The sequence below is a fragment of the Adiantum capillus-veneris genome, chromosome 3, assembly GCF_014529385.1.
Source record: "Adiantum capillus-veneris isolate H3 chromosome 3, ASM1452938v2, whole genome shotgun sequence".
Lineage (NCBI taxonomy): Eukaryota > Viridiplantae > Streptophyta > Polypodiopsida > Polypodiales > Pteridaceae > Adiantum > Adiantum capillus-veneris.
Genome location: NC_140933.1, coordinates 102,104,177 through 102,171,173, shown reverse-complemented (window position 1 = coordinate 102,171,173; position 66,997 = coordinate 102,104,177). Strand labels below are relative to the sequence as shown.

The window sequence follows — 66,997 nt, the reverse complement described above, 5'->3', positions numbered from 1 at the left end:
AGCATCCATCTTTGAAATACATCTAGTAGCCACTAAGCTGGCTTTAGAGAGAGGTTTAACGGATACATCACATCCTTGGTCAAGAAAAATGATCTAAAAACCGTCCATCTGAGTGTCAAGAGAGTGATTTACACCTTCTAAGATGTTTTCTAGTATTCCAAATAGGAGCTATAACTTGTCTCAACTTCATTGTAGTAGCTAGATGTATGCATAAGTAATTTCTAAGAGGGTTGGCCACCATACAACAAAGGGGGGCGACAACTTAAACTACAAAATGGGATACAACTTAGGGCCACAAAGTCGAGATACACTACAGAGGTTGTGCAACTTGCCCATAAAAATCAAAGGAAGTACCAGATGTAGCAGATTCTGCTATCCGACCAAAAGCATCAATGCCACTACTTTATGCGGAGCCCCCTAGAGTTCTTCGGCCTACCCACCCTTAATGCCATGTTTTGCACTGCATGCACATTTCCCTTTACATTTGGAAGTCTTGCACTAATGTTGTTAGCTAGTTGGCACACCCCAAAACTCTAAGGCTCTATATACATAACTAGTGGCCTAAACCGGTTGGTAAGAAAAGTTTGAGGCTCTACATCTGTACATAACTATTGGTTCAAAACTGATCTACCTGAGAGAGAGAGAGAGAGAGAGAGAGAGAGAGAGAGGTTGGATATTGAGCCGCTTTGTCCCGGTTTTTTAAGGTTGTTTCATGGCCAAAATAAAGATCTTGCCCCATATGATAATTGTTGGTTGCCCCATTCGTAACTCATTGCGTCTTCTTCACTGCATCACAAAAATATGATCTAATGACATGGTTACTCTTCCTTTGTCTGCATATATTGCTCCTTTTCTTTTGGCACAAACGATGCTCTCTCTCTCTTTTTTTGGCACAATCAATCACACCCAGAGTCAAATCCTAGCACTACTCTTTCATACTATTGTCCATTTAGGGTTAACATGTTGTGATCTTACACCTCTCAAATGAGGAGTGAAATTAAGTTCTCTCTCTCTCTCTCTCTCTCTCTCTCTCTCTCTCTCCCCCCCCCAATATGAATTTGACACACCAATCAGAAAACCATTTGATCCATAGCTAGTTGTAAAGGCGATGAGTTTGTAGAAGGGTACTCGAACTTACCTAAGATATTGTTAAAAGTGCATTAGCCATAAGTCAGCTAATTCTAGTCTTAAAAAACATATGATCCATATTAAGGAGTGTTTGCATTTTTCAACTCATCTTGTAGCTACTTATCACATATTGGTTTTTCATACCAACATATAACTGATAATGATCTTATGTGATAGATGCATGTTCATACACCGAGGAGAGATACGATGAATTATCTACAAATAAATTTAGGAGAGTGCACTTAAGGCTGAAAGCACGTATTGGGGGCACAACATGTGGTGTGCTTCACACCTCATGCTTTGGTGAAGTTAAGAGTGTGAAAATTCTAGAAACAAGAAGAGAGAGTCTTTTTTGTTTATTTTGTCATATGGCACCCTAAAGATATTCCAAAAAGAAACGTCATGCACTTGTGGGGTCACATGAGTTTCTTTGAAGGGTGCATGCTTCCAAGGAACAAGTCTCTTCTCTAAATTTCTTTCTTTGTATGACATGCAATGACATGGACTAAAGCAATCTCATGTCTTGTATATAAAAATTGGCCTCAATCTTTACCTTGTCCTCATTGGAGACAATAAGAACACATGAATCAACCTATCTTATTTCACCAAATGAATTTAGCTTTCATGTGCAGCATTATTTACCATTACTGTCCATGATATCCATGTTACCACTGAAGAATGTAAGTGCTTAGACAATTCAACAGCTCTATTATCATTCATTATTGTCCATGATATCCTCATCCATGTTACCACAGAAGAATGTAACAACTCTATTGCGCATCTGTATTGTCCCTGTCCCCCCCCCCCTCTCTCTCTCCTCTTTTGGAACTTCATACCCTACCTCCTCCCTTGCTTTTCAGCTCCTAATAATAATTATTAGGGGCCTACCCCTATCTTATATGCTTATGTACCATTTGCAAAAAAACTCTCCCCCTTGAACTTACGTGCTTTGGTAAATTTGCCATGGTCAATCTCCCGGGTGTTTGGCATAACCAAACTAGAGGTCTCTCGGTGAGCAACGAGCAAAAGAAACTCTTTTAGAAACTTCTAAAGCATCATAAATTTTCTAAGTTGCAATGTGCCGATGTTGAATCCTACAATGACACAGCTCAAGGTCCTTCGCTTGACAATTGAGCTCTTTGTGAAGAAAACTTCATTGAGTATGGCATAGAATTCTACAGGTGGCTCATCATTTAATCAATCCATAAATCTTTTTGAGAGGTAAAAGTTTTGTATATTAAAAAAAGAAGAAAATACAGAGTTCCCTTAGAAGGGGGGATGGAACCCCAACATGACAAGGGGTGGGTAAACAACAACAGGAATCATAACTGAGAGTTTAAACAAGGGGAACAACATCTTAGGAGCCACCAACTATGGAGAGTACGCTAAACAAAATATTTTGAGCCTTCATAGCTTCTCGCCATCAAGTGGTACCATTGTTTCATGCTACAAAATGGATGTCCTTCATGCTACAAAATGGGACCTCTTTGACCCGTAGCGAAAGCAACCCTATCCAAATCAATCTTGATTAGGATTATAGGGTCCTAATGTTTTTTTTTGACCAATAAGTTTTTGCACACCCCAGTATGCCATAGAAAAATACACGTGATACTTGTTCCAAGTGAGTATGTCCATATATTCACATTCTCTCAACAACATGGGTAAGTAATTTTGATTTTTCGAATACTCAAAAGGTGAATAATAGATTCTACCTGTTGGTTACATCACAAACAAATGCCTGAATTAAGGCCAAGCTTTGGGTTTGTGCTTCCTATCCACAATTCTTGTTTAGAATTAGCATTGGAGAGTACCGTGCTTAAAAAAATTAGGGAAGCCCAAACACAATGAAACCAATCCTATCACTCTTTGGCACTCCAATCCAATCCCCACCTTGTTTTAAGCCTAGCTTTGAGTTTTTGGCTAAAATATGGGCTCTTTGAGAAGTGAGACTACACAATCCACAATCCTTGTTTATAATTAGCCATTGGAGAGTACCGTGCTTAAAGAAATTAGGGAAGGCCCAAACACAATGAAACCAACACTACCACTCTTTGGCACTCCAATTCAATCCCCACCTTGTGTTAAGCCTAGCTTTGAGTTTTTGGCTAAAATCTGGGCTCTTTGAGAAGTTAGACTAAATTAGCTCTCAAGTCTTTAACTGGCTGGGATAGGCTCTAAAAGCAGTAGATTCAAAGGCTCTTATGCATCTTTGAATCCTGCAAAGATAAAATCGGCAGCAACTAACAGCCAGAGGGGGCTTCCATTTAGTCTTCAAGGAGAACCAAGCAATCCATAAATTCCACACAAGGGCTGAACCAATATGTCTGAATTTAACAGGGCCAGTAAGGAGATCTCCGAGGTTCATCTCTTTTCATGCTTTATAATCTTGCAAAGAAAATTTGTTTATACCCTTTTAATCATCAAGGCCTAGTAGTCATCACAAGGAATAGAGCTGAGGATCCATTTAGCAGCCAGTTTGTTGTCTTCATGCTCTAGATTGCAAATTCGTAGGCCCCCATTGCTTTTGGGAGAGCAACATACGTCCCAAGCCACTTTTGGGATCTTATTCACCAGGCGATAACCACCCCAAAGGAACCTTCTAGCAACTGCAATAACTTTTTTTAGGTGACACTTTGCTAGTTTCCAACAAGACAAAGAAAAAAGAGGGGGTTGAATATAATGGTTCATGACAAAAATTCTAGAAGATAAGGTAGTAAGGAGGGAGTGCCATCATTATATTTTCTTTCTAAATTTCTCTAGAGCCCAATCCCACCTTTATGTCATGGAGACCCAAAACCCCATTGGAATGTCTAATAGTTTTGAAAACATGTCCTCTTTTTTTTTTTTTTGCTACCAACATCTAACAAAATATTAGGGGTATGCCCTACAAAAACTCTGAAGGTATATTTGAGTGGTTAATGCAAGACCCACTAGCATCGCAAAAAGTTTGAAGACAAGACCAGAGATGCTGAATAGAATCATCCTCATTTCTTACTCGACCAGAGATGCTGAATAGAATCGTCCTCGTTTCTTACTAAAGCATTTAGTAAATTGTTGCAGGCATAAATTTGAAGAAGAACCATGGATTTTAATTCCCTTTAGCAGCCCAGTGTTCATGAAGTCTTTTATAAGCTAGCCAAGGGCATCCTCTGAAATTGCAATCAAAAGAGGGACAAGGGGACAACCTTGTTGAATACTTTTCTTCAAGGGAATTGAATCTAAGATGATCCCATTGATAGAAACCTTAGCAAAAGCATTAACAAAGAGTACATGCAAAAATTTGATGAACATTTTATCAAAGCCCATGCCAAACAGCAATTCAAGGACAAAATCCCATTCTATCCTATCATAAGCCTTATTAATATCAATATTGAAGAAGACATTATCTTGCCGAGTATCCTTTGCATGCTCCATTCCTTCCCACAGGATGATAATTGCATCAAGAATAAACATGTTCTTTATTGCTCCTTGAGTATAAGCTAATCCATGAGGGGGTTGAGTCTTCTAGCTAGACATAGAGCAAAGATTCTTTAGATAGAAGTTAGACACGTTATAGGTCTTGAGTTTCTCTTATTTTGTATATCAATCTGATAACCCCAATGTGGATGTTGGTGGAAAGAGCTCCTATGCCACAACTTCTTGCCAAACTAAAAAAATATAGGGAGCCGTAGGCTCGGCCAATTTTGGTTTTGGGGTGTTTTAATGGGTATCTTGAAAGATCTCCTTTTGTCTTAAAAAAAAGTGAGCACTGGGAAGTGAGAGAGAGAGATCTCCTTAAGTGGATTTTGACTACATTTTGAGGGAAAAAGGGAAGCCGATGGCACGTGAAGGGGAGAATGAAGAAGAAAAGAATTTTAACCGTAGTAGAAAACTATCCCAAGAGACCTTAAAGATCTTTTCGGGGGGGGGGGGGGGGGGGGGGGGAGAGAGAGAGAGAGAGAGAGAGAGAGAGAGAGAGAGAGAGGTCTACGAAATCGGATGAGATGGTGCCTTTGCTTACGGACACTATCCCTGCCCTGACGACGAGTTTTGTGGGAGGTATGCCATCGGAGGAAGGAACTCAGGACATCTGCGCAGGTCGCCTACCAGGTGTTGAGCTGCCGTCCGTTGACGTGATGGAGCAAGCGACAGAGGGGTGTTTTGTCTATGCTGCCAGCATGAGGGCAACAGGGAGGGAGTATACAATGTCTGCAAATGCTGAATGGCTTTGTGTCTTATGGTTGAGAGACTAAGGGAAGAGCCTCGCCTGCAGGCAGCTTGGGTTCCATGGTCAACAAAGGATGTTCAGGGGGAGAGAAAGAGAAGGATGTCGGCCCGACTCAGCCGTAGCTGTGGGGAAAGACAGAGAGAGAGGGAGAGAGTGTGTGGGGGAAGATGGACAGGCGAGTATCCTTCGCAATTGCAAGCGATGAGAGTAGCCTTGCATAACATCTTCGTTGGGAGCAGTTCGTTGAAGCAAAATGGAGATCAAAGCTGCGATGGCAAGGGGGTTGAGCCAACGATGGGGCTGTGAAAGGGGGGGCGGGGGGATGTCTGGCTGCACCAAGGATCCGCAGGCGATGCTCTCTTTCTTCTCCCTCTTCTGTCGTGCACTGAGGGACCGCAAGAGCAACGTCGTGGTGGTGTGGTGAAGGGAAGCTATCACGACACCTGGCATTGGTGAAGGGAACAACAGAGGGCGAGTGCAGGAGACAGACCTACTTCGTCTGAAGGGTGAACATCGAGAGGGAGACGGAGCCGCAGAGAGAGAGAGAGAGAGAGAGAGAGAGAGAGAGAGAGAGAGAGAGAGAGAGAGAGAGAGAGAGAGAGAGAGAGAGAGAGAGAGAGAGAGAGAGATGGACTATCTGTCTGAGGGCGAGGAGGCGGGCATGGCAAGGAACGGGACAAGTGATGGCGACAACGCCCTTCTTTTTGCTTTGGAATTCACAGATTCCAGTCGAATCGACTGGAATCTACGAATCTTGAAAACTAATTAATAGGCTTTTAGAAAGTGGACTGGTAGGCCTGACCAATTTTGGTTTTGGGGTGTTTTAATGGGTATCTTGAAAGATCCTCTTTTGTCTTAAAAAAAAGTGAGCAATGGGAAGTGTGTGTGTGTGTGTGTGTGTGTGTGTGAGTGAGAGAGAGAGAGAGAGAGAGAGAGAGAGAGAGAGAGAGAGAGAGAGAGAGAGAGAGAGAGAGAGAGAGAGAGAGAGAGAGAGAGAGAGAGAGAGAGAGAGATCTCCTTAAGTGGATTTTGACTACATTTTGAGGGAAAAACGGAAGCCGATGGCACGTGGAGGGGAGAATGAAGAAGAAAAGAATTTTAACCGTAGTAGAAAACTATTCCAAGAGACCTTAAAGATCTTTTCGGGGGGGGGGGGGGGGGGGGAGAGAGAGAGAGAGAGAGAGAGAGAGAGAGAGAGAGAGAGAGAGAGAGAGAGAGAGAGAGGTCTGCGAAATCGGATGAGATGGTGCCTCTGCTTACGGACACTAGCCCTACCATGACGACAAGTTTTGTGAGAGGTATGCCATGGGAGGATGGAACTCGGTCCATCTGCGTAGGTCGCCTGCCAGGTGTTGAGCTGCCGTCCGTTGACGTGATGGACCAAGCGACAGAGGGGTGTTTTGTCTATGCTGCCAGCATGAGGGCAACAGGGAGGGAGTATACAATGTCTGCAAATGTTGAATGGCTTTGTGTCTTATGGTTGAGAGAGTAAGGGCAGAGCTTCGCGTGCAGGCAGCTTGGGTTCCATGGTCAACAAAGGATGTTCAAGGGGAGAGACAGAGAAGGATGTCAGCCCGACTCAGCCGTAGCTGTGGGGAAAGACAGAGAGAGAGGGAGAGAGAGTGTGGGGGAAGATGGACAGGCGAGTATCCTTCACAATTGCAAGCGATGGGAGTAGCCTTGCATAACATCTTCGTTGGGAGCAGTTTGTTGAAGCAAAATGGAGGTCAAAGCTGCAATGGAAAGGGGGCTGAGCCAACGATGGGGCTGTGAAAGGGGGGGCGGGGGGATGTCTGGCTGCACCAAGGAGCCGCGGGCGATGCTCTCTTTCTTCTCCCTCTTTTGGCCGTGCACTAAGGGACTGCAAGAGCAACGTCGCGGGGGTGTGGTGAAGGGAAGCTATAACGACACCTGGCATTGGTGAAGGGAACAATAGAGGGCGAGCGAGTGCAGGAGACAGACCTGCTTCGTCTGAAGGGTGAACATCGATAGGGAGAGAGAGCAGCAGAGAGAGAGAGAGAGAGAGAGAGAGAGAGAGAGAGAGAGAGAGAGAGAGAGAGAGAGAGAGAGAGAGAGAGAGAGAGAGAGAGAGAGAGAGAGAGAGAGAGAGAGAGAGAGAGAGAGAGAGAGAGAGATCTCCTTAAGTGGATTCTGACTACATTTTGAGGGAAAAAGTGAAGCCGATGGCACGTGGAGGGGAGAATGAAGAAGAAAAGAATTTTAACCGTAGTAGAAAACTATTCCAAGAGACCTTAAAGATCTTTTCGGGGGGGGGGGGGGGGGGGGGGGAGAGTGAGAGAGGTCTGCGAAATCGGATGAGATGGTGCCTCTGCTTACGGACACTAGCCCTGCCTTGACGACAAGTTTTGTGAGAGGTATGCCATCGGAGGATGGAACTTGGGACATCTGCGCAGGTCCTGGCAGGTGTTGAGCTGCCGTCCGTTGACGTGATGGAGCAAGCGACAGAGGGGTGTTTTGTCTATGCTGCTAGCATGAGGGCAACAGGGAGGGAGTATACAATGTCTGCAAATGCTGAATGGCTTTGTGTCTTATGGTTGAGAGACTAAGGGAAGAGCCTCGCCTGCAGGCAGCTTGGGTTCCATGGTCAACAAAGGATGTTCAGGGGGAGAGACAGAGAAGGATGTCAGCCCGACTCAGCCGTAGCTGTGGGGAAAGACAGAGAGAGAGGGAGAGAGAGTGTGGGGGAAGATGGACAGGCAAGTATCCTTCGCAATTGCAAGCGATGGGCGTAGCCTTGCATAACATCTTCGTTGGGAGCAATTTGTTGAAGCAAAATGGAGGTCGAAGCTGCGATGGCAAGGGGGCTGAGCCAACAATGGGGCTATGAAAGGGGGGGCGGGGGGATGTCTGGCTGCACCAAGGAGCCGCAGGCGATGCTCTCTTTCTTCTCCCTCTTCTGGCCGTGCACTGAGGGACTACAAGAGCAATGTCGCGGTGGTGTGGTGAAGGGAAGCTATCACGACACTTGGCATTGGTGAAGGGAACAACAGAGGGCGAGTGCAGGAGACAGACCTGCTTCATCTGAAGGGTGAACATAGAGAGAGAGAGAGAGAGAGAGAGAGAGAGAGAGAGAGAGAGAGAGAGAGAGAGAGAGAGAGAGAGAGATGGACGGACTATCTATCTGAGGGCGAGGAGGCGGGCATGGCAAGGAACGGGACAAGTGATGGCGATAGCGCCCTTCTTTTTTCTTTGGAATTCATAGATTCCAGTCGAATCTACGAAGCTCGAAAACTAATTAATAGGCTTTTAGAAAGTGGATCGAGTAGGAAAGAAATTTTTAAACTAAATATAGAATTCATTAGGGAGGCCATCAAGACCTGGACTTTTGCCAAGCTTAAATTTACAAATGATTTCTTTAATCTCCCATTGAGAGATAGCACATCTAACAATTTGGATATTTGAGAAGATGCATTTTTCTTCCTCTTGATAGCAAATTTAGCTCTTACCTCTATGATAGTGCCATGTCTTGTAGGGGGACTAGAGAAGACATTAAATTATCAAGCTTGAAGTTGTACTCATGAGAAGAAACCACTGTACTACTTTAATTATTTAAGAAGGGATCAAAGTCCTTGGCTTTATTTTTCTTCAAGATCTTAAACATTTTTTTAGAGGGCTGGTCTATTTCTCCAGCCTAGAATTCTCTAGTCCAAGGAAGGGCATTGTGGGCTTCTAGGAGCTCTTCCGTCCTTAATGTTTCCTTGAGCCTTATCAGCTCATCAGAGGGAGGACCTAGCAATGGAGTGAGGAGTTAGGTCTTTGAGCGAGCTTAACGGAGCAAGCTTTGAAGCGAGCTTTTTTTTTAAATAAAAGGACGGCTGTCCCTACCTCCCCTTCCTCCTCTCGCCACCCATGTGCTTCCTCCTCTTCCCTTGCTCCTCCTCCTCAACCTTCTCCTCCAACATCCTCCACATCCTCTATCCATCTACTCCTAGAACTGCCTTCCCTTCCTCCATCTTGTCTTCCAGCAACCCGCCTCCCTTCCACAAGGTCCACCACTCCCTTATTCCTCTCTCTTTTTCTATCACTCTATACTCTTGCAACATAATCATAGCAATTAGTTAGCTTGGCATGAAAAATACTTTTGCAAGAGAGATAATTTAGAGAACATGACAACAATTGAGGACCGGATTTATGTGGAGCCGGTCCCCCCTCCAATAGGCATTTGTATTATGATTTCTCCCATTAAGAGAGACTTGTTACAATACAATCTTTGTGTTCTTTGTGACCTAGGTGATGCAATGAAGATGGAAAGCTTCATGCATCACAAACATAACATAAACTTGAAGAAAGCTTTAACTATCCCAAGCCTTAGTCCCAAGACCTCAAACACCTTCGAAGGTGGAGAGAGCTAGCAGGGAATGAGGGTAGGGAAGAGGAAGAAGAAACATTTCATAGGAGAAAGAATTAGCTCCTCACTTATCATAACTCTTGTTGCTAGCATACATAATAGCATAGTAATGAAGAAGAAGGAGATGGCAAGCTTAAGCATTGAAGCATGGCTCTTGGTTTGCACTCCATAGCCAAGAGTGTTGGTGTAGGCTCTCAACCTCTACTTGCTTGGAGAAGGAGAGGGAGCTCTTGCACTTTGAATAGAACACAATGAGAGTGTTTGTGAGTGTGTGTGGGTGAGCATACCCCCTAAGCAACCCCCTAGCTTGCTTGGGTCGACCCCCCCTTGTAGCTCATTCTTGAAGCTCATTGGACCCCTCCAGGCCTAGTCAATCATAAGCAGGAGGCATTACAAGCAGCAAGGGTAGCCTTGAGACAAGTGTCCCCCTTTCCCCTTTGAGAGAGAGGGCTAGATAAATGCAAAATCAATTAATTAAATCTCCTAAATTATCATTGGACCCCTTGGGTGGCCAACCAATAGGCTTCAGGCACACCATGAGGGCAACATGAGGAGGAACTTGACAAGTGCCCCCTTTGCTTTCTTTGTACCATGCATGCCTTGTGTGAGTGTGTGGGTGTTCTCTCTCATCCCCCCTCATATAGGGATCGCCCCCTCCTTGTAGGGACTGAATATTTGACTTTTTGACACCTCAAGCCCCTCATGCATAGGCCCAGTTCCCACCACAAGCTTAGCCCTTAAGCACTTTAAGCTTGGGCTAGGTTCTCACCTCAAGTGCAACCCTAGCATCTCAAGCACCTCAATCATCTCAATCATTAAGCACCTCAAGCATCTCAAGCACCTCAATCATCAAGCACCTCAAGCACCTTAGTCATCAAGCATGACAAGCAGGACAAGAATCTCGAGTTGGGTCGGGTCCCGCGCCTCAAGGTCAGCCCTAGCTTATCTAAGGTCAAAGGACTTTTACACACATTATTGGAGGTCTTCAATGAATCTAACCCTAAGGTATTATGCTCCATTGGTTAGCCTTGATCTTTGATAGACCATCTCTCATTTGGGCCCCTTTACCATTCGCCTTGTGTTGAGATACATCTATAAGCACATGTGTATATCTTAACCCTTGTTCTCGTTTATTCTCCCACATTAAGTGATCAGTTTAATATGAGAGAATCATTTGGGTTGGTTAGATATTAGATATTAGATTTTATTACATTACCTCTCTCCTGAAATCATAGTCGTCCTCGACTATGAGGTAGAAGAGATAAAGCCTTAGTCATTAGTCAATTTTACTTAGTGGGTAGAGGATCCCTTTTTACCCTACGACATCTTTCCAAGATGGATAACTAATCCATTTGGTGCTTGGGAGACATAGCTGCCGCAAGCATGTCTGCTCTTTAGTCCATTTCATTCTTCCAAAGTAGAGTGACAAATTCTACTCGGTGTTTGAGAGACGTCGTCATCACAAACATGATTCTAAGCATGCATACTAGTTAAATTTTTGCACAATTAAAAAGAGGACTAGTCTTGTAAGACAAAAACATGAGTCATTTAAAAGAAATTTGTACATTTGCTTACTCTAATGTAGCATTATAAGCATTGACAAGGTTCATACTATCCTTAAGCTGTATTCCTTGCATCCATCTAGCATCTTCAAAAGGTAATTTTTGAACTTAATAAGATACCGTCGGATAATCTTACCATGTCGTAGTACCTTGTCTTCATGCCGTAGGATAGCTTCGGGTTGTAGCACCTCTTCTTGGTCTTCAACTTCGGGAGGGTCTTTAATAATTGGTTCAGTTGGTGGCTTTGTAGGGCTTAAGTAGGCTTACATGAAAGGCATTGTGTATGAGCCAATGGTTGGGTAACTTGAGTTGATAAGCTGTCTCATTGATGGGCTTCAAGATTTGGAAAGGACCATAGTATCATTTTGCTAGTTTAGCACAATACTTTTGATGGCCCGTAGGATTTTTGCCCGCTGTTTGCCTTAATCGAGCCTTAGGAACTTGAGTAAGACCCGATCATTTTCTTTGAACATTAAGGCTCTTCTGTGCTTATCAACAACAACTTTTTGCCTTTGTTGAGAGATGGATATAGCCTCCTTAATCTTTTGAAAAGATTCTTGTAGGTCACGGCTATACTCATCGGCGCGAAGATCTTTCCATGTACTTTGAGTAGCAAGGGACTTTTAGGTCTTCCCTCAATGATCTCAAAAGGTGCTTTTCCCGTAGAAGTATGTACATTATTATTGTAGGCATACTCTACAAGAGGTAAGTACTTTTCCCATTGTGAGCGTTGATATACTTCGGTAACATAAGTCTTGAGTAGATTGAGTATTGTAAGATTGGCTATCTCACTTTGGCCATCCGTTTGTAGGTGATAGGCCGAAGAGAAATTCAATCTTGTTCCTAGATTTTCAAAGAGACCTTTCCAAAAATTACTGGTCATTCTAGAATCTCTATCTGACACGATGGATGTGGGTAATCCGTGGTGCTTGAAAATCTGTGATATGAAGAGAGTTGCCATTTGATGTGCCTTAATAGTATTTTTGACAGGAATAAAATGTGCTTGCTTGCTAAACTCGGGGGGTTCACTATGTGTAAAACTACCATATCACATGCGTTCAAGACATGTTTGTAAAACCCCTTATCTATGAATTTTGTTAAGAATGTAATGTACCCTTTTCTTTTAAAATCTGTAAGTTTTTTTCAAATTTGAAAAAATAATGCCCTTTTGTATATATATTTCTGTAAGTTTCAAGAACTTTAAATACCCTTATGTTGAACTCACGTGATAGGTTACATTTTTATTAGGTGACCTACCCGGGTTGCTAAATCTGTCGAGTATTGTCCATATTCCTGTATTCCCATGGATAGACTTGGGTAATCCAAAGATGAAATCCATGGATATACTCTCCCATGGTGAATTTGGGATAGGCAATGACTGGAGTAATCCAGGTTGCTTCCCTCTATCATACTTGGTCTTTTGGCATACTACACATTTTGAAACATACTCTTGTATGTCCACTTTCATGGTAGGCCAATAGAAGTACGTCTCTACTCCTCGAAGAGTAGGTTGAATACCTCTATGCCCCGCATATGGAGGAGCATGGGATTCATACATAACTTTTTCACGAAGGGAATGGGTAACACATAGGCTATTGCCGTGGAGAAGATAACCATCCTGAAAGGTGAATGGTTTCTCTTTTTTCCCCAAAGCAAGGGCTGACATTATGTCTCTAAAGTCAAGGTCAGTAGCATACTCATCTATCATAGAGAATAGATCATTGTGAGTAGCTATAGACACCGCAGTAACTTTTGGTCGTCGTGAAAGTGCATCGGCCACTTGATTGTGCTTACCGGCTATGTGAGCAATATGGAAATAAAATTGCGAAAGAAAATTTTCCCACCTCATTTGTTTGTCGGAAAGCTTGGTTTGCGTCATGAAATACTTGAGACTTTGGTGGTCGGTTCGTAGGATAAATGGAGTCCCCAATAGGTAGTGCTTCCATGTGTCTAGGGCATGTAGAACAGCTAAAAGCTCTTTCTCATAAATGCCCAATTAGACTCGTTCATCAGTATTGAGCCTTCGGATCTCATATGCTATGGCATGCCCTTCTTGAAGCAAAACTGTTCCAAGGCAATCACCACAAGCATCACATTGGACCTCAAATGTCTTTGAGAGATCCAGAAGCACAAGGACTGGTTGGGAAGTAAGCTTCTCTTTGAGATTATCAAAAGCATTTTGCTCCTTAGCAGTCCATACATATTTGAAGTTCTTCTTAGTTAAGTCATGTAGTGATCCTGCTACTTGAGAGAATTTTGCTATGAAGCATCTATAGTATGCGCACATACCAATAAATCTTCTTAGCTCATGTAGATTTCTTGGGTTAGGCCATGATTTTATTACCTCTAACTTTGATGGATCCATACGGATACCATCGTGAGAGATAATATGACCTAGGTATTGAATCTCTTGAAGGAAGATGATATAATTAACAACATCAACCATTTATAGGCTACTTAAGGACCTCTCTTCTTAAGCACGAAAAGAGAAACCAAATGCTCTGATACCAATGTAATGGAATTGGCCTATTTAATTTGAGAGTAGCGGAAATTAATGAGATTACTTTTGAGAAATGACTTTGTGAGCATAGCGGGTGAACATAATTGAAGATAGCAACATAATCATAGCAATTAGTTAGCTTGGCATGAACAATACTTTTGCAAGAGATATAATTTAGAGAACATGACAACAATTGAGGACCGGATTTATGTGGAGCCGGTCCCCCCTCCAATAGGCATTTGTATTATGATTTCTCCCATTAAGAGAGACTTGTCACAGTACAATCTTTGTGTTCATTGTGACCTAGGTGATGCAATGAAGATGGAAAGCTTCATGCATCACAAACATAACATAAACTTGAAGAAAGCTTTAACTATCCCAAGCCTCAGTCCCAAGACCTCAAACACCTTCGAAGGTGGAGAGAGAGCTAGCAGGGAATGAGGGTAGGGAAGAGGAAGAAGAAACATTTCATAGGCCTGCGGTTCTTTCTCTGTTGCACACGCTGGTCGATACCATGGCCTATAACATACCCTATCCTTCTTCTTAGTCTATCAGGTTCGCCCTCACTCTTTCTGATCTAGAGACTAAGTGACATGCCTATGCTTACGAGGCCCCTATGTTTAGGAGGCTGTCTCGAATTGAGTGGTTGTGCTCCATTCGATAATATCTTGGGGTGCATCTGGTCCCCTTTCATTTGCTCATTATCCCTTATCTACACTCACAACATGACGACCCAGGAGCATATATTCGTGGGCTATATACGAGGTGGCCCCTTTCTTTTGTTCTCAATAATATAGTGTTGTATGCCCTCTCTCTGCTGCGCTCTCAGAATAACTTGGGGTTGCGTTTTTTCTCTGAGCACTCGCTTTCCTTGCGTTTTTAGCTTTAACACCCAGGCATGAGTCGCACAACTCTCTCTCTCTCTCTCTCTCTCTCTCTCTCTCTCTCTCTCTCTTTGAGGAGCTCCTAGTGTGTACGCCTATGGCCCTGCATACGTCTATGTACCCCATCGTGGTGCGTTCTCTATTCGAGCAAATACATACTGGATTCTTCATGAACGTCACCACCTATCGCAGGTAGAACAATATGGCTTTCTTTTTAACCATACCCTCACAATACTCGTTGAGTATGACTTTGGCTTTTTCAATCATTTGACACACACACAACGCGTGCTCACACGCACACACACGCACACACACACACACACACACACACACACACACACACACACACACACACACACACACACACACACGCGCGCGCGTGCGCACACACACACACACACACACACACACAACGCGCGCGCACACACACACACACACACACACACACATATGCACGCATACACATATCTCTTGATGATCTTCGAAGAGGGACACAGATGCAGCCAGGATAATCCTCACCCTTGCCGGCTATTGCCATTTGCCAACAACTTCGAATCTTGCAATACTCAAGCTAGTGGAGTCAACAACATAAAAATCACTCATTAAGAACATATCGAGAGCAAGAACACACACATCAAGACTTTGAATGTTGTAGCCGCTATGATGAGAACTCTGCCGTTAAAAGCTTCAATAAAAATGCAAATCGGTCAACGCCATGAACAGGTAGGTGCCCCTGCACCTACTTAGAATCTGGACATGATCATATCAGTAATTTTTTGGCATTTCTGGCTTTTCTTTAAACTATTTTTGCAACAACAGGATTGACCTAACAAATTAAAAACACGATTTTATGTGTATGAAATCTTCAATGTTTTGCATACATAGCATTTTTTGTTACTTTTTGGTGAATAAGCTAACAATGTTACTTTTTGGTCTTGGTATTGAATAAGCTGACAATGTTACTTTTTAAGTCAATACTTTGAACCTTTGCATACGTCAAAAGTATAATTCGTTTAGGATTTGAAACCATTGTAAGGGAATAGAATTTTAAAAGCATTATGGCAAGGTGACTCGGACCTTAATCCTCCTGTGAGGGTCTCTTGGTGAGATGGTATAGTTTGTTGGAGATTTTTTTGAAACGTTATTCAAAATACAACGGAGATACTGCCGAATTTTCATAAATTATGAACTTGCAAGATTATCACAGCTAATATGACATAGGTCAGGATAACATGGAAGTAGACATTGACGGAAAATTATTTCAGGAGACTGCTCAATTTGGGTATATTTGACGTATTGATATTTCATTTATTGCATTAAGTTTTGACAAGTTCTACTTCATGAATAATGTAGTTGATGACTTACTCATCAATGAAAACCTTGAGAATACTGTATTTTTTAAGCTACCAATTAGTGTAAGGGATAGTAATTATCTTTGCGAATGGGCATAGTTTTACAGGGTGTTTATGATACTACAAGTGTTTGTTATTCTTGGGATCGATTATCATTGCATATAAACATATAAAGAATTGAGGATATGTGTTTTGGAATCCTTTTTGAGATACAAACAAGATGTTAGTCTCTAATATGTTTTGAGGATGCTACCATATTTTTGAGCTAGTAACATGGGATATACTGCTAGTTTTTTATACATGAGATATATTTTAGTTCTTGAAGCCGTAAACCTCCTGTGGAGGATCTCGTTGGGAGATGGCATAAACTAAGTTTTTAAAAATATCACTCAAATTACAAAGGAGGTGCTGTCTAGTTTTTGAGAGGCGTTCTACATTGATCGATAACCCAGAAATACACAGGTATTTGCATCAAATATGGTAATAGACACTAGTGGTTTTTTGAGAGAGCCCGGTGAGTATTGGGACACCCATGCATATACATTCAGAGGTTATCTTACTTGAAATCTTAACCTATTAGTCAATCCTAAGGGTAATCTGTAAACTAGGTTTACAGGTGTGACATGGATGACAACTGGATCCAGTGTCGACACCTACAAAACGCACAAACATAGCCAGTTCTAACTGAATGTTTTTGTATGGATGCAAGTAGAGAGAGGTTCTTGGCTAGTCCACTGGAGGGAGGGGTGGCAATGGGCTATGGTTGTAGGATCAGGGGCAGCACATATGGTGGTAGTAAGTTCGCACCACTAACCACCATTGGTGGGCTAAGTTGGTGGTGGTAATGGGTGCTAAGGGGCGGAAATGGGAGGTAGTGGTGGTGGGATGAAAAAAAAAAAGCTCGCTCCGTTGAGCTCGCTCCATAACTGCCCCCTGGAGTGAGGTCTTCAAGTTGAAGAATCTTGCCTTTTATCATCATCATTCTCTCTGCTCTAATTCCCCTAAATTTTTTTATTTTATTATAAAAAAGCAAAAAGGTAGAGTTGTGTTTCCTCAATATCCTTATCCGAAGCTTTAAAATTAGAATGACCAGACAAGAAAGTATTAAAAAAAAAAGAATCTGACTTTATCTTTGACACTTTTAAGCTTAAGAAGGGACTGATCAATGTGGACCTAGCCTACTTTATAATTGCATTCACCCGTCAATAACTCAAATCAAATAGGAATAGGATAAAAAAGCAATAAAGTATGATCTATTATGCTACTCACTTGACAATGTTCATGGAGGCTTTCCAATCAACAAGCAAGGAAAACCGAGTGAAGCCAATTTTCGAGCAAAAACGCGCAACACCCTTGATAAATTGATGCTGACAGGAGAAAGTCGAAGCAAAACACCTCTATGGCCTAGCCTCTCTGCCAGTTCGGGATCACAAACCTATCCACTCAAACACCTGCACTTGCAACTCCAAAGAGTGCATCCAACTCAGATGCTTACTATTACTCTTCTTTCTCATATGAAACCACATCTGTTTTAAACCCAAAAGCATACAAAAACTGAAAATTAGATTGCCTTGATTGCTTCACTATGTATATGGTAAATGGTAAGAAGTAAAAAAGTGATAGTGGTGTAGATTTTACTGTATGGCATAGCTTGTGATGATGGCTCCATAAGATCTCTCCTCAAAGCTTTCGCCAAAAACTCTATGACCTCGCATCACAAATGAGATTTTGCATGAAAAGATTATGGATGTTAACATTTCCATACTGTAATAAAAACGAAACGAGATGTAGTTCGTGCATTTGCGATGCTTGTGCCCGTAAAAAGAAGAAAAAACCATACGTATGTATGGTGTGGAGTAGGCACCGTTCTCCACATTTATAAAGATACCGTAGCGAACGTGCCCTTCCCCCGCCACTTTTATCCCCTCCAGTGTTGAAGGGGGACTTATGCTTCTACTCCGGTGTCGGAAGGACTTTTTATTGTAAAAATATTATAATTATACAAAGAAGAACTCATCACCGATGTTTTATAAAGACACGTATCATTCCACGTTGCCATGTGTTGGTGTATTGTCCGTATGTCCCTTTGTTGGGCATAACAAGTCGAAATCTTTTCAATAAAAACGATATAAATTCATTGCTTTATTGTATACATGATATAATATAGGAACTTTTGAGATCACATAGAGGAAATCAAAACACAAAATATAAGTGTACCTTTGCTATTGGTCGTCTGCATTGAAGCACAATGTTGGATGGATCGGTTGCTAGACCTCCCTTGCATTGTTGCATCACCTTCCCATGAGTATGTGTTGTGTCATCGTCATCCCTTCCGCAACTTCTCCAACATGTCGACTATCACATTCAGTTTTTCTATCATGCCTACCATTACCTGCATTACTTTTCACGTCCGTGGTCTTAGGGTAGGTTGAATTTTCTGGATTGTCCGTCCATAAGCTCACACACATACACATACACATACACAAACTCATAGTCATTGGGACACCCCATCTGGCATACATATCAATCAAAACACGGTCAAGTATAACATCTTTCTCCAAGAGTCCTCAATTCACATTTGTTGAAAACAGCTGAGAGGTTTCTGGCGTCGCCCTTGTGGAACAAATCCTGCAATCAGAGGAGAGGCCATCGTTTCGCACCTGCCAAAAATTGTCCCCTCCAGTGTTGAAGGGGGACAAATTCATTGCTTTGTTGTATACATGATATAATATAGGAAGTTTTGAGATCACATAGAGGAAATCAAAACACAAAATATAAGTGTACCTTTGCTATTGGTCGTCTGCATTGAAGCACAATGTTGGATGGATCGGTTGCTAGACCTCCCTTGCATTGTTGCATCACCTTCCCATGAGTATGTGTTGTGTCATAGTCATCCCTTCCGTCCCTTCTGCCAACATGTCGACTGTCACATTCAGTTTTTCTATCATGCCTACCATTACCTGCATTACTTTTCACGTCCGTGGTCTTAGGGTAGGTTGAATTTTCTGGATTGTCCGTCCATAAGCTCACACACATACACATACACATACACATACACATACACAAACTCATAGTCTTTGGGACACCCCATCTGATATACATATCAATCAAAACACGGTCAAGCATAACATCTTTCTCCAAGAGTCCTCAATTCACATTTGTTGAAAACAGCTGAGAGGTTTCTGGCGTCGCCCTTGTGGAACAAATCTTGCAATCAGAGGAGAGGCCATCGTTTCGCACCTGCCAAAAATTGTCCCTGCGGGGAAAATCTTTCAATCGGTGCATTCTAGCTCTGGACAGGAAGCTTTTCGAGAAGTTCTGGTGCTCTCTAAACTGCACCACATTTAGCAAACATGTCAATCAAGGCATTGCCAAGCACGAGATCTTTATCCTTATCTTACCCAAAAGAGGGCTGCCTCTCTGTACCAGACTGCATTAGACTCTTATGGGCATTTCATAATATAATGAAAGCCTTTAATCCTCTAGTGTTGTAATTACTCTCTCCTAAACAAGTTGATTTCCAGATTCCCTATATAACACGATTCTTAGTGTGTACACTTAGAAATTTGGAATAACTTTTGTCTTTTGGAGGTAGCCTTGTCATAAACCCCAAGACATAGAAACTCTAACCTCAACAATGGATCTGGCACATGAGGTATCTCTTGTCACCATGATGGATAGCTTTGTGAGGCTATGTCAGCCTTTAATACCATCGTAGGTAAATACCATTTAAAGCTAGAGAAGCTACATAGCCATACTTGAAAAATCCCCCTTGTGTTGCCTTTTTTTTTGGCGCATGCCATATGGCCTCTTCCACATGATCTAGAGATGACATTGTGTTGTAAAATCACCTTTCAACCCACACAAAGGAGCACCACCATTATGTCATCTGGCTATCTTCAAGCACAGGTCACCACAGCTGGCATTGCGAATACAAATCCTGACCTTCAAACCTAAGTCTTTCCTAATCTCCTCCTTGTCATGAAATGCATCTTTAAACAAAAGACCAGGTTTCTTTGACATGGGAAGAACCGTTGACCTGTGCTCCAGCATCACCATTGCTGCTCAAATGCTTGATGTGATTGTTGTCCACGTAAATATAGATATAGCAGGAACATATATCAACTTGCCATCAATTTTTATCATCTTTCTTTTCTTTTGGTTAAGGGGAGAAATGGCCCCTACAACCACACTAGTCACACCCCGTCTTCCTTCCCTTCACTTGGATGATGACAATCCAAAGAATGTGAAAAATTTCTGACTCGAAAACGATTGTGATATCAATTTTCCTTGAAAGTGTCAAAGTAAAGGTATTCTAACTTTGAAGTAGCAACTGTTTTACATTATATTGTCTCTTTTGTCATGCAGCTGGAGGACAAAAAGATGCTATTTTATACAAAGACAAGTATATCAAACAGAGCGGACCCCAAAATTTTAAGCAATTCATACATAACTTCAAAAGGACTAAAGCCGTCATCATACTTTTTACAAAGCGAATGACACATGCTTGATATTTTCTGTTACGTGGTTCCCTTCAAAGATACTCCAGGATCCAATAGCGTTCACTGTGAATTTGTAGCGTTTTGGCATGTCTGCATGCATCAGAGACAGATACAAGGGAAGTCTCCAGGAAGCCAGGTAAAAGCGGAGGCTCCTTGCCTCTCAAGACCCGCCTTTATCTGTTACAATTCTAATCAATGAGTGCGTTTGGAGCGTGCTAAACAAATCAAAATGTAGGTAATAATCTGTATTACCTGAAAATGAGCCAAAAGGTCAGCATACCACCGAGGTGATGTAAACTGCACGTATCCAAGAAGCCCTAGCGATGCGTGTTGCAAAGGCTTCAAGATATTCATATCAACTCGAGAAGATGACCGCAACAATGCCGATGAACGGGCTGGTCCTTCTGGGATTGTGAATGTATGCTTGTTCAACTCTTCATGTTGAGCTTGACATCTGTATGGAAGGGAAAGACCCCTCTCGCCCCCATACTTGGCAATTATTTCACCACAAAGAATCATCATCTCTGTCACAAGAACAGATAAGGGGCTAGACCCATCATCTACAGTTATAAAGATCTTTGGATTAGCTGTCTCCTCTCCTTTGACGCATATCCTGGGCCTTGGCATACTCGCAATATCAATGTGAATTTTTATGCCCATATCAGCATCTTGCGTAAAGCCACATGCCTCCAAGCTGCACCCCATATGTGATTGCAGTAGGAGTTGTAGGAGAGAGGCCTTGGCTTTGCATCTGTGCGCTAAAAACAGTGTACAGCTTTGTGGCCCTGCCCTGCTCCTATCGTGCGTATCCCGTAAGCCTGGAGCTAATCCCCTCTTCTCCCTTTGCTTTCGCTGCCTTTTGGAAGGTTTTTTAATCTACACCATCGTTTCTCAACTTCTTTGTCCAATGAAAACCAGCCACCTGGACTACCTCTCCTTTCAGAGTTTCCAAAATCGCTCTTAGATAATCAAGGTAATGACCACATGAACACAAAAATATTAAACCCAAATCCAGAGCACGTCTGACGCCACAAGTAGCAGCTGCAAGGAAAGAACAATGTTAACCCTCTACCAAGAGCACAGTCATCTGATGCTCCTGTTCCTTGGCTCCATTTGTATACTACCTAGATCCTCCAAAGCTTGCAATTTTCGGGTCAAATTCCGATCTCTCTTTGAAGATGACCTTCAAAGTGGTTTAATAGAAGTTTAGCACACTGCAAATGCGTAGTGAAGCTTCTGCAGAGGCTTTCAATCAGGACGAGGCTTGTGGGCGCAGTTATACAGAGCACGGGATTCCTTCATGCAGCTTGATCACACAACATCGACAAGTAGGACCTATGATTAGGGAGCTCATCTTGCGCAGAGCTCGAAGTGGAAGCCGCTTAAGATGAGGGCGTGCACACTCCAACTCCTTGGAGTGTAGTGCCCATAACGAGCCCCCCTTCTCTGCAACTCTGCTCAAGTCCCCTTCTCCACTAGCCTCTCTCTATGGCGGCCTGTTGGCCCAGGAGGGCATCCACTGTCAGAGGCACAGGGAAGCATGTTTGATTACATTAGTGTGTATTTAGAGAAGGCAGAGAGAGAGAAAGAGATACACAGAGACGCAGAGATAGGTGGTTAAGTAGTTGCATTGATTCGCGTGTGTTAATCTGGTTACAACGGGGTTCTTCATATAGAAACTGAGTGGGTGTGATTTGAAGAGGTGTGGTGTCTCTTGGTGTCACGAGGCATGACAACTAGATTATTTATTTATTCCAACATCCCCCCTCAGTTGAATGCCGAGAGAAGATTTTATTGTGCATGAGAAGTGCTTAGATGAGTTGGAAAGTGCTTTCTGTTTTTGTGATTGCTTTGTAATCAGTGCAAGAAGGAGAAAACAAATTTCGGGTTTTCTGCACAATCAATCAGGTTCAAGCAGAAAGGTGTTAAGTGGAAATGTTTGATGTCGAGGTTTCATCTTGATTTTCACACGAGAATCAAGTTCTTCAACTGCATGTTGAGATCGAATGACTTTCTTCAATTGATCCCCCCTTCCTCTCCAAGTGAAGAAGTTTTCTAAATGTTTTAGTGCACAGGGATGGATAGTTACCTGACTAATCAGGTCCACCCGTCCATGCTTGAATACCTTAGTCGATCCCCACTTACCACCCCGCACTCACACAAGATTCGTTTATCTTATTATCACATTGTTTTAACATTTAAAATAATGGTTTCTTTTAACGTTCCATCACGATAATTCCTTGAAGACAGCATTGAAAGCATTCTTTTAGCAAACAAACATCTTTAAACTTAAGACAGGGTACTGTCAATCAAAACATTATCCATAATAACCATGACCAGTACTCGTCTTGTCTCAATACCACCTAAGGGTGAAAATCGGCACCCATTCCTTATTCAAATCTGGAGTGGAATAAACCCCCATCCAAGGTTCCGGGTGCCCATACACCAAACCAGTTGCCCATACAAACGGGAGGCTCCCCTAGGATAAAAATGGTATCCTAACTTATGTAGAAACATCAAGACATGACACGGAGTAGAAACTCATCGTTCATGGGGGTAACCTACTTAACCGTGGCTAGAAAGCCAATCATTATCATCAATTTATACTAAGGAGTCGAAGGTGTTTTGAGACAAGCTGTCTTAAGGATGATCAAACATATCTTTCCTAATTCAACCAGTTTTAACCCAAACAATTCTTTCCTACATTATAAACGATTGCACGCTCGAAGTTACCTTCTGTTTTCAGCCAGTTTATCCTTCTTACGTATGCAATGCTAACTTATAAAAGAACTTAAACTAATTAAAGACTTAATTGAATAATGGAACACCCACCTGGGATTGATTGGCCATCTGCTGCTGCGCTGGCGCCTGAAGACTCTCCTCCGTAGGCCCAGTACCAGGCCCGGATTCATCGTCGTGCGACGCTCTAGTTTGTTTTGGAACTACGTCCTCATCATCAGATGTAGGATTTGCTCGGGTTCTTTTTTGTGCCATAACTTCTTATGCTTATAAAAAGGACGTCTAATCATTAGGTAAATAATTCAAAATCTAGACTTAACCTTTGTATTCAACCGTAACCCACTCAACCGTAACCCATCCAAGGTTAAATTTATAGTCTTAATTGATAAATTCTTGACCTAGTAATTTCTTATTTGTCTATATAGGCATGATAACTTTTTCCACCGCTTTCCTAAGCGTTTTCTAAGCTCTCCTAACTTTCTTATAATTTTCTATATCTTGTTCCTAATTTTCCCATCAACTTTTAAGCTAATAATCTACTTATTTTGGGCTCAATATTTATTGTATTTAATTTCTCTTAAAGATTTCATTTCCTTAACTTGATATCATAGGTTTACACTTACTAGAATTTTTCTAAAAACTTTTAACAACAAAGTCTATTTATTTTAATTAATCATTTGCTAAATATGGGACTTTTGGTCAATTATAATTTCATAACCTCACTAATGAATTATGGTATAATTACCACAAGTAGATTAGGATATTTTTGACCTCTGGTAATTATCTTATTATTTTCCAACTTAGTTATATAATTTCCATCTTCAATTTTCAGCTAAAATTAGGATAATTTGACTTAAATAAATACTTATACTACTTTTCTAACCTTAACATATTTATCACGGCCTCTTCATTATGTAAGCTAATTGTGATAAATAGAATGTAATCATATAGCATGATTTACTAACCGTTCTCACATTTATAAAGATACCGTAGGGAACGTGCCCTTCCCCCGCCACTTTTATCCCCTCCAGTGTTGAAGGGGGACTTATGCTTCTACTCCGGTGTCGGAAGGACTTTTTATTGTAAAAATATTATAATTATACAAAGAAGAACTCATCACCGATGTTTTATAAAGACACGTATCATTCCACGTTGCAATGTGTTGGTGTATTGTCCGTATGTCCCTTTGTTGGGCATAACAAGTCGAAATCTTTTCAATAAAAACGATATAAATTCATTGCTTTGTTGTATACATGATATAATATAGGAAGTTTTGAGATCACATAGAGGAAATCAAAACACAAAATATAAGTGTACCTTTGCTATTGGTCGTCTGCATTGAAGCACAATGTTGGATGGATCGGTTGCTAGACCTCCCTTGCATTGTTGCATCACCTTCCCATGAGTATGTGTTGTGTCATAGTCATCCCTTCCGTCCCTTCTGCCAACATGTCGACTGTCACATTCAGTTTTTCTATCATGCCTACCATTACCTGCATTACTTTTCACGTCCGTGGTCTTAGGGTAGGTTGAATTTTCTGGATTGTCCGTCCATAAGCTCACACACATACACATACACATACACATACACAAACTCATAGTCTTTGGGACATCCCATCTGATATACATATCAATCAAAACACGGTCAAGCATAACATCTTTCTCCAAGAGTCCTCAATTCACATTTGTTGAAAACAGCTGAGAGGTTTCTGGCGTCGCCCTTGTGGAACAAATCTTGCAATCAGAGGAGAGGCCATCGTTTCGCACCTGCCAAAAATTGTCCCTGCGGGGAAAATCTTTCAATCGGTGCATTCTAGCTCTGGACAGGAAGCTTTTCGAGAAGTTCTGGTGCTCTCTAAACTGCACCACATTTAGCAAACATGTCAATCAAGGCATTGCCAAGCACGAGATCTTTATCCTTATCTTACCCAAAAGAGGGCTGCCTCTCTGTACCAGACTGCATTAGACTCTTATGGGCATTTCATAATATAATGAAAGCCTTTAATCCTCTAGTGTTGTAATTACTCTCTCCTAAACAAGTTGATTTCCAGATTCCCTATATAACACGATTCTTAGTGTGTACACTTAGAAATTTGGAATAACTTTTGTCTTTTGGAGGTAGCCTTATCATAAACCCCAAGACATAGAAACTCTAACCTCAACAATGGATCTGGCACATGAGGTATCTCTTGTCACCATGATGGATAGCTTTGTGAGGCTATGTCAGCCTTTAATACCATCGTAGGTAAATACCATTTAAAGCTAGAGAAGCTACATAGCCATACTTGAAAAATCCCCCTTGTGTTGCCTTTTTTTTTGGTGCATGCCATATGGCCTCTTCCACATGATCTAGAGATGACATTGTGTTGTAAAATCACCTTTCAACCCACACAAAGGAGCACCACCATTATGTCATCTGGCTATCTTCAAGCACAGGTCACCACAGCTGGCATTGCGAATACAAATCCTGACCTTCAAACCTAAGTCTTTCCTAATCTCCTCCTTGTCATGAAATGCATCTTTAAACAAAAGACCAGGTTTCTTTGACATGGGAAGAACCGTTGACCTGTGCTCCAGCATCACCATTGCTGCTCAAATGCTTGATGTGATTGTTGTCCACGTAAATATAGATATAGCAGGAACATATATCAACTTGCCATCAATTTTTATCATCTTTCTTTTCTTTTGGTTAAGGGGAGAAATGGCCCCTACAACCACACTAGTCACACCCCGTCTTCCTTCCCTTCACTTGGATGATGACAATCCAAAGAATGTGAAAAATTTCTGACTCGAAAACGATTGTGATATCAATTTTCCTTGAAAGTGTCAAAGTAAAGGTATTCTAACTTTGAAGTAGCAACTGTTTTACATTATATTGTCTCTTTTGTCATGCAGCTGGAGGACAAAAAGATGCTATTTTATACAAAGACAAGTATATCAAACAGAGCGGACCCCCAAATTTTAAGCAATTCATACATAACTTCAAAGAAAGGTAAGAAAGATGAAAATGTATAGACAATATACCTCTGTTAGAAGGACTAAAGCTGTCATCATACTTTTTACAAAGCGAATGACACATGCTTGACTTAGATAAATATCTATACTACTTTTCTAACCTTGGAATAATTATCACGGTCACTTTACCTTATAATATAGCTCTTATAAATAGCTTGTAATCATATAGCATGATTTACTAATTTCCCTCTTTAGTTTTTAGCTAAAAATAGTGTAATTTGATTTAGATAAATATCTATAGTACTTTTCTAACCTTGACATAATTATCACGGCCTTTTTATCCTATAATACAGCTCTGATAAATAGAATGTAATGATATAGCATGATTTACTAATTTTCCTCTTTAGTTTTTAGCTAAAAATAGTGTAATTTGACATAGATAAATATCTATACTACTTTTCTAACCTTGAAATAATTATCACGGCCTCTTTACCCTATAATATAGCTATGATAAATAGTATGTAATCATATAGCATAATTTACTAATTTTCCTCTTTAGTTTTTAGCTAAAAATAGTGTAATTTGACTTAGATAAATATCTATACTACTTTTCTAACCTTGACATAATTATCACGGCCTCTTTACCCTATAGTACAACTCTGATAAATAGCATGCAATTATAACACATAATTTACTAATTTTCCGTATTTAATTTTCTCTAAAAACAGAGTATTTTTGCTAAAGTAATTAGCTAGATTAGTTATCTGAGCTTCTCCTAATTCTCACGGTTTCCTTAATACCTAATTAACCATTTGAAATCAATTTACTAATTTTCTTTATTTAAATTGCTCAAAAAACAAAGTATTTTTGCTAAAGTAATTAGCTAGATTAATATGAGCTTCTCCTAATTATCACGGGTTCCTTAACACCTATTTAACCACTGATAAATATCTCACACCATTTGAAATCATTTTACTAATTTCTCCTATTTAATTTTCTACAGAAACAAAGTATTTCTGCTAAAGTAATTAGCTAGATTAATTATTATATGAGCTTCTCCTAATCATCACGGGTTCTTTAACACATAATTAACTAATGATAAATATCTCATAGCATTTGGAACTAGTTTGATTATTTTCCCTTTTAATTTTCTCTAAAAAATAGTGTAATTCTCACTAATTAATTAGGAAAATTACTCAAAAAATTATAGGATAACTTTCCTAGCTTAATGACTGTCTAATGTAGCTTTGATAATTACCTCAACTTAATCTAAGCTTAATTAATATATTTATCATTAATTCATGGTTAATTTGGCTAATTTTAGCCCTAATATGATAGGATAATTAATTAGCTTAACATTACCAAGCTTAATTACAACAATCAGCAGAGAATAATTAATTAAGAGAGGGTTTATGAGTATACATAGGCCTAATATTTGATTTATTAACAAAATAGCTTAATCTAACCTTGCTAATTAAGAAAGATTAAAATAATTACCATTTAGGTTAATCAATTAGAAATTAATCTCTAATGATTTCTGCGTAGCGATCTCTCTAGATGAGAGAGAGTGTGTCAAGGCTCCGAGTCTGTGGAATTATGAAGAGAAGGAACCCTTTTATAGCTTTTTCTGAGCACCTGGCAGTTTTTGGCAGTTTTCCCACAGTCCAAGCAGCCCCCCAGCTTGCAATTTGTGCCATTTTCAGCTATCATTGTGTTTGGCAAGTTTCCCCAGCTTCCACACTCCCCCCATACCTTCCAGAATTTACTTGGTTGATTTTTGCAGATCTTTAATGATGAAAATTGGAATTTTCTAGCTAATTCTAGAACCTTAGTGTAAAGAGTCTTTGCTAATGATTAATACTAGAACCTTCGAATTTTTGTTACTAATTGAATTTCTATTGTAATTTTCCAGGACCCGTAACTGTTCCAGTTTTTATCAGATTCAGATTCTGAAAATTTCTAAACATAGTAAAGCTCTGCTTATGATTCCAAAAATACCAAAATTAATAGTGTTTGGAATCCTTCAATAGTGTTTTTTATTAAGTTTTGCAAACTTTGTATAATTTTTAAGGTTTCGGAAACTGGAAACCTTACAATCACCCCAACTTAAGGATTTGAGATGTCCTCATCTCAACCGAAATTGGGAAATTCCTTGTGAAGGGATACTTCATCCTCCCAGGTGGCATCCTCGGTAGGGCAGTCCTTCCATTTGATCAAGTATTCTCTGAAAACCCTGTTTCTCAGACTCCTTCCCCTAGTGTCGAGAATACAATCTGGTTGGAGTTCAAGAATTCCTTGCTTCTGCATCACAATTTGTTCGTCATCTAGAGTATGATTTGGATTTGGGATGTAAGGTATTAGAAGACTGATATGGAATACATTATGGACCTTGAGGTGCTCAGACAATTTTAGTTTATAAGCTTGATCACTGATTACTTTAATCACTTCATACGGTCCACAATATCTGGGACTTAGTTTTTTGTATTTTCCCAAGGATAGAGTTCTTCTTTTTGGCCGAACCCTTAGGAATACTTTATCTCCTTGTTTGAAAACCTGATCAGACCGTTTTTTATCAGCATACTGTTTCTGGCGATCCTTGGCTGCGTGAATGTCTTGCCTTATGGCTTTGGTTTGGGCATCCATCTCCTCCAACATTTGCTTTGAAGCTTCTACTCTTGTAGTAGGGTCAGAAAAATTTAGGGGTGATATACATTCATGCCCATAAAGAGCATTGAATGGTGACATCCCAATGCTTTGATGAAAGGAAGAGTTATAGGCGAATTCCACCAGAGGAAGAAATTGGATCCATTTCCAGGGTTCCCTACCACAATAGGCTCTAAGGATGTCTTCAATAACTTGGTTCACTGTTTTTGTCCATCTGTCTGTCTGGGGGTGATAGGATGTACTGAAACATAGTTGAGTACCTAAGGATTCAAACAAAGCTTTCCAGAAGTTTGAAGTGAATTTTGCGTCTCTGTCACTGACTATTCTCTTAGGAAGCCCGTGTAATGTGAAGATCTCTTTGATAAAGAGACGGCTTATGTCTGATGCTGTGTAAGTTGTTTTTACAGGCATCAAGTGGGAGACTTTATTCAACATATCTACTACCACCATAATGGAGTCGTAACCCCCTTGAACAATGGGAAGACCGGTTACAAAGTCCATGCTAATGAGTTCCCACTTCATTTGAGGAATGTCCAGAGGTTGAAGTTTTCCTGGCATCATTATTCGTTCAGCCTTAATCCTTTGACAGGAAAGACATTTTCTGATGTAGCGAAGTATATCCCCTTTCATTCCTGGCCAGAAATAGCTTTTTCTTATGGCATTAAGGGTCTTTGCATAGCCAGGATGGCCGGCAATTGGAGCGTTATGTCCTTCATAAAGGATTAACTCCTTTAATGTTGGATTTTTAGGAATGTAAAGCCGATACTTATAGTAGAGAAGCCCCCCCTCAAGTGACTAATCCTTGATTTTGTCTTTCTCTTTCTCTTTTAGGTCCTATTGATTGATAACCTGTAGAAGTTTTTGATAATCCTTATCTTCCAGGGAAGCTTCCTTAACCTTGTTGAGGATTGGATTGTCAACTGTGGAAATAGCCCCAAGAAAAACCTTACGGCTAAGAGCGTCAGCAACCACATTCTCTTTCCCTGGTTTATATTTTATCTCAAAGTCATATTCTTGTAAGAGTTCTATCCATCTTCTCTGCCTCATGTTGAGTGTTGCTTGTGAGAAAATCCATTTTAAACTCTGATGATCGGTGATCAATTGGAACTTTCCTCTCAGAAGATAGTGCCTCCAGAGTTTTAGAGCATGGAGGACAGCTAGAAGCTCCAGATCATGAGTTGGATCATTCAACTCGTGGATTCTTAATTTTCGCGAAGTAAAGGCGACTGGTCTTCCTTCTTGGTTTAAAACTCTTTCTATAGCAAGACCGCTGGCATCTGTTACTACTTCAAACTCTTGAGTGAAGTCAGGAAGTTTGAGTACAGGAGCTGATGTGAGATTTTGTTTTAATTTGAAGAAACAATCCTCCTGTTCTTTTCCCCATGTAAGTTTGGCTGTCTTTTTAAGCAGTTGCGTCAAGGGTGCGGCAATAACTGCATAATCTTTGACGAAGATTCCATACCATCTTGTAATGCCCAAAAATCTTCGAGTCTCACTGACCGTTTTGGGTTGTGGCCAGTCTATTATATCTTTAATCTTTGAGGGGCCTACTGAAATTCCTTCAGGGTTTATTATAAAACCAAGATAACTAACTTCTGGTGTGGAAAACACACATTTGCTCATCTTGGCATATAACTGATGTTGGCGTAGAAGATGGAGTACTTTACGTACATGGTCTTCATGCTCTTTTTCATCCCTAGAATATACCAGGATATCATCGAAAAACACCAATACAAAATCATCCAGATATTCTCTGAATATATCCTGCATGAGAAGGTTAAAAGTGGCTGGAGCATTCGTAAGACCAAAGGGCATCACTATGAATTCATAATGCCCATACCGGGTGTTGAAAGTAGTTTTGTAAATATCTGCCTCCTTAATCCGGATTTGGTGGTAACCTGATCTGAGATCAATTTTTGTGAATACCTTGGCTCCATGTAATCTATCAAGCAATTCATCGATGCGAGGAATGGGGTACTTATTCTTTATTGATACCTGGTTAAGCCCCCTATAATCAATGCAGAGACGTAAGGATCCGTCCTTCTTCTTTTGGAATAGAACAGGTGCTCCCCAAGGTGAAATGCTTGGTCTTAAGAATCCCTGCTCAATAAGCTGACGAAGCTGTTCTTTAAGTTCAATAGCTTCAGAGAGGGACATTTTGTAGGGTCTTTTTGAAATTGGTTCACTACCTGGAAAGGTTTCAATTTCGTGGTCTATATCCCTGGGAGGAGGTAAATTCGAAAGATCTTCCGGAAATATATCCGAAAATTATTTAAGCCATTCTGGAGTTGGGTTGTCCCTTGAATCATCTGCCTTATTAAGTTTTACTACAAAGATCTGTTGCCCTTTATGTAACCCCTTCAGAAGTCGACTAGCCTTGACTAAATGAGCCTTAGGTTTCCCATTTAATCCTTGTACTAATGTTTCTTCACCTAAGTGATTTTTTAAGGTTAAGTTCCCTTGAGAACAGTGAATTTGGGCTTCATATTTGATTAGCCAATCCATTCCTAGGATACCATCATAGATTCCTACTGGAAGAGTTCGAAAGTAGGATGAAGTCGGGGTTCCCCCTAGTTCAAAATCAACTTTCCCAGCTGTAAATTGAGATAGAACCTCTTTCCCATTTGCTAGTTCTACTACTAATTTCTTGGTAGGATATTGGTTCAATTTAAGTTTCCTTAAACATTTAGGAGAGAGAAAAGAGTGTGTGCTGCCACAATCTATAAGTAGTTCAAAATTTTCACCTTCTCTGTTTGCAGTGGTTTGGATGACAGCATACTGTTGCGGAGCTCCAGGGTTATCAATGGACGCAAAAAGAGTAGCTCTTTCATCTTCCTCATCCTGCAAGGTAGGCTCTCCTACTGCAGCATAAGCTCTGGCTCCTCTACCTCTTCCTGTGCCTCGTCCTTTATTGCCTCTACCTCTTTGATTATTTCCTTGTCCTATCTGAGTCTGAGAAGGGGTTCCGGTAGCAATTTGAGGATTTTCCCCCTCAGGACATTGACTTCTGTAGTGTCCCATTCTATTGCATCCATAGCATCTGATGTTTGGGAAAGTCTGTTCTATAGTGGCTGTAGCTGACATTGCCCTTCGTTGACCTCCTTGATATTAATTCCCTCTTGCTCTTCCTCTAAAGTTATTGTAGTTGTAATAGTTTCTGGCAGGAGGATTTCCTTCATCTGCAAGTGATTTAGCTCTTAGAAGGGCATCTTGAAAAGAGGTGGGTCTCATAGCTTCCAGCTGGCTACTCAAGGGTTTGTTTCAACCCTGACAGAAGCGAGCAATCTGTTGTTCCATAGTCATTGGTGGTGCGTAACGTCGTACAGACACATATTTTGTGTAATACTCTTCCAAAGTAAGCCCTAACTGTTTGAGGGCGAAGAACTCATTCATCTTGATAGCTTGGTGAGTTGGAGGAAGATATCTTTCTTTCACTGCCTGCTTCATTCTTTCCCAAGAGGGACTAATGGAAGGATTATCTCTACAATATTGTTTCCACCAGAGTTTGGCATCTCCGGTGAGTCGAAACATTCCTAACATTGCTTGATTTTCTGAAGCAGTTCCTGCTGCCAAGAAATAATCATCCATGGCATCGAGCCATGCTTCGGCATCACGTTCTAAGTTGGTTCCTTCTCCCTTGAAAGTTGGGAGTTGAACTAGTTTAACAATAGTTTCTTTTCCTGGGTGGGAGTATAGAGACTTTTGACAATTCCCTGAGTTTGTAATTAATGAAAATGGTTTAGTGATTACACTACTTTTGTTTTGTCATACAAGTTCTCTAATTTATATACTTTTTAAAACACTAAAAACAAAAATCTGACAATCATCATCACCATTTCAATTTAAACTACACAAGCATGTCATAAAACCGTGGTATATACAAAGGTTGATACAACACTGACTCATACTATGTACAAGATGGGCTCATACTATATACAAGATGGACTCATGCTACATACAATGTGTGATTCCCTAAATCAATAGCCTCTTTACCAACTGGTGGGTCTGACAGGGGATCAAAAAAGATGACGTCTTTTGGTCCCCTAAACCTTGGACCTACCCTCATGGGCCTGATCCTACCTGGGTATATTACTGTGGCCACCTGATCATAGACCCACTGATTCTGTAACACTTCTACCCCATCTACAACAATGGTATGATCTGGATCTTCAGTCCCACTGAAGAAGAAAACTTCGATGGTCCGAAGTGTTTCTGTCCACTTGAGTCTTTTTAGATTGAGTGTCAACCCTTCTAACTGTCCCGCATCAATCAGGAAAATTCTGCCAAACTGTGACCAGCTGATTCCCCATGTAGGAGGAGGGGAAAACATTAAATCTAACAATTGCATGATGCTCTTGCGAAGTACAAAGTTGTTGGAGCTGCAAGCAGCCTCGAACATGATGTTGAAAATCAGAAACTTTTGGTAAGCTTGGCGGATATTTTCCTGTATTGATAGAGAAATTATCATTTCACAATATACCATAATTAAAAATGCAATACAACTTATTCCTATTTCCCAACATTTACCCTCCTAATGTCATGACCTTATTAAACCATGCTCTGATACCACTTGTGACGTCCCCTTCCCGCCAATACCAAGATCGGGATGGGATCCTTGACAGGTCTCTAGGCCTTATAAAAATCGGAGTCTCTAGACAAGAAAAATCCAAGGAATAAACCTTTGCCATTGACAATGGCTTGGGTCTATAGCCTTAGAAGAAGACTTAGTCCTGTCTCGCAGCGGAAACGGGATAACATATTAACAATCCAAAAAGTCTTTCGGCCCTATAACTTCCACATATTGGGCTACGGTATCCTCAACCAACACTTTTTTCCCTCTAACAGATGTGAGGGCACAGCCGTTGGTGGACTCCTCTCCAAGTGAAGAAGTTTTCTAAACGTTTTAGTGCGCAGGGATGGATAGTTACCTGACTAATCAGGTCCACCCGTCCATGATTGACTACCTTAGTCAATCCCCACTTACCACCCCGCACTCACACAAGATTTGTTTATCTTATTATCACATTGTTTTAACATTTAAAATAATGGTTTCTTTTAACGTTCCATCACGGTAATTCCTTGAAGACAGCATTGAAAGCATTCTTTTAGCAAACATACATCTTTAAACTTAAGACAGGGTACTGTCAACCAAAACATTATCCATAATAACCATGACCAGTACTCGTCTTGTCTCAAGATCACCTAAGGGTGAAAAACGGCACCCATTCCTTATTCAAATCCGGAGTGGAATAAACCCCCATCCAAGGTTCCGGGTGCCCATACACCAAACCAATTGCCCATACAACCGGGCGGATCTCCTAGGATAAAAACGGTATCCTAAATTATGTAGAAACATCAAGACATGACACAGAGTGGAAACTCATCGTTCATGGGGGTAACCGACTTAACCGTGGCTAGAAAGCCAATCATTATCATCAATTTATACTAAGGAGTCGAAGGTGTCTTGAGACAAGCTGTCTTAAGAATGATCAAACATATCTTTCCTAATTCAACCAGTTTTAACCCAAACAATTCTTTCCTACATTATAAACGATTGCACGCTAGAAGTTACCTTCCGTTTTCAGCCAGTTTATCCTTCTTACGTATGCAATGCTAACTTATAAAACAACATAAACTAATTAAAGACTTAATTGAATAATGGAACACCCACCTGGGATTGATTGGCCATCTGCTGCTGCGCTGGCGCCTGAAGACTCTCCTCCGTAGGCCTACTACTAGGCCCGGATTCGTCGTCGTGCGACGCTCTAGTTCGTTTTCGAGCTACGTCCTCATCATCAGATGTAGGATTTTCTCGGGTTCTTTTTTGTGCCATAACTTCTTATGCTTATAAAAAGGACGTTTAATCATTAGGTAAATAATTCAAAATCTAGACTTAATCTTTGTATTCAATCGTAACCCATCCAAGGTTACATTTATAGTCTTAATTGATAAATTCTTGACCTAGTAATTTTTTATTTGTCTATATAGGCATGATAACTTTTTTCACCGCTTCCCTAAGGGTTTTCTAAGCTCTCCTAACTTTCTTATAATTTTCTATATCTTTTTCCTAATTTTCCCATCAACTTTTAAGCTAATAATCTACTTATTTCGGGATCAATATTTATTGTATTTAATTTCTCTTAAAGATTTCATTTCCTTAACTTGATATCATAGGTTTGCACTTACTAGAATTTTTCTAAAAACTTTTAACCACAAAGTCTATTTATTTTAATTAATCATTTGCTAAAAATGGAACTTTTTGTCAATTATAATTTCATAACCTCTCTAATTAACTATGGTATAATTACCACAAGTAGATTAGGATATTTTTGACCTCTGGTAATTATCTTATTATTTTTCAACTTAGTTATATAATTTCCATCTTCAGTTTTCAGCTAAAATAAGGATAATTTGACTTAAATAAATACTTATACTACTTTTCTAACCTTAACATATTTATCACGGCCTCTTTATTATGTAAGCTAACTATGATAAATAGAATGTAATCTTATAGCATGATTTACTAACTTCCCTCTTTAGTTTTTATCTAAAAATAGTGTAATTTGACTTAGATAAATATTGATACTACTTTTCTAACCTTGGCATAATTATCAAGGCCTCTTTACCCTATAATATAGCTCTGATAAATAGCATGTAATCATATAGCATGATTTACTAATTTTCCTCTTTAGTTATTAGCTAAAAATAGTGTAATTTGACTTAGATAAATATCTATACTAACTTTCTAACCTTGACATAATTATCACGGCCTTTTTACCCTATAATATAGCTCTAATAAATAGCATGTAATCATATAGCATGATTTACTAATTTCTCTCTTTAGTTTTTAGCTAAAAATAGTGTAATTTGACTTAGATAAATATCTATAGTACTTTTCTAACCTTGAAATAATTATCACGGCCTCTTTACCCTATAATATAGCTCTAATAAATAGCATGTAATCATATAGCATGATTTACTAATTTCCCTCTTTAATTTTTAGCTAAAAATAGTGTAATTTGACTTAGATAAATATCTATACTACTTTTCTAACCTTGGCATAATTATCACGGTCTCTTTATCCTATAATATAGCTCTGATAAATAGCATGCAATTATAACACATAATTTACTAATTTGCCGTATTTAATTTTCTCTAAAAACAGAGTATTTCTGCTAAAGTAATTAGCTAGATTAGTTATCTGAGCTTCTCCTAATTGTCACAATTTCTTGAATAGGTAGTTAACCATTGATAAATATATCATGGCATTTGAAATCAATTTACTAATTTCCCCTATTTATATTGCTCAAAAAATAGAGTATTTCTGTTAAAGTAATTAGCTAGATTATTTTTCTGAGCTTCTCCTAATTATCACCGGTTTAACACCTATTTAACCATTGATAAATATCTCATAGCATTTGAAATCATTTTATTAATTTCCCCTATTTAATTTTCTCCAAAAACAGAGTATTTTTGCTAAAGTAATTAGCTAGATTAATTATCTGAGCTTATCATTATTATCACGGGTTCTTTACCACCTAATAAACTACTGATAAATATCTCATAGTATTTGGAATTAGTTTGATTATTTTCCCCTTTACTTTTCTCTAAAAAATAGTGTAGTTCTGCCTAATTAATTAAGAAAATTACTCAGAAAATTATAGGATAACTTTCCTAGTTTAATGACTGTCTAATGTAACTCTGATAATTACCTCAAATTAATCTAAGTTTAATTAATATATTTACTATTAATTCATGGTTAATTTGGCTAATTTCAGCCCTAATATTATAGGATAATTAATTAGCTTAGCATTACCAAGCTTAATTACAACAATCATCAGAGAATAATTAATAAGAGAGGGTTTATGAGTATACATAGGCCTAATCTTTGATTTATTAACAAAATAGCTTAATCTAACCTTGCTAATTAAGAAAGATTAAACTAATTACCGTTTAGGTAAATCAATCAGAGATTAATCTCTAATGATTTCTGCGTAGCGGTCTCTCTAGATGAGAGAGAGTGTGTCAAGGCTCCGAGTACTCCCTTGAGGCTTCTGTAGATGCCCCTCCCTTCTCTCCCTTCTTGTGTAGGCTTCGAGAGCCCTCTCTCGGCCTTCCTCTCCTGCTCACGCCATGGCGGTTCCCCCTTCAAGCTTCTGCAACGCAGGTGGCCTCCTTCTCACTCACAGTCAAGTTCACCTGCTTGCCCAGGCCCTTCCCTTTATTGCAAGCTTCCCTTCGCGAGCTGCTTATGCGGCTTCCAACCCCTTCACGTGCCAAAGCATGGCCATTTCCTTGCTCTCCCTCCTGCAGTCCGTGGTCAGCCCCCCTTTTCTCTGCAACTGTTTGCGGCCTAATTACTTCCCTCTCGTTCTTGACCGACACACTAGCTTGAGGCCTTACTCACAACACCCGACATCCCCTCCTCTCCTTGGCGGCTGCACGTGAAGTCCCATACTGGGAATTGTCGTCCTCAACAAGTAAATGCTTTTGATTATTGAATCAATTTTAGAAGACTTCATTTCAAGAGTGGGTTCCCACCTTGAATGGCTGGAAACATTATGGGTTGCCCATGCATGGCCACCTTTTCCCTTCCATTTGCCCTCTCTAAGCGGCTCTGACCGGGACGACGTCCATTGTGCAGCCCATGCTCGCCACAATCATAGTAGCTCAAATTCTCCTCTTAGCCTTCGAGCTTTAACTTTGCTGAGGAGATGACGGCTAGCACTTGATGAGAGCATTACCGACTTCACGGCTTGCTAGAATGTCGGCCAAAAAGTATATGTCCAATTGCCACCTTTAGGGTTCAGAGAACCATCCTCACCGATCTTAACCTCGGAAGCTTTTGCTTATACACACACTCCAACCTGCTTCAAAACTTGCGTAGACATCCCTAGGTGGTTGACCATAGGACTATTCGACCTTGAGATGCATCGACTGGGAACAATTTGGACTCCATCATCTTTGCCCGACCCTCTAGTTGAGCATTCATGCTCAACTTTAACACTACTAGACTCTTGCAAACCTGGTCAAATGCCGAGTTGTAGACCATAGCCAAGAGCATACATCAAAGAATGGCATTGCCCAACACTGTACAAGCAACCATAGCACACTCAAAAATGGAAAAAATGAGCACACCATATATACATGGGCTAGTAAACTTCGAACCAAAAAACTCCTATCAACGTGAGTGCAAGGTACATTGAAGAAAATACTCATGTCTTTTTAAATTCAACTAGCTTCTCAACGCAAATGGCCATACATCTAAAATTACCACAAAGTAGCGGCCCTAACAAAATCCCCAGTCACAGAAGTACATATAAGGCGGTTAATTGTGGATGCATAAAAAACACCAAAAAAGGTTAAAACTAACAAACTTTCTGTAAGTCTATGAAAAGTAGACAAACTAACCTTGTAAAACTAAGAAACCTCATGATCAAGAGCATAAGCATGCTCGCTTATTATTTTCTTTGAGCTCAAGCTTTACATGCTCTCTGACAAAGTGAGAGGATGCAAAAAGAAATCTCCGCCATCAATGTTATCTAATGTTTCTTAATAGTGTCAACTTTGATCTCCTACACGTGACTATCAAACATAAGCACTAGTCTCTGAGCTTGTTGTTGAAGCCATACACAATAATGTATCTACTCATTGTGCACAACATACGTTGAACGTGAAGTTACAAATAAATTTTTGAAAACACAAGTTTATTTTCCATGAGGAAATTGTTCTTTTGGTCACATCATACAAGTATTATAGAAATGGGCATGGATAGGGAATTAATTTGCACAAAATATATTAAATTTGATAATCATTGCATAACCAAAACATCAAAGCAATTAATATCCACCACATAACGTAAAAGGTGTTTAAGATTTATAGTGACAATTAAATCTAAATAGTAAAAAGTCATCAAACCCACGATGTCAACACACTTGTCAAGGAGAAAAATCTATTACGAAATCACCATCAAATCCATTAGGAAATCAAACTTGACATTCAATTTAACTTTTTCTCAAAAAAACACTAGTCCAACTGGCCCCTCACATGTGAACTCGTTGCAAAGGTAGAGTTTTGTTCTCAGACAAGCACTTTTTGTGTAGACCTTTCCATTCAAAGTACTCTCTTTGACTACCTCTTTGTTCAATGCTTCTCTCCCATCTCACTTCACTTGTCTTCATCTCGCCTAGCTCACCAGGTCTTGTCTAATAGCTCTCAGCTCGACATCGGTGTCGCCTAGCCCTGCTCAACTCTACCTGTCGTAGCTCAGCCTCGTAAAACTCGATCCCTCTCAACCCGACACCTCTCAAACTAGGTTCAACCTATAAGCCTATTCTTGATATGTGGAAGATCACGCTAATGAGTGTCCTTGTAATTCGGTGTTGAAGAGTCGCACCTAGTGATGTGACAATGTGTGAGGAGATTGAGCCTTGATCTATGGAAGTCCATGCAAATGAGCAATGCAAGACGCATCCACGGACGTGTCATCCAAGATGTCCACGTCAAGGAGGGACATGGTCATTGTGTATGCAAATGACGCGAGCGGGCATGGATGTCATCCAAGAGTAGGTCGCCAACGCAGCATGACACCCTAACATTGGATGCCACGTCAGGGGCCATGTTGAACCATTGCCTTGCAAGGCCACTGTGGGTAGTCTACGGTAACAGGATGCCAAATGGCAATTTTGGAGGATGGCCACGTCAGTGAAAGAGTTGTCTTGCATCACAAACAAAACAATGGATAAAGGAAGCTTCACACTCACGCGGTGATGCATGAGGAGGAGCTGAAGTGGACAATGACAAACTCTCAATTTGTGAAGATTTGACACCTATCAGCTCTTTGTGAATCGGAGCAAGCATTCATTAGCGCAAATGTGGTCCCGAGTGAATGCCCCTCATGGAAAATGATTTCTTCACACTATCATTCTTCCTATCAATAGGTCATGCCAAATTTTGAAAGTGGGATGATTGAGACGAATCTGACTAGATCCTGTCTTGATGCCTTGAGGCAAAAAGCGGGCGGTGTGCCACGTGGAGAGAGAGAGAGAGAGAGAGAGAGAGAGAGAGAGAGAGAGAGAGAGAGAGAGAGAGAGAGAGAGAGAGAGAGAGAGAGAGAGAGAGAGAGAGAGAGAGAGAGAGAGAGAGAGAGAGAGAGAGAGAGAGAGAGAGAGAGAGAGAGAGAGAGAGAGAGAGAGAGAGAGAGAGAGAGAGAGAGAGAGAGAGAGAGAGAGAGAGAGAGAGATCTTTTACTTTGAGCACACAATTGCGAAGGCGCAAAGAAATAGAGATAGATCTTTCTCGCACGCGTTCGGTGCTGCGTGATGAGCGTATCCCATGAATTGGTTGTTGTCAAACAAGTTATGGTAGGGGAAGGCTACAACCCCCCCCCCCGTTTTTGTAGCACTCTCTCTCTCTCTCTCTCATGGTTGCCAAGGGACCCGCGACTGTGTCTCAGTAGCCTGGAGGGGTTGCGTTCTCGCCAATATTTGCAACATGTACACCGTAAAGGCAAAATTATTTTACACGTGATAGAATAAGTGCTGCCAGCATTAATCAAGTATGGGGCTGCATGTGTGAGGCAGTATGCGTGTTTGTGTGTGCACAAGCTAGCATGTTCGAAAGTTCTTGCTCAGCTCTTCTCAGCCTCGCTCAGCTCTTTGGAGATCCACCGTGCCTCCCCATCGTCAACCCTCTTTAAGGCATGCTCTCCAGCCAATTTGTTATCTAGAAAAGTTGAATCAATCGTTGATTTTCGGCTTGGCGTCACCACCGCTCTAGCCGATAGGTTTTGCTACAATTGCAACCCTCAGCCTCCAGGTGTCGCCTCCACCTTAGCCTTGTGTAAGCTGCCAAAAATAATCCGCGCCGGTGCGGACTGGTTCCAGCAACATTCGCAAGCACTGTTGCTTTTCGGCCTGGTGTCACCGTCTTTCTAGCAGACATGTTTTGCTGCAGTTGCAACCCTCAGTCGTTAGGTACCGCCTCCACCTTAGCCTTGTATAATTAGCTATCAAAACCAGTCCGCGCTGGTGCGGAATGGTTCCAGCAACATTCACAATCAAGACTAAATCCCTTGAGCAGGATTCGCAAGCAAGACTAATGTCCTTAACATGGTATACTAATGAGGTTTTTTATATTTTTTAAAGAAAAAATTACCAAAATACCCCTCCCAAGCCTACATAACCAACTCAAATTCTAGTTTTAGCATCTTATATGATAGACAATCAGTTTTCTTGTGAAACACTACAAAAATTTATATTTTTGGAGAAATTTACTCTCATAACCAGGGTATTTTGGGAATTTTGGAAAATTTCAAGGGAATTTATGACAAAATATGGGGGGTAATTTGGGAATTTTTCGAAATTTGAGGGGTATTTTAGGAATTTCCACAAATTAAAGAAGATTTTGGTATTTTTCTCTTTTTTTAAAATCAAAATATTGCATTTAAAGCTACTCCAAACTAGTCCGCACTGATGCAGACCAGTTCTAATAGGCAATGATGAGTGCTATTTCAGAGGGTTGTAAAGTCCCTCACTCCTTTATGGGCTAGTGCTATTGATGACAATTCCAAGTGGTATTATAGTGGTTGTAATTTAATACCTAGATGGCACCTCAGATAGCCGCCTCAAATGGCAATTGACTGAAGCTGCTTTTGTAGAGTTGGGCCAAGATGAGAGCTATCACAGTTGTAGAGAGCACGCCTATTTTATCGACGGCTACGTATGTCATGGCGAGGCAAGATGTGATCTGCAACAGTGATAAGAATTGGTGAGGGGAAACAATACATACAAGAAAGGGGCCAATGACGCAATGGTAGATTTCCAACCCTTTAGCAGTTGATTTTGATAGGAGTAGCTAATTGATGGGGAGAATTAGATATATTGGTTGGTTTTCTCACAGTGGACGAGCTATTTAGCCTTATACACGTGCAAAGAGGAAGTTATCCACCAAGTTAGATGTCATCACTGAGAAAGTGAGAGCCGTCCTTCTTGTTGACTTATAACACAGAACCAGTGGGGAAAAGTAGAAAGATTGTGTTGTTAAAGTGGGGCATGGAATGGCTAGCTCTGTTCGTTTTCGGGGGGTGATTATTGTTGTTTCAACTAGAATATGTGTAACACTAGGCTATATGGCTCTAGGTAAACTTTAATAAAAGCAGAACTTCTTGAAAGACCCAAAATAACGAGATAAATTGTAGATAACGATAATGCGACTATAATACCACTTGGGGTTGTCATCAATAGCAGCAACCCAAAATGAAGCGATGGCCTTTGCAACCCTTTGAAATAGCACTCATCATTTGCATTGGTTAAAATACGCTAATTTTGATTTTTTTGTGAACACTATGCAGGAGAATGAAATATTTGGGGCTCGTTATAAATGAGAAAAATATTGAAACGTAAGCTATAATCTTGAACAACAAAGATGAAACATAGCGGTACTTACTGTAAGTTTAGATGAAGGTACGAGGCTCACAAAGGGTGGATGTAGGTGCATAGAAAGGTATACCCCAAAATTTCCTATTGGTTGTTTTGTTAGCGACATCTTTTCTTTCTAATTGCTTGAAGCTATGTGTTCTCACTTCCTGCACAAATGCATGATGGAAGACCATTGTTTATGAGGGAACCCCCAAGAATTGGTAGGCATCACAACTAACATAAACTTGCTTTGCCAATCAAAGCAAGAGACATAGAGGAAACACCCTTGAACGTAGCCTTAGGATGTGTCCCTAGGATAGCAAATAAATAATCCTTCTCCCTCATTGGCTATAGTTTTCCTATCAGCACCCCATGGACACATATATAGCCTGTTTGTGAGGCCCATTATGTCCAAAAGAATCCCACATTGCCCCACAATTCCCTTATCCTTCCATAGCTGCCATGGCTCTTGTTAAGGGACTCACTCATGTTGTTTGTCACTAAAAAAAAATCGATGTTACACATATATAATCAAAATATACGACTCCCTAGAGGTGGAACTTGAATAGTTGATTTTTCCAAGGAAAACTTCAAATGATCTATCTATTTATTCATTCATTTGCTCAGATTATCCTTTGCTCGAAAAATCTTGCTCACCACATGGTAAGACTCTGTTCATGGAGTGAATCCAATGACATATATAATCTATCTATCCTTGCTACTTTGAAGCACCTAACTTTTTATTTGTTTTTGTAGGTGAATCTTGTGTTTTTTGAGATGTCAAACTAGTTGAGAGAATCTACCATGGATTCCCAAGCTTCTCTTTCTTTTCTAGAGAAAACTTGACCCAGATTATTCCTCTTGTCTCTTATATCAACTACCATATTAAAATCTCATGCAATCAAAATAGGGTTAGCCAGGCTAGCAAGTTCATTCTATTGCTCAATTATGTCAGAAATGGAATTAGGTGCATACAAACTGACCACACTGTAATGAATGGGATCCCATTAACTACACTGATCACAACGTAGTCAATGAGATCATTGAAAGAAATAGAAACCCAATTTCCCTTGGTGCCATATTTAATAGAGTCAATAAAAGAAGAGCATTTATGACGAATGATACCAATGGATGCACCCTCTTTCCCATGTGAGTGATCGGTAAAGAATCACTCAAATCTAGTACCAAGCCTTTTAAGATTGAGCAACAAGCTGTTTCCACCAACCTTAAGCTCTTGTAGGTTAATGGAATCAGGTAAAAATTGATTTCTTCAAGCCATTTTTGAATGGACATAGAGTCGACAACATCAATGACGCCTTTACAGTTAAGAGAGACTCTAGTGAGCCTTGGACAATTCATTTCTTAGAGTTTTTAGGAGATTTGGACAAAGCCACTGAAAACTTGTTAGGATTAGAGTTTCTTCTTTCCCTCTTGTCTCCTCCTCTGCTTATGGAATTAGAATATGATGGGGATGGGATCATGCTAGCTAGGGTGGATGAAAGAGAAACATCGTGCACACAAGTGAGTGTGTGTTGGCTAGATTATCAATCAAGCGAATTAGGTTCCAAGATCAATTAACTTGGAATCATAAACACAATCTTGAGTTTTTGCTAAGCCATCATAATCATTAGGAATAGGGTGTTCCCACCACAGGTGGGGCCAACTTTTGGGGACATTTGAACCTTTTTGAAGACTTCTTTTCCTACAAGGGACTTGGTGGGCATTAAATGCTTTGTAGGTACACACACGCACACACACACTTTTGAGCCTCTTCTTCTACTGCTGCAATAATTCCAAAGAGTGAGGGTGTGCAAGAGAGAAAAATTTATCAAGCTCTAGAATAGGCAAATGAAGTGTAATTTTAGCATGGGTAGGCTTGACGGGAAGCTCTCGAATGGGTCTATACACACACATAAGTGATGATATGAAATGGTGCTATACTTGAGAGTAATGCTATGTACAAAAATGATAAGATCAATGCAAAACACACCTAATGGTGAAGACTAATGCTAATTAGCTTTGTAGTTAGCTAGGAGAGTAGTGGCCCAAGGAATCAAACCCAAGGTATGCAAAGGAGAGAAGAAGAGAGAACACCAAAAGGTCCTAATGATGATTCGAAGATGCTCGCACGAACAAAGCAATAACAAGGAATCTAACGAGCATACCTTGGTGTTCTGATACCACTTGATGGGGATGGGATCGTGCTAGCTAGGGTGGTGGAAAGAGAAACATCGTGCACACAAGTGAGTGTTTGTTGGCTAGATTATCACTCAAGCAAATTAGGTTCCAAGATCAATTAACTTGGACTCATAAACATGATCTTGAGTATTTGCTAAGCCATCACAAGCTCACCATAAACAAGGGAAATGTAATGCTAAATAGACTTGTGTTTAGTATTCACTCATGAAATGAGCTTTAAGTAGTTTTACAGCCTTGCACCACTACATGTGGGATAAATCCACTCTTCTCTCCTTGACTCACATTTTAGGACAAAGCTCACACCTTACAGAATATCCATTGAGTTCTCAGGGGAGGCCACCAGTTGGTTCATTAGGGTTGAGGCAACTGATGGGGAAGGTTATTCTTTGTATTCTGCTCCTTCAAAGGTTGTTTCATGAGTAGCTTTTAAGACATAAATATCTTATGTCCTCTGTTGTTTTTCCCCTTGAGTCTCCACATCTAACGGGTCAATTTATGAACAACCCCACTATTAGATTTGTTGCCTCAGGCGGGGGAATTGCTTTGTCTGCTTCTGTTCAAGTTTCTTATGGTACTTGAGTGAAGCCCTATTCAGGTGGGGTAGCTTCTTCCCTCTTTCTTAAAAATTTAGGACATTCGTTTTTCAGATGCCCTTGTTTAAATCATTGAAAGCAGGCATAATGAAGATCTATATACATTATTTTTTGCAAGTGTAGTAAGTTGCAAGCATCATCTTTCATTGGAATAACTTGATTTAAAGAGGAATTTAGGTCAATTTCAATATAAATATGAGGGTCCTTTTTAGGCCTTATACCATTGTTGGGTTTTTGACCCAATGCTTTTCCCGTTTGTGCTCCAAATGCTTTAATCCAGGGATAAAATTCAAGAAAGAAGTCAGGGAAATCTACCCAAATTGGAGCTCTAGAGGGTTTCTCCCCCCTTGGATTAAATCCTTTGTGCCATTTAAAAAAAAAATATGGAGTATTTTTCACAAAACACTGACCTTGGCTAATAACTTGTAAAGTGCTTCTGGATCTCCAAAGAAAAATAAGTAGTAGTTATTAAGGAGGTACTATACTTCGGTAGTGAAAATATTTCTAGCTTCCCAATTGTGGAGCATCCACTACTTGAGGAGATCAAAAGGAGGCCTCGGGACTTGGCAAAAACCAATCACCACGATCATTCAGATGTTTGAACCAAATTTCTAGCTCAAGATCACCAATAATTATAGAGTCTTCAGAGACTGGAGGGTTATTTTTAATTGCCTCTGAGTTAGTTGGTGTGTAGGTTCCCTAGAGGGAGGCTTATTTTTACCATGCTTAGACTACACAAGAGGTACACCATCTTGAGGCTTGGGCTTGTTCAAGAGGGAGATCAACAAAATTTGAAGACTTACCAAACAACATGAAAGAGGGGCTTTGCACATAAATATGATTTTGGGGTGGGAATGTTGGTGGATACAAGGCTCTCGTGATGTCCATTACTATAAGAAAAGAAAGTCAAGAACCACTGCTATTGTTGCGAATTAACAAAGGAAAATAGAAAGAGAAAACATTGCGTGCACGGCAATAGCAGCGACAAAGGACAAGGTAGTGGTCCAACAACAATATACGTGGTAATAGATGCGGATATATATCCGCATCTATTGCCACATATGCTACAACTTATATTACCATGTATATTTTCGCTACATGGATTTTCAAAATTAAAGATACTAATTTGGCCAGCCGATTTGGATGGCTTAAATGAGCATCTTTATTTTTGACATGCATAAAACATATCAAGTATCAATTGCATTTTGAAAAGTGTACTAAAAAATAATAATAAACTTTGCATTGAATAACATACTTTGAATTACATGTCACAATTTACCTGATAATTTGAAGCACAAAAGAACAATATCGAAATTTAAATACAAATAAAGCCAAAATTTCAAATGAGTTTTGTGTACAAATGAGGGCTTGTTGTGCCATATTTGCACTAGTAAAAGAGGACTACAAAAAAATTATCAATCTAAGTCCTCCTCTCTCTCGTCCTCCTATTCCTCGTCAGAGGTACATAAGCTTGATCGCTCTAACTTTACAATAACCAAAACCAAATTAGATAAATCAATAACTCAAAATTATTATTAAACTATTTATTAATTATACTTACTGCTTGTAGAGATTCAATTATGGAGTCGAATTGCTCACAAGAGAGATGATTGTTTTCCAACAACCATTGCAAAGTATCAAGCTCTCTCTCTCTCTCTCTCTAGATACTTGACCATCTCTCTAGCTGTAGGACAAGTCAAAGTGATATTTTCCTAAGTTAAAACTAATAAAAAAGTTTCATAAGGTGAAATATGTCCTACATAGAACTTGCACAACTAGAAATTAGTTACTTATTTATCTTTCCAGACTACTTTGCCTCCCAAACTGCCAAAAAAACCTTGCGTCAAACGCAGGTTCTCCTCTCGCAAAGAGAATGCATGTTGTAACTCCAAATCCATCACTAGGCTGAGGAACCTGAATAGATGAACCAACTTTACTAAAACCAAAGAGGGCCATACCTATAGATAACAAAAAGATAGCTATACTCAATATCACCTTTAACTAACTATATATATATACTTCAATTTATTGTTTGGAGTTATCACCCCAAGAGCCAAATCCATGGGAGGAAAGTCACCCTAAGGGGGGCCTAGCTATGATGTAAACCAACCAAAGGAAGAAGATATATGGGGACTGCTCCCTAGCAAGTGGTCTCTTGTCCGACATCTACAAGCGATTAGTTTGTAAGTATGGACATAATCCCACCATACCTAATATCTACCCTATCTATCTATGTCATAATATTCAATATCTAATTCTCCTAAATGATTTTCTCATGTTAAACTGATCATTTAATATGGGGAAGTGCCAGGGGAGAAAAAGCTAGAATATTGGTTAAGCTAGCAGACCGGCCACAATAGGGATCCAAAGGAGGGAAAATAGGGATCCAAAGGGGGGGCCATCTGCAAAAGAGCCATGTGAAACAATGGGCTAAAAAGACCCTAAGGTTCAGCCCATTAAGACTTCCAAAATACTAAGGTTCCAAAATTCAAAGGTTATGTCCAAAGGTCAACCTTAAGGAATTGGATGCTTTGTGTGTGACCAAAAAAGTCTTGCATATCCCTACATAGGAGGGGGCGAGCCTAGCAAGTAAGGGATGAGAGAGAAAGCAACACACACACACACACAAGCCCCCTTTACACAAAGGGAATGAAGGACACATGTTAGATGCCTATGCTAGTTGCTCCCAAAGTGTGCCCAATTCCTATTGGATGACCCTTGAAGTGGACCAATGAGAATGAGGCTAGAGTAAATTTAGCCTAATTAATTTTAAAACACTTAATAAAAAGAACCAATGAAAATTAAGTCTCCTGGATGATTATTGGACAGCCCGTGAAGGGGTCCAATAGGAATTGAGCAGCCCAATGGGCTACTTAATTCCTATTTGTCAGAATGGGGAAAGGTCCAATGGGGATTTGATTCATTTAAATCAATTAAGTTTAATTGATTAATCTCTCACAAAAGGGGAAAGGGGGACACATGTCAGAAGGCTATCACTTATGCTGCTTAATTGTGATAGGCTAGCCCTGGGGAGGTCCAATGGGGAGCCTGCAAGAGCAAATAGCAAGAGGGCTCGCCCAAGAGAGAGAGGGGGCTGATTTTTGGGCAAGGCATTATCACACACACACTCACACAATCTCATGTGTGAAGAAAGAGAAGACTACCTCTTCCCAAGCTTTAATGGAGAGCTCATCACCTACTCCAAGCTTGTGAGATAGAAGCCTACATCAACACACTCTTGGCATGTGGATGCAAATCCAACCAAGAGCCAAGCTTCAATGCATGCTCATCTCTTCTACCATGCTAATTACTAAGCTAAGCTATGCTAATATGAGTGATTATGTGAGGAGATGTACATCTTTCTCGTAAGATACTCCTTCTTCCTCTTCGGAAAGAAGAAGAGAATCCGTACGAAGGGCTCAAGAATTTACTTCTTGATGATGCATCTCCTTCCCAAAGGAGAACTCAAGAGCCTCCACCGAAGGAACGAGAAAGAAGTGAGTCTCCCGCCACCTCGACGGAGATGGCTCCACGAAGACGGCGGACTAAACGCTCTCCATCACCACCAAAGCGGAGAAGACCATCACACTCTTCTCCACGCCATAATTCAAAGAGGGATGATAAAAAGCAAGAGAAGAAAAAGGCGAGAAAGAGGACACCCTCTCCTCCATCTTCTTCATCCTCTTCCTCTTATGAAAGTGATGGTGAAGACAACGAAGATCAAGACAAGAAAAAGGAGAGAAAGAGGTCACCCTCTTCTCCACCTTCTTCAAATTCTTCACCTTCTGAAGAAAGTGATGGTGCAACCTTTGAACCATAAAAAAGAAGAGGCCATAGAAAATCCTATGCCGCATGGAAGAGGTCATCCAAGCTGAAGAAGGTCAAAGAAGGAGGGAAGAGCATCTCTTTCCTTACCTATGATGGCACCTTTGGTGCTACGGACAAAGTCTTGGCCTTTATCCAGCAATTTGATGCGGCGTTTGGAGATGAGGGCTTCACGGAGTCCTCTAAGCTACGCCATGTAGCTATGCACGTTCAAAAGTCAGCCAGGCAATGGTGGTCTAGCCTACGAGCCAACGATGAAGGTCCACGAACATGGAAAGCTTTAAGAGCTTCCATTATGAAGTAGTTTTTGGCCACCGATGCCAAAGACAAAGTACTCACTGAATGGCGAAGCTTAAAACTCTCTCCCTATGAATCCGTCCACAAATATGTAGACAAGTTTTGGGACTTACAACTCAAAGCCACTGTATTCAAAAAGTTGGATTTTGGAGAGCAAAAGCAACAATTTTGTGCGGGCTTAACCGAAGAAATGGCGGAGTATGTCAACTCCCAAAGGCCACGTACCATATCGGCGCGGTAATACACCATACTATGGTGGCCTCACGAATCAATTTCCAAACGGGGGCTAAAAGAAATAATAAGCCTCCGAAAAACAAGGGTTCCAATGAGCCTAAGGGGAAGGACAATGTCCAAAGGTCTCCTAAGGGAAATTCCAACAAAGCTAAAGAGAAGGGAGTTTACAAAGGTAAGAACAAACTCTCTCCTGAAGAGCTTGAGCATTATCGCAAGGATAACCGGTGTTTCGAGTGCGGTGAACAAGGGCATGCGTACCGCGCTTGTCCCCAAAAGAACAACCGCCAAGATCCTCCTAGAGCTTCCTTAGTTGAAATCCAAGAGGAGGAGACTCACCAAACTCATCACAAAGGATCTCCTCTATGCCATGCTTGGGGAAAGGTAAGAGAACATGATGATTTTATTCTCTTTGACCCTGGTTCTACTCACAATTTTATATCTATAGAGTTGGCCACCAAGCTAGGCATACAATCCTACGAGATGGGAGATGTCCTACCCGCAGACAGTGTCTTCAAGGGGCAAGAAGCTTCAGTCACTCCCTTAATCGGGAAATTGAGGCTTCATGTCCAAGGCTATGTGGACAAAGAGGACTTCTTTATCTCTCCTCTCAAGCATGAGGATGTAATCCTAGGTGTTGGGGTATAAAGCCCAATGTGGTCGCCCAGGTAAGTGGGCGGGCCGCCAGGTATGTACACATATTCTTTTGTAAAAACCTAATAAGAACTCACTATGCTCTACACATTACAGTAGAGCGAGTTCACCATATCGTCGTGCTCTTCTTCTCGCACTCTCTCTCGCGTCGCACTTCCGCTCGTACTCCTTCAACTGGTATCAAAGCTCAGATCGAGGCTCGAGGCAGCACTGCCGGAGGCTAGAGTCACCAACTCAGATTGGAGTGAAATTCGACAGGCGAAGACACGGCCCCAAATCTCGTGGGTGAGCCCGTAGGACTCGGTGTTGTCAGAATTTCATTCTGAGGTCATCTCGGCCACCGTTCGGCTTCGACAAAGGTTTGCACATGCCATTTTCGACTACGTGTTCTCGACGGGTGCAGATCCGACTCTGCAAATTTGGGGTTTTCGGCGTACGACTGCAGGTGGTGAGGATATCGACACTCCCAGAGTGCTGATTTGTGGTTGTCTATACATCGAAGGACGGCTCACAGTTCTTGGAGGCGTGTCACATACGACACGAGCGCATCTACACACAGACTGTAGGTGACATCCACTGGTTCATCAGGTAGCTTGTGTTTGCTGCTTGATATTCCAGATTTCATCCTGACATTGCAGGTACCTCCACATGGGATGTATTGTCAGAGATGATGTATGTCTGTTGAGGGTTTGTTGGCTGTGAGTCACGCAGTAAACAACCGCCACAGCGGTTACAACATACAATGGGAAATTTGTGGATGTATGACTTTGTGGGAAGTCTATGTACTGTCAGATTTACTGCAGCCTTTGTTGAGTGTCGAGTGAGGTTTTATTGAGCTGGGGGACTCTTGAATGTTGAGATCCTTTCGGTGATACAGGTCTTGGAGCGATCCCTCGAGCACCCTTAGATAGGCAGCTAGGATGTATTGACTGTGAGTTAGACAGTTGGGATTGCATCTTTGCTTTACTGCCGTTGAGGCATTGTCGCAGTCTATGCTTACAGGACAGTGACAAGACAGTCAGAGACAGTACAAGTGCAGGACAGGTTTACCCACAGCTTACAGTGTCAGAGAGATAGTGTTTTTTGGTCTGTTTTTTGGTACACCAGAGCCATTTTACAAAGGAGACTCTGCCGAAATTTATGCAGAATTTGAAGCTTTCTTGGTTCATTTGACAGGTTGATATTGGTTCAGAGGTTAGTTTACAGGGGAAACTCTGCCGAATTTTTCCCAGGAAAGTAAACTACTGTGAAGCGTAGCTATGGCTGGATCACAGGACACTGCTCTTTACAATATCAAGAAGCTGGATGGAACCAATTTCCCATTGTGGAAGCAACAGATTTGGCACGTGTTGGTACAAAAGAAGCAGATAAAACCTATAAAGCTCAAGGGGATAAAACTAGAAGATATGGACGAAGATGAATGGAGCGAAATGGATGAATTGGCACTTTCTACCATTATGTTGACTTTGGCAGAAAGCGTTTACTTCAATGTAGCAGACGAGATGTCGGCTTATCAAGCATGGTTAAAGCTAAGTGATCTTTATGAGAAGCAGAGTGCAGCTTCACAGGTATACTGGCTTAAGAAGCTTGTTGACTTGAAGATGAAAGAAGGGACACCTATGTCCAATCATCTGAATGAATTCAACACAATCTATAGTCAGTTGTCAGCTCAAGGTGTCAAGTTTGATGAACCTGTTAGAGCTATGTTCCTGTTGATCACATTGCCGGAAATTTGGGACACTTTTCGCACAGCTTTGAGTAATTCTGCACCTCCAGATGGTTTGAACATAGCAGGTGTAGAAGGAAGTCTACTTAATGAAGAAACCAATAGAAAGACAATGGAGAAAGGCAAAGGAACAGCCTTAGTTGTTAGGGGAAGGACCAAAGAAAAGTACAAAGGTGGAAAGAGGAATCAGTCTCGTAGCAAGTCCCGTAGTGCTAAAGGCAAGAGTGACATAGAATGCTACCATTGTGGCAAGAAGGGTCACATGAAAAGAGACTGCAGAGAATGGAAAGCAGAAACAGGCAAAGAGAAAGCTAAAGACCATGGTGAGAAGAACAAGTCCTCAGTGAAGATTCAAGAAATAAATGTGACAAACACTGTTGCAGAGGATGACAGTTTAGTGTCAGGAGACATCTACTTCTTGAAGAATACAATGGACTCAGCTCTTGTTATAGCATCTGATGGAAATGCACTGAGTGACCGGAATATAGACTCAGGGGCATCACTTCATGTGTCTCCAAACAAGGAGTGGTTTACTTCTTATGTGACCACTAAAGATCATGTTCGGCTAGGCAATGGGCAGACATGTGAGATCTTAGGTGTTGGAGATGTTCAATTGAAGTTTCAGAATGGCTCTTCTTTCACGCTGAAGAATGTGAGACATGTTCCCGCAATTACAAAGAGCTTGATCATCACAGGTTTACTTGATGACGCTGGCTACGTCACCACTTTTGGACAGAACATGTGGAAGATATCCAAGGGTTCTATGACAGTAGCACATGGAGTAAACTCTGGAGGACTTTACATGATTTATGTATCAAATGTCTCTAAAAATTTAATCAATGTAACCGAGCAGCCAAACGTTTCTTTGTGGCATTGCCGGTCAGGACATATGTCCAAGAAGGGAATGGAAATCTTGTCTCATTCTGGTTATTTGCCTGGATTTTCATTTAATGATTTTGAATTCTGTGAACATTGTCTGTATGGTAAGCAAACACAGCAGCCACATAAGCATAGAAGCAGTAGAAGAGATACACAGTTGGCACTTGTTCATAGTGATTTGTGTGGACCTATGCCTAACCTATCTCTAGGGGGAGCTTCTTACTTTATGACATTTATAGATGATTACTCGAGGAAAGTATGGGTTTACTTTCTCAAGCACAAGGATGAAGCGTTTAGTGTTTTCAAAATGTTTGTGACACTTGTGGAGAATCAGAGTGGCAAGAAGCTTAAATGCTTACGCACTGACAATGGTGGAGAGTATGTTTCAAAGGCCTTTCAGGACTTTTGTGAGTCAAAAGGTATAAAACGTGAACTTAATTCTCCTTACAATCCTCCTCAAAATGGTGTTGCTGAGAGGATGAATAGGACCATACAAGAGAAGGTCAGAAGTATGTTGTCTAATGCATAACTGCCAAATGGGTTTTGGGCTGAAGTTGTATTAACAGCTGTTCATCTTGTAAATAGATCTCCTAGCAAGGTTTTGCAGAAGGATTCAGTGCCAGAGATGGTATGGTCAGGCAAAATGCCCTCATACAAGCATCTCAGAGTCTTTGGCTGTGAGGCATATACTCACGTTCCAAAGGAATTTAGGAACAAACTTGAGCCAAAGAGTAGAAAGTGCATATTTCTAGGCTATGGTAATTCTGGTGAGATGGGGTACAGACTTTGGGATCCCGAATCCAGAAAGGTTGTCCGCAACAATGATGTTCACTTTAATGAATCCAAATACCATTCTAAACCAGAAAGGGTTGAGGAGATTAGAAGAGTTGTCTTCCAAGAAGATGGACCTGCACGTGCAAGACAAAATGTCAGGGCTCAAGAGGAGCAAGGATAGGATAGAGTGGAACCACAGGTTGTGGCTGAGCGTGAGCCACCTATTGTGCGTAGATCTGGACGTGTCACGCGACCTCCTGATAGGTTTGTTCCATCTATGAACTATTTCATGTTGACTGATTGCAATGAGCCTTCATGTTACAAGGAAGTAGTGCAAATGAAGGACTCCGGGAATCGGCACTTGGCCATGCAGTCAGAGATGACAGCTCTGCATAAAAACAAGACATGGAAGCTAGTTAAATTACCACAGGGCAAAAAGGCTCTACCTTGTAAATGGGTTTACGGGTATAAGATCACCGCTCATGATAGTCAGCCAAAGTACAAAGCAAGTCTTGTTGCCAAGGGCTTTAAGCAAGAACAAGGCATTGACTTTGAGGAAGTCTTCTCTCCGGTGGTCAAGATGACTACATTGAGATGCTTTCTTGCATTGGTTTCTATATTAGATTTGGTGTTGCACCAAATGGATGTCAAGATAGCGTTCTTGCATGGTGATTTAGATGTGGAAATTTACATGCAGCAGCCAGAAGGGTTTGTTGAGAAAGGCAAGGAAGATTGGGTATGCCAGTTGTTAAAGAGTCTTTATGGCTTAAAACAATCACCGAGGGCATGGTACCATAAATTCCACAAGTTTATGCTTTCTCAAGGCTACAAACGTAGTGAGTTCGATCACTGTCTATATACAAAGCAGGCTAAGGATGGTAGTTGGCTGATCCTTATTTTGTATGTGGATGACATGTTGATTGCTGGCAAGCACTTGGAAGAAATTTCAGCTTTGAAGTCAAAGATGGAAAAATCGTTTGACATGAAAGACATGGGTGAGGCAAGTCATATACTTGGTATGCGCATTGAGAGAGACAGATCAAAGAAGTTGATTTGGTTATCTCAAACAGAGTATATTGACAAGGTTTTGCAACGTTTCAATATGGAGAAGGGAAAGGCACTGAGTGTTCCATTGCCACCATATGTGAAACTTAGCAAACAAGATTGTCCTGTGTCTGAGGAAGAACAGGTTGAAATGGATAAGATTCCATATGCGTCTGCAGTGGGTAGTTTGATGTATGCAATGATTGCTACTCGCCCAGACATTGCATTTGCAGTGGGAGTAGTAAGTCGATACATGTCAAACCCAGGCAAGAAACATTGGGAGGCAGTGAAAGGAATATTGAGATACCTGAAAGCTACAAAGAGTATGCGTATATGCTATGGGAGTCAGGAGCTAAGTGTAAAGGGTTTTACAAACTCAGATTATGCAGGCTACTTAGACAACCGAAGGTCTACGTCAGGGTATGTCTTTACATGGGCTGGTGGAGCAGTATCATGGCGTTCTAGATTACAAGATTGTGTTACTCAGTCTACTGCAGAGGCTGAATATGTTGTAGCATCAGAGGCATGCAAAGAATCAATTTGGCTTAATCGACTAGTAACAGATTTGGGAATCAAAGAAGAGATGCCTGTGTTATATTGTGATAGTCAAAGTGCTATACAATTGGCTCGCAATCCAGTTTATCACTCAAAGACAAAGCATGTGGATGTGAAGTATCATTTCATCAGGGAAATGCTCGAGGATAAGCAACTTCAGCTTGTCAAAGTTCACACCACAGAAAATCCTGCTGATCTACTTACAAAAGGACTTCCCTCAGAGAGCTTTGCGCATTTTCGCAAGTAGTTAGGTGTAGGGTAGTACATCACTTCTCTACATCTCTTGTATATTAGCTTGTATAGTAGCTTCTGTCACACTTAAAGTACCACATTGGACTTTAAGTGGGAGGTTGTTGGGGTATAAAGCCCAATGTGGTCGCCCAAGTATGTGGGCGGGCCGCCAGGTATGTACACATATTCTTTTGTAAAAACCTAATAAGAACTCACTATGCTCTACACATTACAGTAGAGCGAGTTCACCATATTGTCGTGCTCTTCTTCTAGCACTCTCTCTCGCGTCGCACTTCTGCTCGTACTCCTTCAACACTAGGGGCACCATGATTTGACCGCCTGGCTTCTGCCGATGTTAAATTTATTGAAAGGAGAATCTCCTTTAAGTTCAGGGAAAAAGACATGTATATAGATGCTAAGGAAATGGGTAACACTATCCCCATTGTACATACACCAGCTATCAACGAGTCAATAAAGAGCTCTATTTCCGTGTACATGATATTTGTTAAAGATTCTCAAAATGAACCTAATGCTTTAGCAAAAGAAAATAAAAGCAACCAAAAGGAATTAGAGTTATCCAATTTTCTCAAGGGGTTTCAAGATGTTTTTATTGACGACATCCCTTGTGAGCTACCTTCTAAACGAGGTAATGATGACCATGCAATTGAACTTCTTTCAGGAAGTTCACCGCCTAACAAACCTCCTTATAGAGTTTCTCAAGCTCAACAAGAGGAGGTTATGCGGCAAGTGCATGAGTTAATTGAGAAGGGCATGGTTAGGCCTAGCTAATCTCCATTTTTCTCACCTGTGCTATTAGTGCAAAAGAAAGACGGCACATATCGTATGTGTGTTGACTATAGAGCACTAAATAGGATCACTATCAAGAACAGGTTTCCCGTTTCACGGGTAGAAGATCTATTTGATAAGCTACAAGGATCGACCTACTTCAGTAGGATTGACCTAAAAAGTGGCTATCATCAAATAAGGATAGTTGATCAAGACATTGTAGAGACCGCATTTCGCACCACATTTTGTCTTTACGAATACATTGTCATGCCTTTTGGCTTGACCAATGCACCAGCCACATTCAACCGCTTGATGGTGAAGCTGTTCAGGCCTCATCAAACCTTCACTGGAGTGTTCTTTGATGATATTATCATCTACTCTAATTCATTAGACGCACACAAGCAACACCTCCAGGTAATATTTCAAGTTTTAAGAGAGAATAAACTTCATGTTAATCGAAAGAAAAGTGATTTTTTCTTGCAAGAGGTTCAATATTTAGGTCACATTATCTCTCAAGATGGCATCCAAATGGATCCATCAAAGTTAGAGGTAATAAAAGGATGGCCTAAACCAAGGAATCTTCATGAACTAAGAAGCTTTATAGGTATGTGTGCATACTATAGACGCTTCATAGAAAATTTCTCACAAATTGCGGGACCATTACATGACCTAACAAAGAAAAGCGTTAGGTATACATGGTCTGCTAAGGAGAACAATGCTTTCGAAAAGCTTATCTCTCAACCTGTGCTTACACTACCGGATCTCTCAAAACCATTTGAGGTCCAATGTGATGCTTGTGGTGATTGCCTTGGAGCTGTTTTGCTCCAAGAAGGGCACGCCATAGGCTATGAGAGTCGAAGGCTCGACCCTGTTGAGCAAGCTCTAGGCATATATGAAAAGGAACTCCTTGCAGTTCTACATGCCTTAGACTCATGGAAGCACTATTTATTGGGGACTCCTTTCATTCTGCGAACGGATCACCAAAGTCTTAAGTACTTCATGACGCAGACCAAGCTCTCTGACAAACAAATGAGGCAGGTAAATTTCCTTTCGCAATTTCATTTTCATATTGCTCACATTGCTGGCAAGCATAATCAAGTAGCTGATGCATTCTCAAGACGGCCGAGAGTGAATGCGGTTTCCATAGCAACTCACAATGATCTATCTTCAATGATAGATGAGTACGCTATTGATCCTGACTTTAGAGATGTGATTTCAGCCCTTGCATTAGGGAAGAAAGGAGAACCATTTACTTTACAAGATGGTTATCTTCTCTATGGAAATAGACTATGTGTTACTAACTCACTACATGAGAAAGTAATGTATGAATCTCATGCTCCACCTTATGCGGGACATAGAGGGATTCAGTCTACCTTAAAGGGAATTGAAACATATTTCTATTGGCCTACCATGAAAGTGAGCATACAAGAGTATGTTTCTAAATGTGTGGTATGCCAAAAGAAAAAATTTGATAGAGGGAAGCAACTTGGATTGCTTCAACCCTTGCCAATCCCTAATTCACCATGGGAGAGCATATCCATGGATTTTATCTTTGGATTGCCTAAGTCTATCCATGGGAATATGGGAATATGGACGATAGTAGACAGGTTCAGTAAACAAGCTCATTTTATACCTGTCAAAAAGCCTCAAAAGGCTGCAAACACACAACTAGGAAGAGCATAGCAAGCTAAAAGGTGTAGGGGTGTGTCACTCACCGCGACTATGAAAGCCCATCAAATGGCAACCCTCTTTCATTTCTCAAATTTTCAAGTACCATGGCTTGCCAATGTCCATAGTGTCGGATAGAGATCCTAGAATGACCAGTAATTTCTAGAAGGGTCTCTTTGAGAATTTAGGGACAAGGCTAAACTTCTCTTCGGCCTATCATCCACAAACGGATGGCCAAAGTGAAATAGCTAACCTAACTATTCTCGATCTACTAAAAGCCTATGTAACGGAAGTATATCAAAGATCCCAATGGGAGAAGTACTTACCCTTAGTGGAGTATGCTTACAATAACACTGTACATACTTACACGGGAAAAGCACCTTTCGAGGTAATTGAGGGAAGATCAAAAAGTCCCTAGCTACTTAAAGTACATGGGAAGATCTTCGCTGCAGATGAGTATAGCCGAGACCTACAAGAATCTTTTCAAAAGATTAAGGATGCTATCTCTATCTCACAGCAAAGGCAAAAGGCTGTTGCTGACAAGCACAGAAGAGCCCAAGCCTTTAAAGAAAATGATTGGTTCTTGTTAAAGTTTCCCAAGGCTCTATTAAGGCACACGACGGGCAAGAATCCTATGGGCCACCAAAAGTACTATGCTAAACTAGCAAAAAGGTACTATGGTCCCTTCTAGATTCTTAGGCCAATCAATGAGATGGCTTATCAACTCAAGTTGCCCAATCATTGGCTCATACGCAATGCTTTCCATGTGAGCCTATTAAAGCCTTACAAAGGAGAGTCACCTCAAGAACCAACTATTGAAGACCCACCGGAGATCGAGGACCAAGAGGAGGTGCTGCAGCCCGAGTCCATTCTCCGACATGAAGACAAGGTACTAAGAGGCGGTAAGACTATCCGACGATATCTTATTAAGTTTAAGAATTATCCTTTTGAAGATGCTAGATGGATGCAAGGCATACAATTAAAGGATAACCTAAACCTTGTCAATGCTTACAATGCTTCCCAAGAGTAAGCAAATGTACAAAATGTTAAAAATGAACAAAGTTTCTTTTTGTCTTATAAGACTCTCTTTTTCTTTATTGTGCACAAAAATGAAGTAGTATGCATGCTTAGATCAAGTTTGCGGAGACGACGTCTCCCAAACACCAAGTAGAGCTTGTCACTCTACTATGGAAGATTGATAGGACTAATGTGCAGACATGCTTGCGGCAGCCTCAGGCTCTCAAGTGCCAAATGGACTAGTCATCCATTGTGGAATGATGTCGTAGGGTAACATAGGGATTCTCTACCCGCTAAGAAAAGGACTCATGAATATGCTTTATCTTCTCTACACCATAGTCGAGGACGACTATGATTTCAAGAGAGAGGTAATGTCATAATAATCAATATCTAATTCTCCTAAATGATTTTCTCATGTTAAACTGATCATTTAATATGGGGAAGTGCCAGGGGAGAAAAAGCTAGAATATTGGTTAAGCTAGCAGACCGGCCACAATAGGGATCCAAAGGAGGGAAAATAGGGATCCAAAGGGGGGGCCATCTGCAAAAGAGCCATGTGAAACAATGGGCTAAAAAGACCCTAAGGTTCAGCCCATTAAGACTTCCAAAATGCTAAGGTTCCAAAATTCAAAGGTTATGTCCAAAGGTCAACCTTAAGGAATTGGATGCTTTGTGTGTGACCAAAAAAGTCTTGCATATCCCTATATAGGAGGGGACGAGCCTAGCAAGTAAGGGATGAGAGAGAAAGCAACACACACACACACACAAGCCCCCTTTACACAAAGGGAATGAAGGACACATGTTAGATGCCTATGCTAGTTGCTCCCAAAGTGTGCCCAATTCCTATTGGATGACCCTTGAAGTGGACCAATGAGAATGAGGCTAGAGTAAATTTAGCCTCATTAATTTTAAAACACTTAATAAAAAGAACCAATGAAAATTAAGTCTCCTGGATGATTATTGGACAGCCCGTGAAGGGGTCCAATAGGAATTGAGCAGCCCAATGGGCTACTTAATTCCTATTGGTCAGAATGGGGAAAGGTCCAATGGGGATTTAATTCATTTAAATCAATTAAATTTAATTGATTAATCTCTCACAAAAGGGGAAAGGGGGACACATGTCAGAAGGCTATCACTTATGCTGCTTAATTGTGATAGGCTAGCCCTGGGGAGGTCCAATGGGGAGCCTGCAAGAGCAAATAGCAAGAGGGCTTGCCCAAGAGAGAGAGGGGCCGGCTGATTTTTGGGCAAGGCATTATCACACACACACTCACACAATCTCATGTGTGAAGAAAGAGAAGACTACCTCTTCCCAAGCTTTAATGGAGAGCTCATCACCTACTCCAAGCTTGTGAGATAGAAGCCTACATCAACACACTCTTGGCATGTGGATGCAAATCCAACCAAGAGCCAAGCTTCAATGCATGCTCATCTCTTCTACCATGCTAATTACTAAGCTAAGCTATGCTAATATGAGTGATTATGTGAGGAGATGTACATCTTTCTCGTAAGATACTCCTTCTTCCTCTCAATCTACTCTCATGCCCTGCTAGCTCTCACCATCTTCGAAGGTGTGTGAGGTCTTGGGTATGAGACCGGGGATAATCAAAGTTGTGTTTGCTAAGTGTTTTGCTTGGTGCATGAAGCTTTCATCTTCATTGCACTAGCTAGTCTTGAAGGAACACAAAGAATTGTATTGTACAATGTCTCTCTTGATGGGAGAAACCATAATACAAAGCCTTTTGGAGGGGGGACCGGCTCCTTTGTATAGAGGGTAGATAGATAGAGAGGATGTACAGAGAGAGGTGCCTCTCTCTCTCTCTCTATCAAAACCTAATCTACACCACTTCTCTATCCTCTACACCTAATCTCTAACTAATCTACACACCTCTATCTATCTACCTAAGGTAGATAGAGAGGTAGATATCTATCCTCTACACCTAATCCGGGGCTAGAGAGGACATAGAGAGAGAGAGAGGTAAATAGAGGTAGAGAGAGAGAGAGAGAGAGAGAGAGAGAGAGAGATTGGTAGATAGAGAGGGAGGGTAAATAGAGGTAGATAGAGAGGACCTACTCATACACCTAGACATAAGTATACACAAAAAACATAATATTATACACCTTTATCTATACCCCATCTCTTTCTCTCTCTACATCTTCTATCCCTCTTTTCCTCTCTCTAATTGCTCTTTTTCTCTCTCTATCCCACTTCTCTACCTCTACCTAATCTACCTCACTTGTAACTCTACCTACTCTACTTATCTACGTAATCTTTGCACTCTCTCTCTACCTATCTACATAATCTTGATAATCTCTCTCTACCTAGTCTCTACACACTCTCTCTATTTACTCTATCTATCCTTTAATCTCACTATCTACTCTATCTATACCTCTCTCTCTCTCTATCACTTAATCTATACTCTCTACCTCTACCCTCTCTCTACTCTCTCTATCCCTTATTCTCTACTCTCTACCTGGGCCATCGTCTCCATGCTAAAACTCTGCTTGCTCTACTGCATGCCATCATCGACATGCTTACAGCTATCCATCTCCCTCCTTGTAATTAATAGACAAAAGAGAGACGAGAGAGCAAAAGAAGATCAGGCTCGAACAGAGTCTGAATAAAGAAGCCGGAGGGTCTCTTTATGCACACAAACATAAGGATAGTGGGAGCTCACTCTGTTTGCTCGACGGCTCCTTCGAACGCCACAGCTGGTGACCTGTTGAGTGGTTGATGCATCGGGGCGCTGATTACACAGCTACCAAGTCTGTTGGCTGATGCGTTGTATTACAGAGCTGGCAAGACTATATTGCACGGCGGGAAGCTGCATATGGTTGGAAACATTAGGTATGGAGCTTGCTTCTGTTATAAGGCTGTGAGAGAGAGAGAGAGAGAGAGAGAGAGAGAGAGAGAGAGCGCAGGCTTGAACAAAGTTCGAATTAAAGAAGCCGCAGGGTCTCGACACAAGGATAGTGGGATCTCACTCTGTTGGCTTGACGGCTCCTCAGACCGCTACACGTACAGATGGTCGAGACAAAGTTGGTGATGGCACGGTGGTGATGAATGGGGGAGCTGCACGTGTAATGTAGACTGAGGTGATGAGCGGGGTGGTGACCTGCTGGTGGTCAACAGGTCGAGGCACTAATTACAGGGCTACCAAGGCTACTGGTTGATACGCTGGCAAGGCTGCGCACGGGGGGGGGGGGGAAGCTGCTTATGGTGGGAAACATTAGGTATGGAGATTGCTTCTATAAGACCGACATTGGAGGACAAGGAGACTCTGGTGAAATGGATGGACTCCCCTGCACACACACGCGCGCGCGCGCGCACACACAGAGAGAGAGAGAGAGAGAGAGAGAGAGAGAGAGAGCTCTGATCGAAATCTTACCCTGCCACTCAAGGGCAACATTCACAACTTGAGGTAGTGAGACTGTTGGGCAATGCATGATGCCGAGTTGGCAAGAGAGGTGATAGCACACGCCATGCCTGATTTGCAAGATTGGGCAAAAGCATGGCAAGGTTGGGTACCGTAAGAAAGTTGCATCCATTCATGTGCTTGCAGCCACGTGGATGAAAGGTCTTTGCTTTTAATATAGTACTAGGGTGAAAGCATGATTAGGTGATACAAAAAGTGATGTCTTGGACAACACCTTGTGTAGGTGAAAAAAAAGGCATTTATGCAGTTGTTTATTGGAAGTTGAAGTCACTTTATTGCATGTTAACTGGTTTTAAGTTGGTTGCAGTCCGTCCTTGCTAACGGCCACCTTTGCAATTCTCGCTTTTTCCTAGTTTTCATCATCGTCTTCTTCATTTTCCCTCTTTCTGTGGGCTACAGTGCTTCTCCATTCATCACCTTACTTCCATGCTGCTTCCCCTTCCCTTGATTCGTTGCTTCTTGTCTTCACATTTTTTGAATGCTTCAATCCTTCGTCCCCTTCCCCATTCACTTCTTCTTCTTGCTTCAATCTGACATCTTCTTCTACTCGTACATCTTTTGATTTTGAGCTTCTACATCTCGAATGGAATCCGATGGTTGTAGCAATGACTGGAGCAGCACGAATGACACATGTCGTGAGATTCAACCAGTGCCTCCACCGATTTTCATTCAGCCAATGTCATTTGAGCCTCATGAACCCTTTCATAATCTACAATAGAGTAACGAGGATATAGAATCAACGGCCATTTCTAAGATCAGAGAAACGAGAAGAAAGAAGCAGGAAGAAGGGAGTTGAAATGTGTTGTGATAGTCATGTTATTAAGAAGAAGGCTGCCAAGACAGTTATCAGCTGTTGGTAGCAAGTCACAAGAGGGATGGACATAGAGATGAAGAAGGACATATTCAAGCTATTAATACTACAACACCCTAGTTTCATGACCATTCCCAGTTTTGCAACATCTACAGTTGAGCGGTCTATTTTATCCAACATCCAAAATACCATGCGAGAGGTCAAGGTTCCACAATCTGCAGCATAGCTGGCTCTTAAAAGATCTGCATGCTTGATGATGCTCAATGGTAACAGTTCAACGCGAGTCAATCACACCCAAACTGCAAATTTCTTAGGCTTGCATCGGAGAAATTTAGTTGCTACGAGCTCCCGTCTACAAGTCTCAGAAGATGGGGAGTTACCCTTGGTGTTGTGCCAGAAGCAACCTAAGGTTAGGCCATGTCATATCTGATCAAATAAAGGACCTGGTGCTTGCCTTTTGGATGAGCCAGACACGCGTGTCTCCAAACAAAAAAGATGTCTGTAGAAAACGAGTTGGAAGAGGATCTTTCATTGAGTATGCAATTCACCTATTGGATGAACCACAGGTACATACCTTAGCACGTAGTAAATTTTTTGGTTGATTATAATTTATATTTTACTCTTGTCTATCTATTCTTTTGGAAATGGTATTATTCACCTTACCTAATAGGTGAGAATTTCACGTGGAACATGAAAAGGGGCTCCTATAAGGTAAAACTTTAATTAATAGGTATGCTGTTAGGTGAAGATTTTATCGATTAAGTGAAACTTCTCTTAAAAAATGAAAAGTATTCTTTTAATATTTTCCTAATAGGTGAAAATTCCACCTAGAACTTAAGATGAGAACCAATAAGGTAAAACATCACTTCTAAAGGTGAAAGTTTTTACTATTAATTTTACCTAGAATATTAAAGGAAGCACCTAAAGGTTAAAGCATCGCCTAATTGGTATGCTATTAGGTGGAAATTTCGCTTACTAAGTAAAACTGTTCCTAATAGGTGAAAAGTTTTTCTTTAATATTATGTAAAAGGTGATATTTTTTCCTAGAACCTAAATGTAGCAACTATTAGGTAAAGCGTCACCTATTAAGGTGAACATTTTTCCTTTAGATTTCTCCTAATAGGTGAAATTTCACCTAGAACTTGAGAAGGAGCAGCTTTTAGGAAAAACATCAACTTTTAAGGTGAAAAGATTTCCTTAATATATTTCCTAATAGGTGAAAATTAAACCTAGAACTTGAGATGGAGCACCTATTAGGTAAAACATCACCTATTAAGGTGAAAATTAGAGGTGAAAATTTCACCTAGAACTTGAGTGGAGCAGCTTTTAAGCAAAACCCCTCCAGTAAAGTTTCTTTACCACCTAGACTCAATTGCTTAAATCCCATTTATGAAGTTATAGGGTATAAGGATGTCTCTTAATCACCGAAACCCCTTTCAAGAACACATAGGCTAAGTTTTAACTATGTAGACCCCTCCGATGAAGTCGTATGTACCTTACCTTTTTCACTGCGATAGATACTATATTATAATGAATACGCATTGATCGTACATTTGCCCCCTTCTTTCATTCCCTCTGTTTTGGGGTCATCTACAAGTCTATCCAGCGCTCTGTAATTAATTTATAGAGGTTGATTCAACCATCTACATACACCTAGAAACATCCAAAATCATCCCCGAAGGTTGACGATGTTCCCTCAGCCAAGGTCCTCTCCAAAACAGTGAAAGCCTTCTTTACAACGAGTAAACTGTTATATTTCAGTTTATCATTGAAGGTGCATGCTTGCATAAGCATCAAGTATCTAGTTTTACAGTCATTGTTTATGCAATCTATATCTTGATGGTTGCTCTAATATCTATATACATTAGACTTTAGAACTAGAATTGTCTCTATGTAGAATTATGCAGAACTAGGATATGGTATAAGGTTGAATTTTTATATATATTGGGGTTTTTCCTACTATATGTTTTTTAAATGAATATTACGCACCTAAAAAATTCTAGTGCACAAATACACAAACAACACGTACTGAATACTTGCATATGGCACGTACTAAACCACCTTGGTGAATTCTCAATCACTAACCCATTTTTATCTTGTTTTGACAGGTTGAGCTGCATAAAAGATTTCCTTGAGGTCCTTCGAAATGATGAAGTTGTTCTTTTTTCGTAAATTGAAGGATAGATAGACATGTTGCTGCATCGAACATGTGCAGATGCTTTTCTTCAAAGATGCATTCAATCAAAAGAGGCACAATAAATCTAGCCTGCACTTATCCTGTAATTGCAGATGTGGTATTTGTCTCCCTTCACCATGTCATGCTCATTGTGTTGCTAGCCATCACTACAAGAGGTTGTGTGCTCTTGCGACGCTGTTAGCGACGGAAATACATTGGGTTTTTATAACCCCCGGCGTCGCTAAAACCGTCGCTACGAGCGTCGCTATGAGAGCGTCGCTATAGGCGTCGCTATGAGCGTCGCTATATAGCGATGCCTATAGCGACGTTTACACAGAAGACTATAGCGACGCTCATAGCGACGCTACAGAGCCATAAATAGCGACGCTTATAGCGACGCGCGAGAGAATATTTTTTTGGTGGCAGGGCATTCAACCCATCAACCATATTGTACTTGATTCACTTTTTTAAAAAAGTGCAAAGGTAGATAATAGACCCAAAATAGTCACCCACAAGACGCATTGTTTGCAAAATTGACAATTGTACACATCATAGGCAAAATGAATTGATTGGCAAATGTAATAATGACAATTGTACAACATCATAGGCATAAAGAATTGATTGACAAAAGGAACTGCGGTGACAAATGTAATAATATACATGGTTTAAAAAGACGTATAAAATCTGTCTCATGATACATAAGCTATGAGAAACCCTAAACTAATGCTATCTAGCTACGGCTAAACTGACGTCGTCTAGTCAGATGTCTCATCGCGTCCAAGCGGCGTATCTGTCGGATTCTGCAAAAAAAGACAATAAGACAGCTTTCAGTAAGTATAAACATATAACGACATTTATAAAACAATACAAAAAATAAAAAAGAGTAAACCCTAATACTAACCATGCCGCCGCGAGAACTGAGAATGTCCATCAGGGCGTTTAAGCCCTTCCTGCCTTCGTACTCGCGCTCGTACGGTGTGGGATCACGTCCTGTCATCGACCACTGTCAAAACATACAAAGATTTCATTATGTTAGAACTAAAAAACTCATAAACCCTAAACTATCGAACATGCATAAAGAGCAATGTGAAAAGACTTACAAAATCGGCCTCAAATGATGCCCATCCACCGCTTCCCAAGTGGTGCGAGCTCCCTGCCTCTACTCGCGCTCTGGCTGCATCCTTTTGTTGCTTCCACTTGTCGGGATTCTCGCGCGCTGCTTTCTTCGCATTCTTCCAATCTTCTTTGGCCAGCCAATCTGGCCTGTTCCACCCATTCTTGATTGCTTTTTTCACTTTGGAACACTTGTGTTTGCAGTATTCGCGCATTCGAATCTTCATCAGGTCTTCATTGAAGCGCTGATCCCGTGTTGGAACGGGAAACTCATCATGAAGTATGCTGATGACTCTGTTTTTTAAATCACTTGGTACTTCACTCCATTTGTTTAGTATGTAGTGTCTAAACAGCTGAGAGCAAAGACCACGCATGCGCGAGATCACCTTCTTGCCGTCATCATCCATGATGATGCCGCCGCTGATGTCGACGGAGTAAGGCAAGCCCTCTGGCCGGTGACGCGTGAACCTGGGTGTCCTGGCAGGGGTCTCTAGCGGCGTGTCGATGGGGGTACGGACGTCAGGTGTCTCCACCGGCGTCTGGGCCCCGAAGCGAGGAGTGTCGAGTGGGGTGGCTCCTGGCGGAGTAGGTAGAGGTGTGTAGCTTCTAGGAACAGTCAGCCGTGCAAAACCTGGTGTAGATGGTGATGCTGTGGCTGGTGTGGGGGCGGGCAAAGAAGGGGAGGGTAAAGAGCCTCGTCG

General features: G+C 40.9%; 1 protein-coding gene across 1 annotated transcript; it reads right to left on the bottom strand.

Moving 5' to 3' along the window:
* Positions 1-37,010: 37,010 nt before the first annotated feature.
* On the bottom strand, positions 37,011-66,523 carry LOC147461402 (uncharacterized). The gene is made up of 3 exons (XM_086505484.1): positions 66,284-66,523; positions 66,085-66,186; positions 37,011-37,169 (listed from the first exon to the last, which is right to left on the bottom strand). The coding sequence occupies exons 1-3, from the start codon at positions 66,521-66,523 to the stop codon at positions 37,011-37,013; spliced, it is 501 nt and encodes a 166-aa protein (XP_086361610.1).
* Between the last annotated feature and the right edge of the window lie 474 nt (positions 66,524-66,997).

Bases quoted from the DNA above. Each gene is read 5' to 3' on its own strand.
- LOC147461402 (XM_086505484.1), bottom strand. From the start codon at position 66,523: ATGAAGATTCGAATGCGCGAATACTGCAAACACAAGTGTTCCAAAGTG. The intron at 66,187-66,283 runs GTAAGTCTTTTC...ATGTTTTGACAG, and splicing joins CATCATTTGAGGCCGATTTT to TGGTCGATGACAGGACGTGA. The intron at 37,170-66,084 runs GTTAGTATTAGG...CACGGACTGCAG, and splicing joins TCAGTTCTCGCGGCGGCATG to GAGGGAGAGCAAGGAAATGG.